Here is a 72,089-nt window from a genome sequence, read left to right as displayed (position 1 = left end):
AAGGACTTGACATAAACTGATTAGAACAAAATGGTTGCAAGATGGCAGACAAGTCAACTTCCACTAGACCTAGACCTCAGTATACGCTCATTGTAATACATCACTTTGTCTCTCACTGAATTCTTTCTGTGATGAGACATCAAGAACCTGAGCTTCAAGTCCTGAAACCAGGTGTGTGATCTCAGTTGGAAGATGGTGGGTTTTGGCCGGGTTTAAGTCCCGGCTGCGTGGGTTCGAGTCCCAATCAGGTTTTTGGCTGGCTTCAAGTCCCGGCACGTGGGTTCAACTCCCAATCTGAGGTGCACGGTTTCAATTCCAGGGTCATGGGAAGAAACAGAAGCTATTGGTGGCAAATCAATACTAATTGCATCACCAGTAAGATTGTTCAGGGAAATACTTTTATAAAGGGTGGGAAAGAACAGACCGAGTCTGGGAGAGTTCAGGGAGAGGCCAGTTTCTTCTAACAGCAGTGGTTTCTGCTGACAAACAGCACAAGATCTTCTTTGGTGAAATGATTAAACTGAGACATGGGAGAGTTCCCTGAAAAACCAAGTCATAAGTCAGCACCAATCAGATGATCAAGGAGTGTTTATTTTACAACTGACCGACTCTCTGAAAAGTACTGTTAGCAGCCTAGCTCTTCAGGTTAAAGGTGTCCACTAAGCACTGGATCTCATGAATAAATGCAAGGATCATAGAGAGAAATTTAGAGAAAGCTGATGATTTCAGGGTTTATAAGGATTTCTGTCTTCAATGTCATCATGGGTACGTTCTTCAGTAGCACATCTGGTTAAAGAATGATGTTAGTGAAGCCAAGGTCCAGTGTTGAACTCCATGGGCCAGTCATCTCTAATTCAGTAATAATTGACAAAATCTCCTATGTCCTTAGTACTTTCCCAGGAAAGACAGAACGAAAGACAAGATACATTCACAGGCTTGGAGGAATGTAGAATTTAGAAGAGACTGCAAAAACGTACTTATAGTGGATAACAGACTTGGAAATCTTTTAACCTTGCAGCTAAAGACTGTGTCACAAGCCCTGATAAGCAATCTCAAGAATGGAAATCACAAGAGAGATTTGAATGGGTTGGTTGGATCATGGTAAACTCATCATCATTCCAGAACTTGTGTATTTGAGGGGTGAGGGTGTTTGGTGACATCATTCCATACATGAAGACTCATGCATATTCTAGTTAGAATGTTGAGGGCTATTTCTTTTCTCATTAATAAAGTTAAAGATTTTGTGATGAAATGACTCTAGCAACTGGGTTCAATTTCCTCCAACTTCTGAAATGACCAAATAAAGATGAGAAAGGGATTCGATGATGTATAGGTGACAGAAATCTGTTGATCTGCCAATATTTATTGAAAATCTATTCTGTGAAATGCCGTATGCCAGCTTTTGGATTTCTTTTATACTCTCTGCTCTTATAATCCTATGAGATTTTTGATCCATGTGTTTTGATGCTCAGAAAGGCTCTGCCCAGGGGCTGTAGCAGAGAGTTGTATTGGCTCTTCAAGCATAACCTGCTTTTAGAAGTCAGATGATTAATGGGTACTTGCAGCCCCTCTCAGTGCCCCCTTGCCTGCAGGCAGGCCTGTTCCTTTTGCAGACCTGGAGTGGTGTAAACTCACTGAACATGAAATATGCCAGCGTTGTTCTGAGGTTAGCAACTTCAGAAAGTGTAAATGTATTTGGAATTTCTCCTGCTCTTCCCTGCTTAGTCCCAATGAGTTTTCCTCCCTTTCATCTTTATAGGCGAACACTTGTAAAAAAAGAAAAAAAAAAGAAGAAAATCCTTGTATTTTACAGTCAGTTTAAAAATTATTAAATTAATAGATTAGCAAATTCCTTCTTAAAACATTATGACCAAGTTGCATTTATTCCAAGAATTCAAATTTATTATACATAAATTACCACATTAACCAAATGAAGGCGGAAACACCATATGATCATATGAATAAATGTGGGAAAAACTGACAAAAAAAACAGCATCCGTTCTTGATATAAACTCTTTAGGAAACTAGAAATAGAAGGAAAGTCCTTAATTTGATAAACAGTGTGTACAAAAACTTAAGGCAAACATCATGCTTTGTGGGGAAACATTGAGTGTCTTGGGTCAGGGTCCTCAGAAGTAGAGATGGAGAAAGGGACTCTTAAGGGAGAGTTTTCTGGTGAAACCTGTCAGAAAGGGAAGGAAATAGGATAGGGCAGGGGAAAAGGTTAGGCAAAGATGTGTTTTCAGCTAAAGCTAACCTCAGCTAGTGAACAGGGAACTCTGAAACACGTATAGTACCACAGAGTTATCCTACACTGAGGTAAGGAGGCAGGTCTTTTTGGTATCCCATATTTGTTAGTTGTTGGCTGCAGCCCCCTGCAGGGCAAGGCATAACCTCCCACATATTCGTGTCCAAGTGGCTGTCACTGGTCAAGGGCAATTCTCAGGAGTACAGTGCAGCTGTGAGCCGATAGCAGCCCTTCCCCCTCCAGCAAGTGTGTGAAGGTGCGCTCGCCCCGTTAATGGGGTCAGGGTGGAGCACCAACAGAGTATACTAGATTGACTTTTTAATATTAAAGATAATTTCATTCACCTAAAGCTAGGAAAACCTTCATTTGAACCATTTCTGGGGTTCTGCCTGTTTTATATTCCAAGGTTTGATCTAGTATCATTTTCCTTCTTTCTATCTGTAGAACTTTCCTAAACATTTTCAGTAGTGTATGTAGGTCTGCTGGTAACAAATTTTGTTTTTATATGTTTGAAAAAGTCTTCCTCTTTCATTTTTGAAATAAGTTTTCACTGGGCATAAATTCTGGGTTAATAGTTCCCCCCCCCACCCCAGTATTTTAAAGATGTCTGTCTTCCGGCTTGTATAGTTTCAGATAAGAAGCCTACAGTCATTCTTATCTTTGCTCCTCTGTATGTAATGTTTCCTTTTTCTTTGACTGTCTTCAAAATTCTCTCTTTATCTTTATTTTTAATCCACTTGACTATGATGGGTCTAGATGTGTGTGGGTGGTGTGGCTTTTCTATTCCTCTCTTCCTTCTCCTCCTCCTTCTTCTTCTTTACTTTGTTATTTAATCTGTTTTTTTGTTGGGGAGGGGGGATCCTCTGAGCTTCTTAGACCTGTGGCTTACTATATTTCATGATCTGAGGGGAAATTCTCAGCCTTTATACCTTACACACGTTAGACCCCTAGTTCTGATGGCTCTGTTTAATTTTTGCTTTTCTTCACTTTTCTTTTTGTCTCTTTGTTTTAGTTTGGGTAGTTAAAAATTCTTTTTATTGAAGTATAATTGACATACAACATTATATTAGCTTCAGGTGTACAAAATAATGGTTTGATATTTGTATATATCATGAAATGATAACCACAATAATCTAGTTAGCACCTGCCATCACACATTGTTACAGAGTGTTGCATTTTCTTGTGATGAGAATTTGTAAGGTCTACTTTCTTTGCAACTTTCAGTGCAAACAGTATTATTATTTTTTCTTTTTTTTAAAAATTGAAGTATAGTTGATTAACAATGTTGTGTTAGTTTCAAGTATACAGCAAAGTGATTCATATATATATATACTTTTCCAGATTGTTTTCCATTATAGGTTATTACAAGATATTGAATATAGTTCCCTGTGCTATACAGTAGGTCTTTCTTGGTTACTTATTTTATATACAGTAATGTGTACATGTTAATCCCAAACTCCTAATTTATCCCTCCCCCCCACTCCTGCTATCCCCTTTGGTAACCATAAGTTTGTTTTCTATGTCTATGAGTCTATTTCTGTTTTGTAAATAATTTCATTTGTATCATTTTTTTAGATTCCACATATAAGTGATATTATATGATATTTGTCTTTCTCTGTCTGACTTACTTCACTTAGTATGATAATCTCTAGGTCCATCCATGTTGCTGCAAATGGCATTATTTCATTCTTTTTTATGGCTGAGTAATATTACATTGTATATATGTACCACATCTTCTTTATCCATTCCTCTGTTGATGGACATTTAGGTTGCCTCCATGTCTTGGTATTGTAAATAGTGCTGCAACGAACATTGGGGTGCATGTATCTTTTCGAATTGTGGTTTTCTCTGGATATATGCCCAGGAGTAGGATTGCTGGATCATATGGTAGCTCTATTTTTAGTTTTTTAGGGAACCTCCATACTGTTCTCCATAGTGGCTGTACCAATTTACATGCCCAACAGTGTAGGAGGGCTCCCTTTTCTCCACACCCTCTCCAGCATTTGCTATTTGTAGACTTTTTGATGATGGCCATTCTGACCAGTGTGAGGTGATACCTCATTGTAGTTTTGATTTGCATTTCTCTAATAATTAGTGATGTTGATCATCTATTGATGTGCTTTTTGGCTATCTGTATGTCTTCTTTGGAGAAATGTCTATTTAGATATTCTGCCCATTTTTGGATTGTGTTGTTTGTTGTTTTGATATTGAGCTACATGAACTGTTTGTATATTTTGGAGATTAATTCCTTTTCGGTTGCTTCATTTGCAAATATTTTCTCCCATTCTGTAGGTTGTCTTTTCGTTTTGTTTGTGGTTTCCTTTGCTGTGCAAAAGCCTTTAAATTTAATTAGGCCCCATTTGTTTATTTTTGTTTTTATTTCCATTACTCTAGGAGATGGATCCAAAAAAATATTGCTGTGATTTTTGTCAAGGAGTGTTCTGCCTATGTTTTCTTCTAGGAGATTTAGAGTATCTGGTCTTACATTTAGATCTTTTATCCATTTTGAGTTTGTTTTTGTATAGGGTGTTAGAGAATGTTCTAATTTCATTCTTTTTCATGTAGCTGTCCAGTTTTCCCAGCACCACTTATTGAAGAGACTGTCTTTTCTCCATTGTATATTTTTGCCTCCTTTGCTGTAGATTAATTGACCATAAGGCCATGGGTTTATTTATGGGCTTTCTATCTCCTTATATTGATCTATATTTCTGTTTTTGTGCCAGTACCATACTACAAACAGTATTATTAATTACAGCTGACATGCTGTCTGTTTTATATCTATGAGCGTGTTTTTTCTTTTTTTTTTTTTTTTTTAAGATTTCACATATAAGAGAGATCATATTATATTTGCCTTTCTCTGTCTGGCTTCCTTCAGTTAGCATAATGCCCTTATGTTTCAACCAAATTGTTGCCAATGGCAAGATTTCATTCTTTTTTTTTTTTTTCTTAAGATTTTGTGTGTGGGGGCTTCCTGCTGGCGCAGTGGTTAAGGATCCGCCTGCCAATGCAGGGGACACGGGTTCGAGCCCTGGTCTGGGAAGATCCCACATGCCGCGGAGCAACTAAGCCTGTGCACCACAACTACTGAGCCTGTGCTCTAGAGCCCGCGAGCTACAGCTACTGAAGCCCACACACTGCAACAAAGAGTAGCCCCCACTCGCTGCAACTAGTGAAAGCCCACACGCAGCAACAAAGACCTAACGCAGCCCAAAAAAAAAAAAATATATATTTTGTGTGTGTGTGTAGCATTTTTCAAGTCTTTGTTGAGTTTGTTACAATATTGCTTCTGTTTTATGTTTTGGTTTTTGGCCCCGAGACATATGGGGTCTTAGTTCCCCAACCAGGGATCAAACTCACACCCCCTGCATTGGAAGGCAAGGTCTTAACCCCTGGACTGCCAGGGAAGTCCCCTAGATTTCATTCTTTTTTAATGGCTGAATAATATTCCATTGTATAAATTTGGGTAATTTCTACTGACCTATTTTCAAGTTCACTAATGTTTTTTCCACTTATTTTTTCCCTTGGCTTGTTGAATCTATTGATCAGCCAGTTGAAGGCATTCTTTTTTTCTGTTATTATTACTTTTTATTTTTAGCAGTTTCATTTTTTCCCCTATAGTATGGATTGCTCTGCTGAAATTTTCCATCTGGCTTTGCATGCTGTTCACCTTTTCTACTAGAATATTTGAAGATATTAATTAGTTATTTTACATTACCTCTCTGATAGTTGCAACATCTGGTTCATCTCTAAGTCTCTTCTGTTGGCTGCTTTGTCATTTGAAAATGAGTTGTTTTCCTTGATTTTTTTTTGTGTGTGTGTATTTTCTAATTTTGATTGACTGTCTGGATCTGAGGTAAATATTTTTATGCCTAGATATGAACATGTCTCTTCCTCTGCTAGGCCATTAGTGGGGGAAGAGGGTGATAGTGTCAGTTCAATCTAATAAGGAGTTGATTTTGTATTTGTTTCTTTGTTTTGCTATAGTTACCTTCAGTGTACCACTGGCTTCAAATTCCTCTACTACCTTGTGGTGGAGGTTGAATTACTGAAAGGTTTTTTTCAATGTTCTTGTTCCATCTTTAGCCTTAAGCCTTTCCTGTACCTCAGAGGTTTTTCTCTCTGCTCCTGACCCTCAGCCAGCAGTAGACTCTTCTTCTTGTTATCTGGGGCTTGCTAGCCTGGTGGTGGGAGTAGGGGATTTCTTTGTTGTCCTAGTTTAGTTTTTGTCTTAGAGAAGCCCTGTGGTCCTGTATCTTGAGGGATCTTTTAGAAAAAGCTTTTCTGTGTGGAAAATATGTCCAAACTGATTCAACAAGTGAAGTCTTGGGCACTAAAGCCAGAGGAGATTCCAGCACTGGCATTGGGGTCAGAGCAACAAAAGGACTTCTTCACTAGCCAGAGTCTCTGTTGTTCATTTTGCTCTTGTATAAATGTGAAGCAACAGTCTGGGGCAATGCTGCAAAACTCCAGGGGAGACCATCACACAGGAAATAGTACAAATGGTACCTCTGGAGTTGTGCGACCCAGTGGTACTGAGAGAATATCCTAGACCAATGTTGGGACTTTGGGGAAGTTGGTTGGAGGTTGCAGTGCACTGGGTCATTTCTGGATAATCAACAGACCTCTGGCTAATAGACTTCCAGTTTTCTTGGAGAGGAGGGAAATGGTAGTAGATAGTGAGATGGGCAAAAAAGGGGTACTGAACATCTTTCATGTTGGTGATGAGGTTTTCCACCCTGTTAATCAATATGCTGTAACCAGAGAGAGCTCTCTCTAGACTGTCTTTCTTTCAATCGCTTTATGACCCAGTTTAAGGGAGGAAAGTATAGGGAAAATTACCACCTCTGTTTGCCTATTCATAGAATAGGAGCTATTTTACTTTTTTTTCAGAGTTGTGTCGTGATGTCATTAATATTATATATTTTAGTGCTTTTTCATAATAGGAAAATATTGGAAGCAGCCTAAATGCTTGAAAATAGAGGTTTAATTAGGAATGTAATATTTTGTACTTATTAATATGTATGAAGAATTATTAATGACATGGGCAAGTACTCATTGTATAAGGTTAATTGAAAAAAGCAATTTCAAAAATGTGTACGGAGACTTCCCTGGTGGCACAGTGGTTAAGAATCCACCTGCCAAAGCAGGGGACGTGGGTTCGATCCCTGGTCCAGGAAGATCCCACATGCCATGGAACAACTAAGCCCGTGCACCACCACTACTGAGCCTGCGCTCTAGAGCCTGAGAGCCACAACTACTGAGCCTGCGTGTTGCAACTACCGAAGCCCATGCGCCTAGAGCCTGTGCTCTGCAACAGGGGAAGCCACCGGGATGAGAAGCCGGTGCACTGCAACGAAGAGTAGCCCCCGCTCGCCACAGCTAGAGAAAGCCCACACGCAGCAACGAAGACCCAGCGCAGCGAAAAATAAAGTTTAAAAAAAAGTGTATGTATAGTTGATTCTTTTTTTTTAATAAATTTATTTTTATTTATTTATTTTTGGCTGCATTGGGTCTTCATTGCTGCGTGGGCTTTCTCTAGTTGCGGCGAGCGGGGGCCACTCTTCGTTGTGGTATGCAGGCTTCTCATCACGGTGGCTTCTCTTGTTGTGAAGCACAGGCTCTAGGTGCGCGGGCTTCAGTAGTTGTGGCATGCGGGCTCAGTAGTTGTGGCTTGCAGGCTCTAGGGCGCAGGCTCAGTAGTTGCGGCACACGGGCTTAGTTGCTGCGCGGCATGTGGGATCTTCCCAGACCAGGGCTTGAACCCGTGTCCCCTGCATTGGCAGGTGGATTCTTAACCACTGAGCCACCAGGGAAGCCCATAGTTGGTTCTTAACTCTGAAAAAAGATAAAGTTTGTTTAAGATAAAGGCTGGAATGAATCTACCAAAAAAAAATTAAGGTCATTAATTCTGGGTAGTGAGATTATGGGTGATTTCCCTTCTTATCTTCTTAACCTTCTTAATTTTCCAGATTTTCTTTAATGAGCAAATCTTACTTTTATTTTATTTATTTTTTAAAAAAATTTATTTATTTATTTATTTTTGGCTGTGTTGGGTCTTCGTTTCTGTGCAAGGGCTTTCTCTAGTTGTGGCAAGCGGGGGCCACTTTTCATCGCGGTGCGCGGGCCTCTCACTATCGCGGCCTCTCTTGTTGCAGAGCACAGGCTCCAGATGCGCAGGCTCAGTAATTGTGGCTCACAGGCCCAGTTGCTCCGCGGCATGTGGGATCTTCCCAGACCAGGTATCGAACCCGTGTCCCCTGCATTGGCAGGCGGATTCTCAACCACTGCGCCACCAGGGAAGCCCCGCAAATATTACTTTTAAAATCAGAAAAAGAAAAAAGGTAATAATATAAATGCGACATTTAACATTTACTAAGGACTAGAACAAGTGGCAATTTTTCTTTAGTGAGTATCTTCATGCAAAAGCCCGTAATTTTTATACAAGTATGAGAGCAAGCATACTATTTTTGCTTCAAATGTTTTCATAGCTATCTTACATAATGACATTAGCCACATGATTCATCAATTCTGGATCCTGTTGCTATGTTCAAAGTACACCACTTATACCTTTTACATACACAAAGAAGGAATTAAGTGCTTTCTGTGTTTATGTCTTACCTCTCTCTTCTTTGGTTAGAGGCCAACTCTGTGTGATTTAAATGATATATGTGTTTTTGTTTTTAATATTTTCAACTTTAGGAAGCTCTTCTTTCCGTCCAGACTAAATCCCTTCAACTCTTTCTTGGGTGGAAAAACAGAACAACCAAACACTGTTTCCTAATGAGAAATGTTTCTAGCGAGTCCCAAAAACTATTGAAGAGATTTTTTTTTGACTTTGGAGATACAAATCATCAGTAGATCTAGAAGCATTTTTCATTTTTAGGGAACGATCTAGAAACAACTAACACAAGTGTCTGACGTGTAGGAGGTCCTCAACAAATACTACTATTATTATTGACTTTTTTTTTTATTACTACTAAATCATTGTGTCTGTGAACCATCATGATGTCCTGTAGCAGATGTGATTTGGGCAGCCTATTTATTGCAAGAAACAGATCAAGAGTTTCTACATTACTTTTTTGTTTAATTATTAAAGTTCAAGGTTTTATTTACCTTTGTTTTTCCAGATTCTGATAAATTAATTATTTTCGCTTCATTAGGGTTTTTTCCCCCTGAGGTTTTATCTTGCTTTTTCATTTTGAGCATATTCCTCTGTTTCCTCATTTTACTTGACTCTGTGTTGGTTTCTATACATTAGATAAAACAGCTACCTCTCCCAGTCTTGAAGGAGCGGCCTGGTGTAGGGAATGAACCTCATCATTCAACCCTGCCCTAGCTCTTTGTTGTCTCTCAAACCTTTGTGATCATCCAAGACTATTTTATGTTTAATGGCTCCCAGTAGTTGAGGCTGTGCTAAGACCTGTCAGTGTCCCAAACAGGAGGATCTCAGTTGGCACCTAGATTCAGGCTGATTGAAAGCCAGACCCTTGGGCAGCAGCTTTTAAAGTATGCAAATATATATAGCCCTGTGGGCCCACGAGCATAAGCCCCCTGGCCGCCTGAGCCAGGCGATCTGAAGGTGCCTCCAGGGGGCTCCAGGTGAGCGGAGTGTATAAGCGTCTTTCAGAGAGATCCCAGCAAGCTGTGGGCAGGCAGAGGGAGAGCAAAGATGGCTCCCACCAGCCTCTGCTCTGCGAGAGCCGCTCCTCTAGTTGCGTGGCAGCCGGAAGCCTGGCCCTCAGGTCAAGGCTCCAGGCTGAGCAAATGGGCCTCCCGCACAGAAAGGCTGGGCTGTGTTACTGTCCGCGGTCTGTGCAGTGCCCTGGGGCGGTAGCCTGCCAAGAACTGTCTTTGCAATTGTTGCAATCCTCTGGGACCCAGGAACGCAAGCCCCCCTGGTCAACAAAGCCAGGAGGTCGGGGGCATCCCCTGCTCTGCAGTCCCGAAACGCTGGGCACCAGACGCCTAAAACCTCCCCTCCCGGAGCTACTGGCGCCCCGGAGCGTGGAGATGGCGCCTACCAGCTGGGACCTGGAATGAGGCAGAGGGAGCGTGGACAGATGGCGCCCAAGGAAAAAAGAGGACAGAAAGACAGAGGAAAAAAACAAAAACAAAAACCTCGTATTAAAGAAGAAAAAAAAAGACGGCGTCCACTGACTAGAGCGAGGATTGAAGATGGCGCCCGCAGCCAGCAGGGCCCGGGGGTGTGCTGGGTTCATGCTTGCCCCTCAGGCCAATGTTCAAGATTAGCAAATGAGCCTCATTCGCAACAATCTGGGTGCCTCTCCATCAGCCGCGGAGCCCTGGGGCAGGTGAGTCCACAGCCAGCCCTTTAAGGGTCACTTCTCAGATTGTTAGCAACGGGTGGGCCTCCAGGACGCCTTTGGTATTCAAAGCTGGATGTTTGGGGGCTTGTGTCTCAGGTGCTTGTCTTAAAAGCTGGGGTCCCCAATGTGGGGTTCAAACCCTTCCCTCCTCAGGGAGAAGCTCCGCGTTTTGAGTTCCCTCCTGACTCTGGGTTGCCTTGCAGTGGGTGGGGTTTCTGGTGAGATTGTATCCCAGACTTTTCTACCCCTTTGATGTGGGCTTCCTCTCCTTTGTTTGCCTGAGGCGTAGAGTCACTCCGTTTTTAGTTTTTTCTCCAGAGGAAGATGTTCCATATTTAGCTGCAAATTTAGTGTGTCCGTGGGAGGAGGTGAGCCCAGGATCCTCCTAGGTCGCGGTCTTGAACAGGAACCTGTGTTTCCATTATATTTCATATACCGGATGGACATAGACTTTAGACATCATTTGACTTGAGAATATTGTAGGAGGAAGATGAGAGATGCATGGAGATGATGTTCATGGTTCCTTTGATCTTTTTCCCTTCATCAAGGGATTGAATCCTGTATGCCACACTGTTAATTTCCCCTTATGCAACAAAATTTGAGGAATAACCTCCTCAAAACCTGTTTCGTTTTTTAAATAACTTTGGAGTGTCTCTTAAGAATTACTGTACATTGATTCTTCTGGGACACAATATTTGAAACACAGGAAAAAATTTTCTGGGTAGAGTCAGCCTTGCATCACAGATAAGAGTTGGCCCAAGTCCGACACATTCCATTCGAAGACATTTCTACATGACTAAGACAGTGCAAAAATGCATTTTTTTCACTTTATTTGCTTTTTGGTAGGAATTGTGGGATGTTGGCAGGTAAGTTTGCTACAAAGACTTAAAAGTTTAAAAAGAAAAACAGTATTTATCACCGGGGGAGTTTACAGCAGATCGGTGCTCTGATGTCACTCATCACTGTGGAGTGGGAGAATTTAATATGCTCTAGCTGTGACTGAATCATAGAACGGATAAGTGACCAGGTCCCCTGCATCCATTTTTCCTGGGGGAAGCTTCTTCCTGCTTCCAAGGAAAGGCTGGATTATCTCTCTGCAGAAATCTCCCTGCTTCCATTCTTGCCTTCCTATAGTCCATTCTCTACACAGAAGGCAGAGTGAGGTTTAAGAAAGATAAATCCGATTATTTCACTCCCCTGTCTAAAACTCTCCCAGGGCTTCCCACAATACTCAGATTAAAATCCAGAGTCTTTACCCTAACCCTCAGAAAACCCCATGACCCATTCTTTGTCCTCCACTCGGTCATCTTCTTATGCTGTTTCCTTTTATCCGCTCTGCTGTAGTCTCAGTGGCCTGCCTTTGGCTTCCAGAGTGATTAAACTTGTTCCTGCCTTAGGACCTTGTCTCTACCTGCTCTTTCTGTCAGCAGTGTTTTTGCTGCTTCCCTTTTCCTAGCTGGCTCCTTCTTTCAATCAGATTTTACCTCCTCAGAGATACCTCCTCTTATTGCCTAGTTTACCTGATAACCATCTTATTCCTCTATTTTTAATTCTCTGCATAATACTTTCCACTCGAATTTACTTTTCTTGTTTATTTATTTATTGTCAATCTCCCCCCCCAGAATAAAAGCTTCACAGTTATAGGGACTTTGTCTAGTCTCATGAGTCTCTAATCCTACTGCCTAGTACAGTACCTGGCACATAGAAAGCCCTCTAAAAATGTTAAATAATGTTCAGTGGAGGTAACAATAAGGTCATAGAACACCCTTATGAGGATTAAATAAGATAATGTCTATAAAGTGCTTAAAATAGAAAAGTGATATATAATACACTCAATAAGTGGTAACTACTATTGTTGTTGTTGTAATTATATTTTGTAATTTCTTTGGTGATTCCCTTACCCCCCCCCCCCCCACGCAATCTTTATAATTGGGAAGTTCATTTTTTGATGTAATCCAACTCTTTCTCCCATAGTTATCTAATTTTCCTCTTTCTGGGCCACAGAGAGTTGTACTTCTGAGATATTAGAAAATAGCAAGTTTAGCCCTTGGCATTCTCTTCTTAAGTTAAATAATTCCTTCTTATTAAGTTAAATAATTCTAATTCTGTTCCTCTTTTCTTATACTTGGAGAAGTGACTTTAGAAAATTCTTATGTTATCCCTGTTGGAGTCCTGCACCAGGGCTACTGAATGGAACCATCACCACATACTAATTAGAAAATTCCTGTACAGCTCTAATTTGTTCAGACATAAAGGAAGCTACCCACACAATTTTCCCTTGAAAATGACAACTTTGCAATAGTAGTTCCACCTACTCTTAAGAGGCAGGAGTTTCTTGAATAGACATTCTCACATGCACTTTGAAAAATACAAGTCAGATAAATAAGGGGTTTGGTCTTTATTCAACTCTCAGTTCAGGAGCTATTTTTAGAGAGCTTCTTCCACTGCACCTTGGCTTCTCCAGTCATAAGAGAGCCATAATAACTGAAATTAGAATCTGTGAAATTATTTCATATCCACAGTAAGTACTGTTATATTCCAAAGGGAAGTTAGAAGTGATCTGGTCTGGGTCGTTTAGCATATGCAGACGGTTCTTATTTTCTGGGGTTTCTTTGTGTTTCATTTAGACCCTAAGGATGGAAAGCACTATGATTGCCTTATCTTTCTTTTGATTCTTTGTGCAGGATTCTATGTGAGGGCTCTTGACTTTGATAGCAAACAGTGTTTCTTTCATTAAAAAAGGAAAAAAAAGATGTGCAAATATATCCTCAATATGTCAGAGGAGTTGATGGGACTTTTGAAACAATCTGAACAGTTTATGTTATAGAATTTTAGAATATGAAGGGAATTTGTCATCTCACTCTGGGTGTGGCCAGACTTACTCATATTTGGCTATTTTCCTAAATTATTTCTCAAAATGGAATGTACATTTGAGGAAAAGAGACAAAATAAGAGCATGTAGAGACATTACAAATGCCAATTTATTCCTTTGTATTTACACTTTTCCCCACTTCACAATAAAGTCAAGTATGTTTTTTCTTTTCACTGCTGATAGAAGTTTTCAAAAACTGTGAGATTAAGGCCATCTTAAATCTGATATACTATAGAGCATTCATGACTGCAGCCTGACTAGCACTGCTGTTTTGTTACAGAAATTTAAATTAGAGGCAGTAAAAGAACAATAAATATTGATACTGTGAAGCACCAAAATTAGTGAGCTAAGGATAGGATTGAGAAAAATCACAAAAGTGCCTAAGGAAAAGGCCTGAGTTGCAGTAGATTAGAAATGAAATTATAGATATGAAGAATAGCCAATGGAGATCCAAGACACAGAGATATTCATGGACAAGAAAAGAGAAAAAAAATTAAAAGATTCAAAGATACAGTAGAGGAAAACGTTCCTAAAATTAAAGAAGATCTGAATCTTTAGATTAAAAGGATTTATGGTGGCCCAGGAAAATTTAATAAATAACAGCTCATTTCAAGATACATTCTGGTAAAGTTAAGTAAAGGAAAAAAAAATTCTACAATGTCCACAAACAGAACAGTTCACTATTACTCCTATTCTCTCCCCACCTCCATAAACTTCTAACCACAAAAACAAAAGCACCAAGCAGTTCAGACTGATCTCTGACTCTTCAGGAGCATTTTCTGATGGAAGATAATGGAATCACATCTGTAGAATGTTAAAGGGGAAAGAGTGTCACCCAGCCAAGGTGTCATTCTCATGTGAGGCCAATACTAAAATATTCTCAGGAATGGAATTATTCACGAACTCTTCCTGGAAAATTTCTTGAAAACATAACTCAGCCAATCAGGATAAAACTAATAACAGTAGTATAAAAAGAAAAAAGAAACCAAACTTATAAGAGAAATCAAAAGAACTGGAGAAAAAGCATAGAACTGATTTAGCTTTAAAAGTAAGGACAATATTTTAAATTGAAAGTAGAGAAAATCTCTTATACTGACACCTGAAATAAATATATATAAAGTATGATTGAGCTGGTGGTAAGGTTCGAAGAACAATTAGAGGCCAGAAACAGAAGAAAGAATGATTCCACAGGAGGATGTGACCTTGGAGTGGTGTCTGCCTGATGCAACATCTCCTTATGCTGAACCCTAGTGGATTGTGCCTAGATTTTTATGGGTCAGACATTCTCAAGGGATCGGAGCAAAAACTGGAGCTTAATCAAGGTGAGGGTAAATTGAAGAGTTCTGCCTAAATTTGGGACTCCTAAAAGATGTCACCTTCATTGGGTATAAGATCAATGAGGCAAGGAAGGACTATCCAATTAAAATTTGGGGGGAAAATTGGTTGTCCTGATGAAGGATAAAAAATGGAAAATGCTTTCCTCTTCATGTCTTACATGAAAATCAATTCCAAATAGATTCATGACTTAGAAATTGAAAGGCAAAATATTAAAGCTTTCAGTAAAAACAGAGACTATCTCTGTGATTTCAGAATAGGGAAAGGTTTCACATACAAGACAAAAAGAAACTAACAATAAAGGAAAAGATTAATGTATATAATTATAATTTGTGTATAAGTTAACATCATTATATTAAATACATATTACATATTTACATATTGTTTAGGAAAATACACATGTGATAAAACTATAAAGAAAAGCAAAGGAATGTTTAATGCTTATTCAGTATAGGATTACCTCGGCACTGAGGAGGACAGACCAGGAAGGGGACACAGGGTCATCAAAGGTCAGAGTGTAGTGGAGGGGGCATAGGTGTCATTTTATTATTCTTCACATATATAAATATGTATATATGTATATATATTTATATGTGTATCTACCTACATTTCTTTCTATCATCTATCTATCTATCTATCTATCTATCTATCTATCTATCTATCATCTATCTACATCTGTGGGCTAAGCGGGCTCAGCAAGGCAATTCTTGCTTGGGGTCTTTCATGTAGTTGCAGGTAGATGTTGGCTGCAGCTGCCCATTCAAGGCGGCTGTCCTGTGTGGTCAGCAGCTGCTACTGACTATTGTTTGGGAGTCCAGCTGGGGCTGTCTACCAGGGCGCCCACATGTGACTTCTCTTGAGGTTTGGGCTTCTCTTAGCGTGGAGGCTGGTTTTGAGAAGGAGCATTCCACCAATGAGTGTTCCATAAGACTCAGGGGATACTGCCAGCCTCTAATGGACTAGCTTCATTTCTGCCATATTTATTGTATAGCCAGTCACTACAGCCAGCTCAGATTCAGAGAGAGAACTGGCATACACAACTTGATGGGAGAAGCAGCAAGTGTGTGGAGGAAGGGAAGCCATTGGTGGCAGCCACCTTCCATCTTTGCAGAGCATTTGCCACTCCCACCTGCCCGTTGCCTGCTTATTGAGCCACTCAGGGGACAGCAGGGCTCAGATTTCCTGTCCCCAGGAAGGGTGCAAATCTATTGGATCTTGACTTTAACCCACTTGGTGTTCAGTGGCCATGTAATTTGTGCTTCTGACCTTTTTTTTTTTTTAAATCATAACTTCTTTTTCAAAACCAGCTTACTTCTGGCAATCTATAGTGATTACCTTTTGCAAATGACTGGCTTTGATATTCATCCTTCAACTCATCTGGACGGGGCAGGTGGCATTGGAGAAATGGTAGCCAGCGCCCGTTCCCACCCCCAGCCCCCAACGCTCTTTTGAATTGTATCTTGCTGTTTCTGAATTACAGAAGATTTCACCGTGTTCACGTGCAGGGTGTGTGTGGGTGGTTGAAGGGCTGTCACTTCAGTGCACTGGGAAAACACTTTGCATTTGACAGTTTTGCATGTATTTGAAAGCTTTTATTTGTGAGCTTGAGCAGTCCAAAGTGTCCTTGTGTGCAAGCCCTGCCTTTGCTTAACTCCTGTTATTATCTTGCCTTGGAAGGTCATGCCAACTGCTTCATCACACGGAGAGTTATGAAACAGTTAGGGCACCAGAACATTATTCAACTGTGGGTTCCTAAAGGAAAATAAACTCTTCCTCTTCTTGCACTGAGGACAGCTGCCAGTAAACCAGGCATGCTTGTCTGTTTGTGGCCACGTATCTTAACGCCCTTGTATAAAGAGATTCCATGGCTGGGCAAAAATCCTGGATTCACCTTTCCTAACAGCACCAGCAGTTAGAGTATAATAGAACTGTTTTAATTCAGAGAGAGATTAAATCTGAGTACTTTGAGTCAGACCTTTCCTTTCATTGAATGTAAACAATAAAACCTCTTTATGAAGGCTTTCCTGCTTCACCCAGAAATAGGCTAATATATTTCATGTGTACCTGTAATCAGACATATCAGGCTCAATAAAAATGTGTGTTTATTAAAGAGATGATTATGTAGTTTAAGTTCCCATAGGCCACCTGCCCCTCAACCATCCACCTTCAGGAAGAAACTATGAACTAAGAAAACCCAGGTGAGGACTTTTTGTTTGGTCCAACCTGTCAGATTCCTGTTTTGGTCCAACTCTCGCCTTGAGAACACATAGACTTGGCATTTCATGCATTGCCTTCGCTCTATCTGCCTTTAGGCAGAAGAACGTGCTAATCCTAAAAGAGCTCTTTGCAAAATTAGATGCTGAAAGAGAAATAGAACAGAAACAAATCCTTTGAGAAAGAGCTCCTCTCCTGAAGAAGTGTTTTCCACAAGGCGCTGAGCTAGCCACTAACCCTTGCTCCTACAGGAAACAGCTTGCCCTGTTGCATAGGGTGGAGCCCTCTCTTATTTCTCTAAACACTTTTGGAGAAAAAAAAAAAAATCAGGCTCAAATGCCAAAAGACTACTTTAACCCTCAAATCCCAGAACCCAAGGTCAACCAAAGGTCACACATGCAGTGCTTAAGCCAGAAGGCTGGCAGGCTCTCCAGGCAGTGTCCGTGCCTTCTGAAATCTATAGCTAAAATCGAAGCCATGGAAGCACTGCTCACTCATTCGAAGTCAGAGCTACCTGGGATTTATTAAGTGGTATGACGTTCTGGTCAGGGCATTAAGTTAAATATTGAAAAAGACTCCCGCTCTCACCCCTACCCCTCCTTCTTGAAACCTAATTTAGACAATATCCAAGTTTTTATAAAGACATTCCTGATACCATTGTGCTGTAAATCCTGTCTGATCTAACCTTCAAATATTTATGTAAACTGAAATATGTCTGGGAAGAAGTCAAAACAAAACAAATATGTTCCCCATCTCGTTACCCAGGTCCCTCCTCCCTCATTTACATTCAAGGGTAAACCGCTCCAACTGGCTCCCAGCTGTTAGGTCTGGTTAATTAGTGATAATTGCAGAGACTATTTCTTTGAATGCACTTATGTCTTGCAACCAATTTAGCTTGGAGTTTTCAGCATGTAAGAAATGTGTTGGTTGCAGTTTTTTCTTTTTTCTTTTTTTTAATCATTACAGATAAGGGCAGTTGGTTTAGTCTCCCTACAACCTGCTATAGCAATGAGTGCTTTTAAAACAGCTGCAGGTTGGTCATGATGTTTTCCTTAAACTGTGAATTCAGCCTTTACTGTCATTAGAGTGAGCTGTTTCTCCTGGGATCATTTTGGGTGAAGTGTCAGATGCAGTTTCAGATGCAATTTGCTAATGATAATTTGCGTCACTTGCAAGTTGTAGCAACATCAGGATCTCATGGTCTATCTTTTGGCTCCTGATACCATGTAATTAGAGAGTGGAAAACAGGAAAGAATTTTAAAGTGATTGTACCCACATTACAGTTCTGAAACCAAGGGAAGAAAAGAGGAACCATTATTTGTGTTAAAGATGGAATACTCTTTGGAAGGTACTTGGTAACCTTTTGATATGGGAATTAAAAATGGAATTCATGGTTTTTTGCCCTCACAAAATTGATTTGTTTATGTTATAGTGGTTTGGGGTTTTTATTCATTCATCCAACATTTGTTGAATACACTGTGCTATGTTTAGAAAGATGAGAGTAAAGAAGAGTGAGTGGGGCAAAGATCCTGCTTGAAGGGGTCACTCACATATCTTATTTGAGAATTACTGTAATCCTGTGAGGTATGCAGGGCTGGTGTTCATTATCCCATTTTACAGGTGAGGAATGAAGCTTGGAGAGGTTAAGTGACTTGCTTGGGGTCACATAGCTAGTGAGAGCCAAGGTGAGGAATCAAGGCTCTGACTCAAAGCCTAGTTTTTCTTCCTTGCATATTGAGTTCTCAATGGTAAGGAAATGGAGAAAATGCAAATAGGCTTGTGAAAACAAAGCAGCCACAGCTGCACGTCACCAGCCTGTTCAGAGCTACACACAGCAGAGCTGATCTTCTGGGTAGTGAGAAGTGCAAATAAACAGGGAGAACACTGGGGTGATGGGAGTCCTTGAAGATTTCGCCCCAGAGCATATTCCATGCCTCTGCTACCTCCTTATTTCCCCTCATACCTCCAGAATCCTGACATCGGCAGGGAGAGTATCCCCTTTTGCCCTTGCCATGCTCCATCTACACTGCATTGAGCAGAGCTTTGAAGAGACGGCAGTCTGGGTGAGCAGGACACTGCAGAGGAAGTGAATGGCATGTGAGACCTAAAGTCTCACAGGAGGACAATGGCAAATGATTTTCTTGTCTTCAGCAGAGAGCTGGATTGAAGCAAGAGATGGGGGCAGTTGTAGGAGTATTGGGCCAGAGTGGTAGTGCTGGGGTTGACAGCTCTGTGACCAGGATCAGGGCTGGCTTCATGGCCATATGACTTGTGCGGATAGCACTTAGGTCTGATGCTCTGCTGTCCCCATCTTGAAATTCTTAATACTTTTTGAATAAGTGGCCCAACATTTTCATTTTGTACTGAGCCCTGCAAATTATGTAGCCTGTCCTGACCAGGTGTTTTACTTCATTGTTTATGCTGCTTCAGTGTTTGAGTATTAGACCAGTATTAGTATTATTGAGTATTAAACCAGTTTGAGTATTAGACCAGGATTGAAAATTAGCAAGAGCTAGACCACTGAAACCCTTGAGGCTGTACGTTGGATCAACTGGAGAAGGCAAGGATGAAAAAGAGAAGAGGGACACATTTTTCTTATACTCAGCTGACACAAAATAACCTTAGCTTGGTGGAATGAAAGGAGGGAAAGTACTAAAAGTACTCAATTACTGGTTTTGTTTAAACTTAACAGGGTGTAGCAGTAAGTCTCTGTATAGGGACAAGAGAAAAGCACTGAATTGGTTTATTTGACCTACGCTTTTCTTACGGTGTGTTCAAGATCCAGTGTAAATAGAGACTTCTTATCCTGAATCCCTCGAATTTCCGCAGTATCGGAGGAGTTGAACAGAACGGAATGCAAATGATATTTGGCTTAAGAGGTCTACAGAATAGTCTTTTAGATCAAGATACATACAGAGAAAATCTGAGAGACTTATTCAGATACTGGGGACTTAAGTGGTAGGGCAAATATTTCTTTATCTTCTATTTCTACTAGACAATAGAAATTGCTTCAAGTTTGTGAATTTTCTTAAGGAAGGTTTGGCTGATGACAGTGATGATGATGATGATGAAATAAATAATAGCACATGTAACAACAGTCACAGGTTCTATTTAGTGAGTGTTCACTATGTGTTAGTTACTTTTCAAGTATTAACTCACTTAATGCTTGCTATCGTTATGAGGTAGGGACTCATATTATCATTCTAATTTGATGATTGAGGAAACAGGCACGTAGAGTCAAAGAACTTTGCTCAAGGATGCACAGCTGATATGCTTTGCTGTTGGATTTGAACTGGCTGTCTGGCTCCAGCACTCATCTCTTAGAACCAAAGTCTCCATCAACACTTGCCCCACCATTAATTCTAACCCAGATGGTGCAGGGAAGGGGTGAAACAAAGCACATTTGGGTACTTACTGATGTGGATTCTGATTGTAGTCTTGGGAGAAGGAGGCCAGGACTGAATGGGGAAGTGTGAGATGTGGTCATCATTTTTCTCATTGACTCTCTTCTCCCTATAAAGTTGCTTGGAGTGGTGGGGCTCACGCTGCCCTTATGCACAGTCTGAAGACAATTATGGCTGACTTGTCCCAGGTGGTCAAGGAGGGGCCTGTTGAGTTCTTTGTGACTCAACAGTGTTCTCTAAGTGGGGAATCAGCAAATAACAGGTGTATCCGCATTGGTGAGGCCCACCCAGGAGTCAGAGACCTCCACTTTCAGATTTCTAAGGAGCTGCCTTCCCCCTTCTGTTTTAGGACTGTGAGTTCTGCTGCATAGGTCTTTTTAATGGGCTAATGTCCTTTAAATAGGTGCACAGTGTACCTTTATTGATTTTTCTGTTGACTATTGCTCTTTCATCCAGTTCAGTCAACTTAGCTTTGCACCATTCCATATAAAGAAACAGGTATTGAATTTCACTCAGACTTCCATTTTAGGCTTATCTTGACCCTTATCCTATGGTCTCTTAACTTTCAATAGGTATTCAGCATTTAAAATGCACGCTTTTAAGTGGAATGTTTATTCAGTCTCCTCAGGTACTAAAGAAAAGATTGGCAGTCCAAATAGATTTAAAAACAAAGAGGGAGAGTCAAAACAAATTTGAATACATGTTTGTGACTAATGTCTTTGAGTTTAGGCACTCAAAGAGTGCTTAAGAAGTCACTGACTTCTTAAGAGATTTTCTGTTTGAGATTGGGGTAGGGGGGAGGTTTAGGGTGAGATTGTGCTCTGGGTCACCAAGCTGCTCTCGCCTGGGACCTGCATTCTTATCCTGCTTAGAGATCAGTTCTTTTTGCAGCATAAGGTTAGCAGGTTTGAGAAAACTGAGTGGGTCTACCCCCTTGTCTTAGGTGAGTTTGGGAAACAGACCCCGAGAAGAGGATTCCTGTGTAAATGGTTTAGTAATAAAGTGCTCTGAGGAGAAACCAGGAAGGGGGGTGGGGATAGAGGGGGGCGGAGAGCAGGACAGGTAAGGCAGAAAAGCTAAGCAAGTGTGTGACTTCAGGTGAGGACCCATCCTTAGCCTGGTCCCAGGAGGAATGCTGAAGTCTCAATTATACTTCAGAGTTTGTCCTAGCTCCTGGCAAGAGAGCTGGGCTTTCACTTTCCCACATCAGACAGCCATGAGCCCTGGGTGGCAGGAATGTAAACTCCCAGGCACTTCCGGCTCTGGGTGTTTCCAGGCCAAGTGATACTGACAGCTCAAGGAAGGCCTCTGGAGAAGATTGCAAGTGACAGCAGTAGCAGTGAAGCATGCAGAGCTTGGTGACAAGCACATAGTTCCAGGTGGAGCACAGCAGAATTTGCTATAGACCTTATTCCTTCAAGCATGGACCTGGGAGGAAGATGGCAGGTGTATCCCTAAGGGCTCATGGAGGGGGGATATACCAGGGGAGTTCTGGAAGGGGAGGAATAGATAAATGTGCTTGGAAGCATGAAAAATGGTGGAGAGCGCCTCAAATCATGAAGGCAACAGGGTTTGGAGTACATCTCCAAAGTAGGAGGACCAGTGCTTTGCTCATTCCTGGCAGGTCAGAGAGGTGGTAGGACCACTAAGGGAAAGGCTGCCAGTTTTCATTAAGGCTCCAGCCTTGACACAGAAGCAGGACAGCCACTTGTTTTCAATGGTTAATGAGCATCTCAGAGCTGACCACAATGGAGAAAATCTGGAGGCTCTTCCAACATTTTTGGGGCATAAATCAAGCTCCTGATTGCCCTGGATGGAGAGGGAGAGATCCAAAATAGGGCTCCTGAACCCATTTTGGGTCTGAGAATTTTTGATGAGCCCAGCATATGTCTGTAGCGCTGTACATTGATTCCTAGGGAATCTCAGTTGAGCCCCTATAACCATTACTTTCAGCAAGTGGGACTTACAGAGTTTATGCAGAACATAGCTAATTTCATTTCTTCCCAGTGTCCCTTCAGGCCCATCCTGAAGGCTGCACCCTCTCAGACAAGTACTCTGGTCATTCCTAGTCAGATAAACAGTCTCAGTTTAGTAATTATTATGCCCAGTCCAATGTAATAAGGAAAAATGTACACTTCCTTCAAAGTTAAAGCTTCTCCCTATCACTGCCACCCCACCCCAAACTCAGACCTGCAGTGGAAGAGGAGGACAGTTGCTTCTCCATTGTGCTCCTTGAGTTTCTCACCCCTTCTCATCTACTCTCTAGGCTGCCTCTGGTCTTCCTGGGTTGGAGACAGGGGAAGGAGAAGAGGGAAGGAAGCAGGAAAGTTCTTACTTAACTAACACCAGGAGGTGTATCAGAGCCTGCAGGTGGTTGTAGCCAGTCTTCTGGGGGGATCTTTGTGAGTCCTGCAGTTACAGTCTGTGCATTCTGGGGGTAGTGTATGCAGTTCTCTTGCTGGTAGGTTACAGTTTTTCACCTTGGGACTCTGATGGCCTACCTTCCAATGGCATCACTTTGCCCCTACAGACAGTCCTCTTGTTTAGGATCTAAGATGATCTCAGGCCAGCTCTCTCTTCTGTGTGGCTGATAACTGATCCATGAGAAACACTCACGTCACTTCTACTCTGAGTGCCTGGGAGCACTGTGCCATCATGATGCAGCCATCCTCTTTTATTCCTTGTGACAGCAGCTTGCCAGCCCTTACTACTCGCCCTCTACATGTCTCAGCCCTGAGACAGACACTGTCCGCTGTGACAACCATATTCAGGGCACATGGCTCAGTCTCTTAGAGTGGACCAGTTATGGCTTTCTTTGACTTCAGGTAAAGGGAAATCACCTCCAACCCCTCCCACGTGAGATGGGCATGAGACCCAGCGCACACCCATAGTTCTCTCCCCAGATCCTCCTCTCTTAAATGCCCATTCACCTTTTTATTTAGTGGGGTGGGGTCTTAATGTGAGAAGGGGCTAATAATTTTTAAAAACTGGTTTGTAGATACTGTCTTTGCACACTCTATTTTGAGTGTCACATCTCTTTCGGAGTGCGGTATCTATTATCTGGTTCCTCAGTCCAATGAGACTAAAAGACTTCTGTCTTAACACTCCGTCAGATTGTACCAGAGATCAATGAAGAAACATTACATTTATTGATTCCATCATTTATTCAATGAACACTGAGTACTTTCATCATGCTGATACATTTAGAATATAGATATGGCTATAGGTAAGTATACATATTGTATAACTATGAAGTCCCTTGTATGCATAAAAGGTGTAAGTTATGTCAGTTGTATAGTTCTTATGTTAAGTGGTAGTTTTGTGGGTATTTAGTATAAAACAAATACATTAATTAATAAAGAGGACCACTCATGGATTAATGCTGAGAATGTGTCATAAACTGAAGATTATAGCTAATCCAGTTCTGTGCATCCAAGTTAAAAAAGTTAAAGTCCTTTGGGGAGCTCTGAATCCAGACACTAAATACAATAATCAAGATTTATCAGGTATGACCATGTGCCTGGCACTATGCTAAGTGGCTTACAAACAATATCTCATTTAGTCCTTTTAACAACCTGATGAGGTCTAAGTACTAATATTTTCTTTCCCATTTTACAAATGAGGAAACTGAGTCCCAGAGTAGCTAAATACTTGCCCAAATTCCCATGGCAGACTATGGGACCAGATTCAGGTCTGCTGGACAAGCAACTCACTCCCGCTTCCCAGACATAAATGTCCAAATATTTAATAAGGTGTGCTCTGAGCGGGGAGAGATGGCAAGTTGGAGTAGAAAGAGCTTTGCAGTCAGTCAGAGCTGGCTTCTGAGCTGGCTGTACCATTTATTAGCTGTATGATTTGGGCCAAGTTCCTTAATCTTAACCTCTTGAACCCACTTATAAGGTAGAGGATAATTATATATACCTTTCAGGGTTGTTGTGATATGAGGTAATGACTTTGAAGCAGCCGGCACGATGGAGGCCCTAAAAATCATACATATTATCATTTCCATTCCTACTCTTCACCTGAAAATGTTTTGAGAGCAAAGAAAAGGAGACAGGCCAGTTGGACCTCAAACTCCAGTAATCTCGAACTTTTCTGGTTTGGGGATCAAGCTCCAATGATTTAGAACTTGTCTCTACTAGGGAATTATTCTGTTGTGGTTCTTAAGCAACAATGTGCAGCCGAGTCACAGAGCAACCCTGGGGAAATGCTCAGGACCCCAATTTCTTTTGGACTTGAACTTCTGAATATGGCATTCTTCTTCACTCCAGAAAACATACAATCCTCAGCACCCCTGGTTAGTACATGGTGATTATTAGGCAAAATCTCCTTTTGGCTGTAGAGTGGTTGGATTTTGGCTGGTTTGGGCATAATAATGCTGAGTCTCTCTGCAGGGGATCAAAGGAGAGAAGTTCGAGAAATATCCCCCAGTGTTCTCAGCTGACAGCTGAAGGAGTAACAGCTAGAGAGGGCAGCTTCATTCTGCCATTTTTCCACAGACCCACACAACCTTGTCTTCCCTATTGTTGCCCACTGGCATCTCCTTCTGAGATGGTGGCAGGGGCTTGGCCACATAGAACTTGAGTTGTGACAGTGCAATTGATGCTTCTAGCTCTGTCCCCAGACTTCCAGCTGCACAGCTAAAGTCTGGTTTGGAGTAGGGAAGCCAGAAGAGTCATGCCTTCATTCCCACTCTTCTCTATCCACAGTTTTCCAGTATTGGAACTGGAGTATGGAATCCCCAACACCTAGTCAGCAGGCAGCTTCCTGAACCCCAAGATGTTCTGCTCCTTCCCCACACCACTGCCCTTCTTCCCCCTACTTAAGTTGTTCATAGAACCTCTTCCAGATCTAAGAAACTAATTGTGAAATACCTTTGTGATTACAGTTTATACATTTAATTAGAAGCAAGGAATTAAGCTCCCAAACACCACAAAATGAAAGCTTGAGATTTTCCTAACAAAACCTCCGCTTCCCACACATGGGGGCTGACTCATCCATCCATCTTCTCCACAGCCCTTTCATGCTGAAGTCATCCACTTTCTTCACCTGGATTTGGAAAACTGCTGAGGTCTGGTTCAGCTTCATTCCAAAGTTGTCCATCAATAGCAGAAAGTAACTGCCTGTCGCAGGGAAAACAGGTTAAGGGCACATTCCTTGAGTTTGGGAGTCTCACAAAGACTGATAATACCTTGTTCCTACTAATGAGAACAGACTAAAAATGCACAATTAAATATGAAGCAGAAGGAATATCTTACTCTTGTGATTTCATTTTAAATGTATCTAGAAGACTGGGTGATATTGAAATATGTGACTTATTTCCTTCTATGAGTTGAGATAAAATGGTTCTAATTTTCTTCCTGTTTTCTGGCTTTAGGGCCCTGTGAAAGAATGTTTCTTCTTTGGCTTTTGGTGGGAATTGGATGTTTGTCGATTTAGCATATGTTTAAAATATTTTGGCTTTGGGAAGCTGCACTGATAGCCGTTTCCCTCTAGTCAAAATTAATCTCATCTTCCTACAGCTCTCATAGCTTGTGGCTCCAATATAGCACTTCTCATATTCTACTTTATTCTATGGTGACTTATATTTCTGTTTTTCTCCTACATCAGATCTGCAGTTCTACATGGGGAAGAACCATGTCTTACACATCTTTGTATTTACCTGAGTCTAGTCTAGTACATTATATATACTCAGGTATATATATACACACACACACATATATATACACACAAACATACACCTGAGTCTAGTCTAGCACATTATATAGCATAGGCATTCAATATGTGTTAAATTGAATTCTGAAAGATCACCGAGAGAAGGGGGGCTCCAAGTGACTGTAACAGTCATCTTTGTAGCAGATGCCCTAGGGTTCAACTGTGGATAGCCTGTACACATGGACAAGTCTTGCTTCTGTCTGCCTCAGGGTATTCTCTGGCCACAAATGTGAGCTTGGAAGCAGACAGGTTAGGCTGCAAGTGCCACAAGTATTGCCTAAGGAGCAACCCTCAGCCGAGGAGGGACAGGCCTGGGTGGATAAATAAGTTTGCTTCTCTACCCTCATTCTGAGGAATGTTCTACACAGTTTCCTAGATGGTTACTACATCAGGAAGTCCTGGTTACCCAACAGCTGCTGCTGCTGCTTTTTTTTTTAACTGAGTATAATGGACATACAACTTTGTATTAGTTTCAGGTATACAACATAATGATTTGATACTTGTGTATATTGTAAAATGATCACCACAGTAAGTCTAGATAACATCTGTCACCACACATAGCTACAGAATTTTTCTTGTGAGAACTTTTAAGATCTACTATCTTAGCAACTTTCAAATATGCACTACAGTGTCATTAACTAGAGCTGCCATGCTGTACATTATATCCCCATGACTTGCTTATTTTATAACTGGAAGTCTGTACCTTTTGCCTCTCTTTACCCATTTCACCCACACCCCATCTTTCTCCTCTGACAACCACCAATCTGTTCTTTATATCTATGAGCTTCGTTTGTTTGTTTTTAGATTCCACATATAAGTGATATCGTACAGTATTTGTCTTGCTCTGTCTGACTGATTTCACTTAGCATGGTGCCCTTGAATTCCATCCATGAGTTTGCAAATGGCACGAGTTCAACAGCTCTTACACATACACACACACACACACACACACACACACACTACATTTTCTTTATCCATTCAATTTGTTGATGGACACATAGGTTGCTTCCATATCTTGGCTATTGTAGATAATGCTGCAGTGAACATGGGGGTATATATATATATCTTTTTGAGTTAATGTTTTTATTTTCTTTAGATAAATACCCAGAATGGAATTGCTAGATCATATTGTAGCTCTATTTTTAATTTTTTTTTGAAAAAAATACTGTTTTCCATAGTGGCTGCATCAATTTAGATTCTCACTAACAGCACACAAGGATTCTCTTTTCTCTGTATCCTGGCCAATACTTGTTATTTTGTCTTTTTGATAATAGCCATTCTAACAGGTGTGAGGTAATGTCTCATGATTTTGATTTGCATTTCCCTGACGATTAGCAATGCTGAGCATTTTTTCATGTACCTGTTGGCCATCTGAATGTCTTTGGAAAAATGTCTGTTCAGATCTTTTGCTGTTCAGTTGCATAAGTTCTTTAGATATTTTGGATATTACCCCCTTATCAAATATGTGATTTGCAAATATTTTCTCCTTTTCATTTTGTTGATGGTTTCCTTTCCTGTGCAGAAGCTTTTTAGTTTGATATAGTCCCACTTGTTTATTTTTGCTTTTGTTGCCTTTGTTTTCCATGTCAAATCCAAAAAATCATTGCCTAGACCGATGTTAAGGAGCTTACCACCTATGTTTTTTTCTAGAGTTCTATGGTTCCGGGTCTTACATTCAAATCTTTAATTCATTTGAAGTTAACTTTTGTGTATGGTGTAAGATAGTAGTCCAGTTTCATTCTTTTGTTGTCCAGTTGTCCCAACAATATTTTTTGAAGGGACTGTCCTCTCCCCATTGTATATTTTTGGCTCCCTTGTCATAAATAAGTTGACCATACATGCATGAGTTTATTTCTGGGCTTCCTATTCTGTTCCATTGATCTATTAATTTGCTTTAATGCTAGTACCATACTGGTTTTTTTTTCACGTTTAAACAAATTTTTTTTTCAATTTTTTTTTCAATTTTTTTTTTGGGCCAGGCTGCAAGGCTTGCAGGATCTTAGTTCCCCAACCAGGGATTGAACCTGCACCCTCGGCAGTGAAATCATAGAGTCCTAACCACTGGACCGCCAGGGAATTCCCTTATGTATTTTTTTAACTGAAGTGTAGTTGATTTACAGTGCTTCAGGGATACAGCAAAGTGATTCAGTTATACATATATATATATATATATATATAATGTATATTCTTTTTCAGATTCTTTTCCACTGTAAGTTATTACAAGATACTGAATATAGTTCCCTGTGCTACACAGTAGGTCCTTGTTATTTATCTATTTTATATATAGTAGTGTGTATATGTTAATGCCAAACTCCTAATCTATCCCTCCCCTCCCCTTCCCCCTTTGGTAACCATAAGTTTGTTTTCTAGGCCTGTGAGTCTGCTTCTGTTTTGTAAAGAAGTTCATTTGTATCATTTTTTTAGAGTCCAGATATAAGTGACATCATATGATATTTGTCTCTCTCTGATTTACATCACTTAATGATAATCTCTAGATTCATCCATGTTTCTGCAAATGGAATTATTTCACTCTTTTTTATGGCTAATATTCCATTGTGTATATGTGAATGTAGATGTGTATATATATATATATATGATATATATATATCATATATATATATACATATATATATCTCATATATATATATCACATATTCTTTATCTGTTCATCTGTGATGGACATTGAGGTTGTTTCCATGTCTTGGCTATTGTAAATAGTCCTGCAATGAACATTGAGGTGAATGTAAATATCTTTTCAAATTGTGGTTTTCTCTGGATATATGCCCAGAAGTGGGATTGGAGGATTATATGATAACTCTATTTTTAGTTTTTAAAGGAACTTCCATACTGTTCTCCATAATGGCTGCACCAATTTACATTCACACCAACAGTGTAGGAGGGCTCCCTTTTCTCCACACCCTCTCCAGCATTTATTATTTGTAAACTTTTTGATAATGGCCATTCTGACTGGTGTGAAGTGGTACCTCATTGCAGTTTTGATTTGCATTTCTCTAGTAGTTAGTGATGTTGAGCATCTTTTCATATGCCTGTTGGCCATCTGTATGTCTCCTTTGGAGAAATGTCTATTTAGCTCTTCTGCCCATTTTTTGATTGGGTTGTTTGTTTATTGGATATTGAGCTGCATGAACTGTTTGTATATTTTGGAGATTAATCCCTTGTCAGTCACATTGTTTGCAAATATTTTCTCCCATTCTGTAGGTTGTCTTTTCATTTTGTTGATGGTTTCCTTTGCTCTGCAAAAGCTTTTAAGTTTAATCAGGTCCCATTTGTTTATTTTTGCTTTTGTTTCCATTAATCTAGGAGACAGATCCAAAAAAAATACTGCAACAATTTATGTCAAAGAGTGTTCTGCCTATGTTTTCCTCCAGGAGTTTTATAGTAACCGGTCTTACATTTAGGTGTTTAATCCATTTTGAGTTTATTTTTGTATATGGTGTTAGTGAATGTTCTAATTTCATTCTTTTGCATGTAGCTCTACAGTTTTCCCAGCACGAATTATTGAAGAGGCTATCCTTTCTCCATTGTATATTCTTGCCTCTTTTGTTATAGATTAGTGCATGGGTTTATTTCTGGGCTTTCTATCCTGTTCCATTGATCTGTGCGTCTGTTGTTGTGCCTGTACCATACTGTTTTGATTACTGTAGCTTTGTAGTATAGTCTGAAGTCAGGGCCCCTGATTCCTCCCCCTCCGTTCTTCTTTCTCAAGATTGTTTTGGCTATACAGGGTCTTTTGTGTTTCCATACAAATTAAAAAATTTTTTCTTCCAGTTCTGTGAAAAATGCCATTGGTAATTTGGTAGGGATTGCACTGAATCTGTAGTTTGCCTTGGGTACTATGGTCATTTTAACAATATTGATTCTTCCAGTCCAAGAACATGGTATATCTTTCCATCTATTTGTGTGGTCTTCAATTTCTTTCATCAGCATCCTATAGTTTTCAGATTTCAGGTCTTTTGCCTCTGTAGGTAGGTTTATTCCTAGGTATTTTATTTTTTTTTGATGCAATGGTAAATGGGATTGTTTTCTTAATTACTCTTTATGATATTTCATTGTTAGTGTATAGAAATACAACAGATTTCTGTATATTAATTTTGTATCCTGCAACTTTCCTGAATTCATTGATGAGCTCTAGTAGTTTTCTGGTAGGTATCTTTAGGATTTTCTGTGTATAGCATCATGTCATCTGCAAACAGTGACAGTTTTACTTCTTCTTTTCCAATTTGGATTTCTTTTATTTCCTTTTCTTCTCTTATTCCTGTGGCTAGGACTTCCAAAACTATGTTGAATAAAAGAGGTGAGAGTGGAAATCCTTGTCTTGTTCCTTTTCTTAGAGGAAATGCTTTCAGCTTTTCACTGTAGAGTAAGATGTTAGCTGTGGGTTTGTCACATATGGCCTTTATTATGTTGAGGTATGTTCCCTCTTTGCCCATTTTCTGGAGAGTTTTTTTTTTTTATCATAAATTGATATTGAATTTTACCAAAAGCTTTTTCTGTATCTATTGAGATGATCATATGGTTTTTATTCTTCAATTTGTTAATGTGGTGTATCACATTGATTGATTTGCAGATATTGAAAAATCCTTGCATCCCTGGGATAAATCCCACTTGATCATGGTGTATGATCCTTTAAATACATTGTTGGATTCAGTTTGCTAGTATTTTGTTGAGGATTTTTGCATCTATATTCATCAGTGCTATTGGCCTGTATTTTTCTTTTTTTATGTGATATGTTTGTCTGGTTTTGGTATCAGGATGATGGTGGCCTCAAAGAATGAATTCGGAAGTGTTCCTTCCATACTGTTTTGATTACTATAGCTTTGTAATATGGTTTGAAATCAAGGAGCATGATGCCTCTGGCTTTGTTCTTTTTTCTCAAGATTGCTTTGGCTATTTGGGGTAACTACAGCTTCTTAACACACTCTATTAACTTTCTTCCCTTCCCTGTTTCACATTCCCTCACTATGCTTTACTGGGATCAACAGCCAAATAAATGACTTCACCCAAATCCTTGCTATAGTGAAGTGCTACAGGGGAAACCAAACAAAGACTATTAAAAATTAAAAAGCATTAGAGACGATGACTAGGCCATCAGTGAGAACAAGGATCAATAAACAGAACCTGTTGCCTTTGCTCTTCAAACAAATGAGCTGGAGAGGCACATAAAACAGGATTCTGTGGATGAGTCTGAAGCTCTGTGGAGCTTTTGAACAGGGGCAGAGTGAAATTCTACTTCTGGACAGGAAATGGAGTTGATGCCTTATAGAGAGGCTCAGAGTAGAGAAGTAGAAATTCAAGCTTAGACCAGTAGGTGAAGGAACTCACTGAGGACTAGAATGAGGCTCTGTTTCAGACCAAATGACCAGAAGAGGAACGTGATATAGTGGAAGAAAGGGCTTCCAAACTCACAGCCACAGAAATCTTCAGGAGAGGGGTGAGGAAGAGGCATTTATCACCTGGCACAGGAGAATTTAAAGCCTGGATCGGTGGGGGCACTTGGTCCATATCTGGGCAGAATGCAAGAGAGGGGGGTCAAAGGGTAGGAGAGGATCTGGGACTCCATGCCAATTAGGAACACTGTCTTAGACTTGGGTCTCAAGCCCCAGTGATCTAGAACTTGTCTGGTTTTAGCTGCTTTATATTCATTTCTTAGTAAAAGTGTGTCTGTGTTACTTGTCTCAACTGAAACACAGGGCAAAACTGTGAAACTAGTGTTCTTCTAAATATCTGTCAACACAAAGTCTTAGCACGTCCTTAGTCTTGTGACTGGGCGTGGCACTCTCCCAAAGCCAGAGACCTGTGATAAAGAGAAGGGAGAAGGCCAACAGGCAGAATGGAAGGGATCTGCTATGTGTCCCTTTATGAATGTGCTTTATTTGGTTACGAGATCTATTCCTGGAATCAATTCTGAGGTATTCTATTAGGTGCACTTTTGGTGCACAGATTGAAAAATAATGGCAAATCCCTCCTCTGGGTTTGACAGTTTGGTAATTGGTGAGGTGGTTTCTTTGGAAGCCAGGTCCTTCCTAAGGCAAAAATAAAATAAAACAAAACATTTTTCACTGATTTTTTGCCTGCAGAAGTAGGTGGACTGTATTGGAAGATCTCAGTTCTAACTCACCATTTCTGGGACCTTGGGCAAGTCTTCACCATATGCCTCTTTCCTCACCTATAAAACCGGGGGGGTGGGTGACAAGCCATCCTGAATAGCTCCTGGAATTCTGTGATCCCAGATGAGATGATTGGGTCTGGAGAGGGCTGTATTCAGGGCTGGCCAGAAGGGCCTGCCTATGTGAATATATTCTTTAGGGCAGAGCTTTGATTCAGCACATTTGGTTGTTTTGGCTTCTATAGAGAAGAGAAGGTAAGAGCCTTTCTGAAAATCCTTTTAATTGAAGCTATTTGGGGTCTAAGTTCTGTTTATATGCTTCCTTTCCCTTGTCCTAAGCTGTTTCTTTTTCTGTGTCGCCTCAAAAACAGCTACTTTTGTTGAAGTCTAAATGAGTATCTTTGATTTCAAGATAAGTTTTCCTTTTTTAAACCTGTCCTGTGGAGAATGGCGGAGGGGAAGAGTAAGCTGGGTTTGAGCAAGGGGAGTGAGGGGCCTGTGTGGGCCACATGTTTTGTCTGACCCACACCCATGCTCTGGGTTTCCGCACTTTGGGAGTTCTGCTCAGATGCTGTCATAAATTTTAGGGCTAAGATGGCAGGGCATGCTTGATCCTCTCACACATGTAACTGGGCTGTTGGCCGTAGGAGGGGGACAGACTTATTATAAGGAGCACTTGGTCTATTGAGCTCAATCCCCCAGCTAGAGGTGTATGTTTCACGGTTACATGCAGGGAATTTTATTCTAGGCCAGCTAGACTCTGACACTGAATCCTTTTCCTACTTAAACTTTATACCTATGAAGTTGGCTTCCAATTAGCTAAGAATTCATGGTTCTGTACTTTTCTCAAACCCTTTCTGTAGGCTACTGACTATGATTTTACAATCTAGGTGAAAGGTAAGCAGCAACCAAAGCTCCTAGCAAGGAGTCTTGTTATGGTGAGAGAGGAGGGGAAGAACCCCTTACCTTATGGTTGGTCTACAGTAAACAATTTCAAATTTACTATTACTACTGACATATTTACATGATTATATAAGAAGACAAGTTGACCAATTATGACCATTAAGATGTATGGCTCTGAGCCCCGTTTTCCTACCAGTAGTGGCCAGAGTGGCCTCTTTAGTTCCTTTTGTCTAATCTAACTATCGAGCCACACAGCACTTTTGTTTTTTCAATATTTTCTGAGCGCCTACTGTACTCTTGACGCTAGGTTTTGAAACACAAACATAAATACAAATACTTATGATACACCCTTGCCTTCGAAGGAAAGCAGACTTACTTTTCCCATGTGTTGACTTTAGGGGATTTACAGAATGGGAGTTGCTGGGGGGTTATCGTTCGTGTAGAAGGTGGCATTGTTTTTAGGAATCTAATAGCTCTTTCACTGTGACCCATGATTATAATAATGCTGACGTTTGCATAATGCTTTGCAAAGATTTTTCATATTTAATTTCATTTACTCTTCACAAGAATTCTGTGAGGTAGGTTGCCAGAGTATCATTACCTTTAATTTACAGAGGCAGAACCTGAGGCATGAAAAGGTCAGTGACCTGCCCAAGGTCAATAGCTAGCAAGTGGTGAAACCAAATCTCAAACTCTGATCTTGTGACTCTGCTAATTCAGAAGTCTTATTGCCATTCCTCCTCCTTTAGAAAAGAATGAGGAACAGCACTGTGAACCCACTGAGGGCAGAGAGATTATCTTGCTTCCCTCAGGCTCCTCCCTACCCCTAGCCCCTAGCACATTGTCTGGTATACATCAGGCAGTAGTGCAGGTGTATTGAGTGAGATTAAAGCCCATCAATGAGAGAGAATAAAGAGATGGCCACCTTCCCACCTTCACATTACCAGACTGTAAAGATTCTGATGATAATCTATTCTACTTTCTTCTTGCCCACCAACCTGCATTGAATTGCCCATAAATATGTGTTTGTATGGAACATTTCATCATAGAGCAGTCTAGGGCATTCCTGGGTAGACGGGAGCCTGAAAGTAACACTATCGAATTTGCAGAACTGTCCGCTCATGCTGTAGCCTATCTTATCTTCAGTCCTATGACAACTTTGAGGACTCCCTTAAAGAATTTGGACTTCGTGACTGCTCCAGAGACCAGCCAAGTAAACAATTTTAATAACCTCCCTGTGAATGTCATAAAGGCAGGGAGGGTTAGGGGTTGTTAGCGCTGTCTTTTCACAAATACCACTACAGAGGTAAGCCAGGTGCTTGCCTCAAAGTTCAGGGCACCAGAAAATGCTCCTCTTGTTACCGTCTTCTGAAATCATTCTCAGCAGAGGATTTTTAGGCTAAAGTAGGCACTTATTCCAGTCTGAAACCACAGTTGCTCAACTTCAAGAAATCTGGTTAACCTCAAGTAGGTGACATTTGATGGTTTTTCCTTTTGTATGAGACGAATTTTAATTTCCTCTAAGGCATGATGTGGAAATCCTTCAGTGGGTGCCCACTGACCTGAGCTATCCAGCTTGTATTCAGGAAGTATAAAATCTATTTCAGATGAGTCTCTGTTCCCATTCTGCCCCATCAGCAAGGAAGAAAGGGGACAATTATCTGGTGATAATTACTCTGATGGCAGTAATCTCTGGCAGCTGCTAGAGAAGAGACATTGTCTCCTACCACCCCCTAACTTTTTAGAATAGAGCTCTGAAAGCTTGATAACAGGGGCTGAAGATGTGTGAACAACCTCAAAATAACTTTCTATTCACTTCCATCACCCAGGCTTTAATTAAACACAATTCATACCTCTTCAGAGGCTTCAGATGATGTATATTAGAGGACTTCATAAAGGAGAAGGGCCATATAAATGGTATAGCTTACTCTACATTGTTTATTTCCTCTTATCCAAGTCAGGGGCCTTTCAAGGCTGTTGCCCTAGAAGCCTGCTTTTTCTTCCAGTGGGGGTGAAGCAGAATCGGAGATTCGATTTTCTTCTGGAAATTTTAGGAGAGGATTTTAAAGTGGAAGATATGTGAATGCAGATGGAAGATAAAATTTGGATAAGTACCACTGAGTTTTTTTTTAATGCCTTAAAGTTCTTTTTCCCATGTAAATAAACTCCTCAAAAAGTTAGAAACCGTCATCAGCCTTTCTAAAAGGGAATATTCAGTCTTTTCGCATATTTCTGTGAAGTTTAGCTATCTCTCTCACTGCAGGATTTGGAAGTAGAACCCTGCTAATGCACTACTGTAATTTTTCTAGCTGTTGTCAAAGTGGCAAAATGGGGGCAAAGAAGCACAGCTGGAGGCAGACTGTTGGTGACACAGATTGAGCTGGTCTGCTTTCACATTATAAATAAATATGCCAGTTTTAATATGTTGCACACAAGCTTTGGGTGCATTTTTAAAAATCTGATAAAAATGTTCTGGTATAGACATTCTTCTGCTTAGTCTAAACTACTTCATCAAAGACTCTCATCATAAATTGTCAGAAATATTCAGAAAGTCAAAGGGCTTTAAGAACACGTTTGAATTTATTCAATGAAAGCCAGAGGCCAATTTTTGTTGTTAACCCCTCTCTACTTTTTTCCATCCCTACCTCAAGCCTGAAACTCCACACATCTTACTGGTCCTGATTCCTATAGAAGTTGTAAAATACCCCTTCCTCTTCCCTCCTCTTTTTTCATCCCATGATTCCATTTCACTGATGTTGCACAATCGGTTATCATTGCATTTTCCAGCACATCCATGTTATGATACGGCTGATGGTTGAAGGTTAATGAGTGTGGCCATAAAGAACAAGACAAGTTTACCTCACAGGCCTTGTGAGCCCTAGAACACAATTGTAGGCTTCTTGTAGGGCCCATGTGGATCCATGGGTATATAGGCATGTGAGTTGACTGTTCCTGCCTCAAGAGTCCACCCCTTTGGTAACCATAAATTTGTTTTCTAGTCTGTGATGAGACTCTGCATTTCTGACAAGCTCCAGTGATGACAATCTTTCTGGTTCATGCTCCACACTTTGAGTAGCTATATGAGATGCGGCTATGGATAGGTCCCCTGTTTGGGACCTACGTTAAATCCTTTGGTGGCTCATTCTGAGCCCTGGATGTAGGAAGTGGGCCTCCTTCAAGTCCTTTAAGGAACAGAGAACTGTTACTGAATTTTAAAAATCATTTTGTTGACTATTTAAAATATCGTTATTTGTAGAGCATATTTCAGAAAAAGGTCTTACTGTGCATTTTTGCTACTCAATGCTTTTAAGCATACGACTTGCTGTTTAGTAACACTAATCATCTTCACCTTGTTAGTATTGCTAATGTGCATTCTCGTGGTCCACAGAACAAGTTATCTTTCTGGGAAATACTCGTATCTGGAGTGACTAGCAATAGTGTCCTTTGGTACTGACAATAAGCCCACAAGTAGATCTAGAACAAGTATCAGTCGGTGGCCTGTGGTCTTTTTCAGCCTCAGTCCACATGTCACTTGGAGTCCAATTATCCAATTATCATATCTCTGTCTCTTCTCTGCACAGGATGAGTGAGTGACTTGCAAATAATTTTTCTTTATCCCCCCTAAAATGATTCCAATTTCCAATGAGTATGTGTGTGTCAGAGGGTGAGAGGTGAGGGTGGGGTGCTCTGCCTGTTCACCAGCATGGAAGCTCTCTGAACAATGTCCTTGTGGGTTTTTATGGAGACTTCATTTCATAGGCGTGATTGATTACATCATTGGCCATTGGTTTGATTAATTCACTGCCCATTGATTGAACTCTATTCCCAGCCCCTCTCCCCTCCCTGGAGGTCAGGGAGGATAGAGCTGAAAGTTTCAACCCTCTAATCACTTGGTTGGTTCTCCTGGCAAGCAGCCCCCATCCTTAGGTGAGGTCCTTACTGAGTCACCTCGGTAACATAACAAAAGATATCATTTTAGCTCTCATCACTTAGGAGATTTGAAACGTTTTAGGAACTCTGTGCCAGGAACAGTGGAAGAAGATCAAATATATATTTATTATAAATCATAATATGACCGCCCCCCCCCCCAAAGATGGCATCTGTATTCATGTGTGAGAATTGGTTAGTAGAATCAACTTCTACCAGCCTCAAGTTTAAACAGAAGAAAGCAGGTTCATTATTTACCTTATTCCCATGACTTAAGAGGAAAGCATGCAGGATTTTCCTTTTCCTTCCTTATGCTCAGAAGCAGTGGGGATAGACTCCAGGTTGTAGGTCTCTGGAGGAGGGAATCCTCCAGCCCTTCCTCTCCCATTTCCTCCCAAGGTCCCTTCCTCTGCATCCTTCCCCAAGCCCTTCACAGGTTGGAGAGGCCCCGCAGGCTGCTGGGAAGGTGAAGAGAGAAATTTGCTAAAGCTCTAGGCAGCTTGTAGAGCTTGTGGCCTGTGGGAAGCGGGAGGGTAAAGGAAGGCGGGGCGTTTGGGGAGTGGGAGAGGATCCACGCTGTCATTTCCACAGCTTGTGGGGTTAGGAGGATGGTCCCCTCAGGCTGGAGGACTGCGGGCAGGGAAGCTTTGGGCTGACACTTGTGAGTGGGCTTGGAGAGAGGGCGTGTGAGGGTCCAGTGCGGTTGGAGCCCTTGACACAAGCAAGCCGCTGTGCTGGTGTTCCCCACACTTACCTGATGGAGTTCTCATTACACAGCTCCATGAAGCTTGTCTTCATGGCTCCACTTTACAGGGAGGAATCCACAGCTGAGGGAGGTAAAGCAAAATGCTTGGGCCACTGAACTGGTAAGTAGCAGAGCCAGTGTTTGAACCCAGGTCTGCCTTACTCTAAATCCCTTGGACTCCTACTTTGGAAAGCAGGGCCTTATGGGAAGTAGTAAGACCTTTTGTAACTTAAGGCAGGTGAACGAGGTGTCAGGCAGTCTAAGGTCCAGATGCCAAAACTGGTTCTGTTTATAGTTTACATTTTTAAAAAATCCACCATATCTTAACACACCTGCTGGTGGTTGAGAGGCTCTAGTTTTTGCAGAATACTAATGTAGTACCTTTTTATAATTCCTTTTGTGCTCTGCAGAATTGAATTTCTAAATGTCATGTGGTGTGCAGCTAGCTACAATAGCAACCTTCGGAGACAGTGGTATGGATGGCACACCCCTCAGTGCCGGGGGCCAGGGCCTCTTACAGGATATTTTAAAGAAGATCATAGAAGGCAGCTCAGTTTCTCTGTGGCCAAACCACAAAATGTTGTTTTCCTTAAAGTCCCGGAATCCCAAAGGGTGTAGGCAATCCCTGTGAAAGAATGCTGAGCTCTGTAAAACGCTAAAGGGAGGAACCAGATCCCCTGGGGGTATAGACACATTTATCTACGTGAGGGAATCTGGGTGGTAGTGGAGTTCCTTAAATGTTCATTCCTTGGAATTGGAGTTTGCAGGTGTAGAAGTTACCTATGCCAATATCGGTCAAAGTTTACTGTGCACAGGAGTCACCTGGGGATCTTATTAAAATGCAGATTCTGTTTTCCTGGGTCTGGGATGGGGCCTGAGATCCTCATTTCCCAGACCTCCCAGGTGATGCTGGTACTGCTGGTCGATGGACCACACTCTGAGCGGGAAGTGTTATGCCTCCCTGCATCGTCCTCGTTCCCTTTCTCCAAGCTCAGTCAAGATTCACTTACTTTGGGATAATTTTACTTAGGGAGGCAGGACAGACGAGAAAAAGGAAGCTTGCAGAATCTTCTGAGTAGATCTCAAGGAATCTCTACTGCAGCATATTATAGATGTGAAGAGATGTTGTGAGGATAACAGTAAAAATGTGGCAGTAGTCAAATAAACTTCAGAAGTATTGGGTTGAAAATTTCAACAGATTTCTTTATTTCATGACTTCTTGGAGCCTTTAATAGGCTAGTGTGCCTTGTGACTTTCATAGGGGAATTTTTCTCAAATTCATTTGCCCAAAGAATACTTTTTTGGGGACCATATTAAGAGCATAATGTTGACCAAGACTGGCTGTTTCAGACATTGTCATAGGTGACCACACGAGAGGAGGAACTCTTGCCTAAAATACTATGTAAACATGAAATTGCCCTTATTCCCTATAGGCTGAGAGTAACTCTAAAATAAATTAAACTTTAGAAATAAAGATGAATTGAGCTGGGGGATGGATTGACTGTGGCGTCCATGCATGTAGAATGCTGGGCCTATGACTTTGGAGAGAGAGGACTGATATAAATGGATGAGGAAGGAGTTAAGAAAATGGAAGTATTTTAGATCAACAGGGATGTGTGGCAAGAAGGAGAAAACTAGAAAATGCTTGTTTGTGGGGAGCAGTTAGTCGGGGGGCTTAATCCACGAGGCTAGCTAGGGTAGAGTATGGAGAAATCCAGAATGCAGGTGGTGGGCAGATTCCAGGCAATTGTCATTTTTTTTATGTTCAGAGATTGAGCCCGTCTCCTGTTGGGGGGAAATCCCGACCTGACAAGACAGAGTATTCTCTCATAGAGAAGCTGAACATGACACATCATGTTTTCTTAGCCTCTTTTGCAGCTAGATTCCAGGCACATTGACCTGTGCTCCCCCGATCAGAAGTACCTGTCCTAGACTTTCACTCAGAGCAAAAACAGGCACCTGGTGGACTCCATTCTGATGAGGATGGGACGACAGTCACAGAACGTTTAGTTTCTAGAGGCAACGGGGACTGTGGTTCCATAGCCAGTGTCCGGTGCTGGCCACATACATAGTACCAGTTGCAGGGTCTGCGCCCCGTGTGGGTGGCAGCAGTGCCTCACTGGACCAGCCCAGTTGCCCAATTTGGGGCATTGTTCTTCATGGAGAGCTTGAGCCTGGTTCCGCATCATCCTAGGAACTCCGAGCTTCCCATTTGCTTTTCGTAGCTTCCTTTTCTGCTTAAATGAACAAGAGTTGATTTCTGTTGCTTGCAGCTTAGAATCCTGACAGACACAGAGGATGAATGGAAGCTTTCAACTCAGCTTCAGATAGCCCCAGAGAGCATTTTTAATCTGAATTCTAGGGTGAACTTTGGCGTTTATGAAGGAAGGTTTGTGTGGCTTGAGGGTCAAGGTCAAAGGCACCCTGGGAGCCCTGGTGAGCCAGTTAGGTGACAAGGCAGGTGAAGAAATGAATATTACTGAGTGAGCAGTCACAAAGTGCCAGCTAAATGCTCTTATCTATATTTTTCTCATTGTAATCTTGTGAAATAGATGTTGTTATCCTCATTTTGCAGAAGGGGAAGCTGGGATATGGGGAGTATAATTAATTGTCGAAATAGTAAGTGTTGGAGCTAGCATTCCAGTGAAGGGCTGTCTGACTCTATTTATCACTACATCAGGACATGTGGTCCACAATTATTTGCAGAGCACCTTCTATGTGTGAGACATGACGATAATCCTAGGTGATACCTGCCTTCGTGGAGGTTAAGATCTGCTATAGGAGATACCCACTAAAGTAACCACAAACTAGGAAGGAGAGCTAGAATGAGAATATGTAACAGGGAAGCCTGGCCTCGATATAGATGTGTGGAGGGGAAATGGTTTCCCTGAAGGGGTGCCCTTTGAATGGGGTTTCAAGGGCTGGGTAGGAGGTAACTAGGTTGAATGGAGAGAGGGAGAAGTGCTCTCCTAGCAGGGAGAGCTTAAGTACAAGCCAGACACATCCCATGCTTGGTTAGTAACCTGAGATTTCCCGCAGTGTAGCACACTGCTTTTGTGGATTCATTGGTCATCTGCTCTATTAAAGACAGATACAGGAGAGCAATGAAAAAAAAAAGGGTCAGAGTTTCAAGGCTATAGTAGAAGATGGAAGAAAAACCCTGTTCTTGTGGGAAATGTTCCTGGAACCACCTGTTTGCACAAGACCTGTCTTCCTCTATCTTGGGAAGTAAGTGTCCTGCTGATTTCTGAACGGAGAATGAGAAATAGGGATAAACAAAGGACACCACCCCCGCCCTTCCCTGCCACAACAGTGCCAAGCTTGTTGCTGGCTGCTGCAGGTGGGCAGGAACCACAGTGAGGGAAGAGAGGGTGGCACAGTGTACGGGGAGACCTGCCACCCATTTCTGCATGGACTTAGGATAGATAGAGTCAGATGAATTGAGCTGCTGGGTTCCATTTCTCTGGACGCTGCCCTTTTTCTCTTCTGGGAGATGCTCCTTGTCAAAGGACATGTTGCAGGATGATATGGGAAATATTATTCTTATTTTACTTAGAGCAAATTTGGGGGGCATAACAATTTAAATACAAGGTCCAATCAGATTTTTTAAAAGCTAAAATCATCACTCTCTGTCTACTAAAATCCCATGTGACAGTTAAAGCTCAGCTTCAAAGTCACCCCCTCCAGGAAGCCCTCCTTGATTATGTCAGACAGAAGTTATGTCTCATGCCCTTAGACCTCCCAATACTCTGCAGGGCACCATTCTTGGGGCACACACAGATCGTATCTGCTTTGGTATGGTGGTTATTTGGGTCCATGTCTTATATTCCCAGCCCCATTGCAAGTTTGATGAGTAGAGGAAGTATGTATCATATAGTATTGTAATATCCAAAGTGTTTTGTGTACGGGAGCTGCTCTCTGAAAAAATTTGTGAGCAGACTAGAAACTGAAAGTTGATCTTCTGTAAAAATCTCTCTTATTTTGTCACCCATTCAAGTACCTATTAAAGTGCAGAGTACATTATAATGAGAGCTAAAAATAGAATTGAAAAGATAAGGCTTGGTGTATATGCCCTGGTTTATTGCATGGAATAACCAAGGAACGGAGCCCCTTATGTAAGCCTTTCAATAAGCCACTGGAGAATAATGTGGAATAGGAAATCTGGATTCAAGTCCTGGTTCTGCTATGTGCCTGCTGTATGAGCTCAGACAAGTCACGTGACCTCTCTGAATTTGGATTTTCTTATTTGTAACGTGTGGGAAGTGCTCTGTCTAACTTGTGGGATTTCAGAGAGAACTAAAGAAATAGCACAGCGGTGCTTTGCCCCCTCCCCGTCCAAGGTAGTTCTTGTGGTGGATGCTAACAGAACGGGGGGAAGGACCCTGGCGTCCTGTCTCCATCCTCTCGCTGCAGCCTGAGAGAGGACATGTGAGCCCGTCATGCCCCTTATACACAGGTTTCAAGGCTGGGGCCGTACACTCTGCTTCAGTGCAAGTGTGTCTTGGGCTCGTCATGTCCATTTGTGAATGAACAGGCAGGACAAGTTGTCCATTTCCCAGTCACTTTCACAGAAGTCAGTTGGTGTCATAAATTATTATAAATCATTTGTCCTCTCAAAGTGGGTCCTTTCTTATGTGGAATGAGGACACTAATGCTCCCCAGAAGGGCTGGACCTACTTGTGAGGGGGCAGTTTCTGTGGACGTGCCCTCTCATGGGATGGGATTTGTTAGTCAGGGCAGTAGTCAGACCCACATGTGTTGGGGTACGAACTCTGGGGTCAGTCACTGCGGCCACACCTTGGGAAGCTGCACACTTCATTTGGGTTTGGAGTAAAGCAGCTTGCACATTGGTTCCGAAGAGGAGCCTCCAGGGCACGCTTCCCCAGATGGATATTGTGCTGCAAGCCTGAATGCAGGCTTCCCACCCTCTCCCTGGAGTCTGGGAATCAGTGAAACCCAGGCATGCCAGGAAGAGCTCAGCGGATCAAGCTTTGAGAACAGTTTCAGCTCAGTATGAGGACTGGGTAAGCTCTTGGTTTCAGAGAAGATACTTTTAGGTATGTGGGAAAAAAGGAGAAACCAAGATGCAAAGCCTGGCTTCCATTGGTCAGGGTCAGCCTGGGCTGTGGTGTTAAGGGGGTTTCGGCGGCCACTGTTGTTTCCGTTGCTCTGGCAGCCAGAGGAGAAATAGACTACGCCCAGTGCAGGTGCACTGGGGTTGAAGGGGCCCATTTCCTCCAACAGCCCTGGCCAGCCTGGAGACAGAGACCTCGGAACTCCTCCAGGATGGCTAGCTGAAGGTTTCGGGCTGTGGAGACCAAAACGTGAATTCAGGGGCTTTGCCTAGGGGGTTGCCGGCAGTGCCTGGGTGGTGCCCTCCCTGTCAGCACCGGAAAGCTGGGTCCGGGGTTTGGAAGGGTCAGCGGGATCTCCCGCCTTTCCCTGCTTGGCTTTCCTGCCTCTGGCAGCTGCAGCCGCAGCAGTTGCATCCTGCATCCCGTTGAGGAAGCTTAGTGCGGGGTCAGACCCGGGTCTTGCAGCTCCACCCTGGAGCTCTGCTGAGAAGCTGCGGCAGAAGGGAGGGTGTCGGGGCCCCCTCACTCTGGTGCCTGCCCTCCTGTGCTCATGGATCCTCCCGGAGCCACTCTACTGTGCATACCCCCAGGGGCTGCCCCTCGTAAGGGGCTCAGGGTGACAGCCTCTAGGGTCCGACAGACACAGGTTCTGTGAGGTGGAAATAGTCAAAACTACTACAAAGACTTGTGAAGAGGAAGTTTCTGTGAAAGTACCTAAGGCCGCACCTGGCACATAGCAGGTACTCAATAAATGGGACCTTTGCTCCTTGCCTAAGGGCCAGAATTTAAGATGCATTTCTGCCTCTCTGAGCTTACTGCTACGACCACTCCCTTACCAGAAGTTTCAAGACCAAGAGCATTCAGCCAACCCCATCCTGCAACTCTCTCTACTCATATCCAGAAACTCTCCTCCTGCCACCTCCACTGTTACCACCTTGGCCCAGCACCATTATCCCTTGCCTGGATTATTGCAGTTGCAATAATGAGACATAGAGGTTATTGGAACAGGCAGGAAGATGGAAGGGAAGTAATTGAAATAATTTCCTCCAACAAGCCTCACATAGGAATGAAAATTAATATCTGCCCATGAAGAGGTAAATTAGAGGCACCTACTGGGAGAAGGGAAATGTCTCCAATTAGGACACACTCACATGGTTTGGCAGCTTCCAGTGAGATGCCAGTTGCCCCAGTGACTCTCTGGGTCCTTTCCTCTCCCTCATATTTTTCATTAAGACTTGATGTGGAGGTAAGAGTAAGATTCACTTAAAGTAATGTGAGAAACTATGAGGCCAGCAGGAAAGTAAAAATCCTGCCAATGGCTGCGAACTCTAATCTTCTCAAACTAAATAGACTCAGAGTTGCATCTGGAATTGTGTGTGCTTGGCAAACGTGAGGTGAAACCCCTCTGAAAAACATCTGACAGGAATTGCCTCTTCACGAAATGTGAAAAGAAGCTCCCACCCAATTATTAAGAGGCTGCCTAAGAGGAAAGAAAAAGTTTGTGCAGCTAACACAACACGCGGCTTGCCAAAATCATCCTGCCCTAATTCTCTTGTCAGCAGAGCTGCTTTTCCCAAGAGCAAGTAACTCGTGATTTGGTTGCTTGATTCTGCTGGCCACTCCTGCTGCGAACCCCTCACCCCACCCCACCCAGGACCCCCTGCCCAGACCTCACCCCCTCTGCGCATTTTCACTGGTGGGGTATTCTTCAGGGCTGGAAACCTCAGAAATTCCGCTGAGAGCACAATGATCTGCACTCAGGATGTAAATGGCCGCGAATGTCATGTTGCTTATCTTGCTCTGTGCAACACCCAGCAGCTGCTGGCGTTTAACAAGGAGGCGGCACAGGGCTCTGAGAATAGTCCTGTGTGTGCTTTGTTCATGCATTTTGCAGCTGATTTAAGAGCAAGAAAGGAACAAAACCGATCTGATGTCTTTACTCCAGAGATCGTCCACATCCTTCCTAGGGCAGGAAGAGCAGGTGACTGGGACACCGGACGTTTGGCAAGCTGGTGGCTTTCCTGCATTGGCATGCTTTGCCGGGGTTTTCATGAAAAGACAATGACCTTTACAGAAAACAATGACCTTTGCAGAGATCTCTAAACCCTGGCAACTCAGCAGCAAGTTCAGTTCCAAAATCGTTCCTCTTGCCTTTCTCAACAGACTTGAACAACTAGAAAGAAAGGAAGGAACTTAAAAAAAAAAAAAAAATCACCCAGTTTTTGGCAAACCTTAGGCACTCTTTCCCCCACCTTGTAATTAAGGCAGAAGTAAACAGTAACAGAATACCAAATTGCTGCTTGCTTTGGTACCAGGTGCCCAGGTGGAGCTGCTGGTGGTACAGCCCTGTGCCTTGAGACAGAAGGGCAGCCTCCCTGGGGAGCATTCCAGTGGGTCCCCAAATCTGACATATCAAGAGTAAGACCTGAGGATTTGGAGCAGTGTGACAAGAAAGGGTGAGTCATGTGGGCATTATCTGAAAAAGGAAAAAGTTTCCTCCTCCTTTAAATTTACCCTCTCCCCACCAACTCGGAACCCCTTCTTATTTTTGGAGGTCATCTCCTGGATGGTACTGCCTCACCTTGAAGAGGCTGGTGGGTCTAAGGAACCCAGAGCATTCCCTGTTGAGCAAAGTGTGTGTGAGGACTCTCCATCAGACTGGCTTGGTCTGTGTCCTGCCTCTGCCACTCACCAGCTGAGTGAACCCAGATGAGTTGCTCACCTCTAAGCTTCGGTTTTCTCAACTCTAAAAGCAGAATAGTATTTACCTTATAGGGTGCCTGTGAGGCTAAAATGAAACAGTGTAAAGTGCCTTCCACATAAGAACCACATAACCACCGATGGTGCACGTATCAAGAGTTCATTTCTTACTGTTAAGTAGGACTCTATCGTGGCTCTACCGCAATTCATTTATCCATTCAGCTGTTGATTTGACATTTGCGTTGCTCCCAGTTTTGGGAGCTATTACAGATAAAGCTGCTACTATTTGTGTACGAGTCTTGTATGGACATAGTTTCCCTTTTCTCTTGGGTAAAATACTTAGGAGTAGAATGGCTAGATCATACAGTAGGTGTATGTATTGATATAACTTTTTAAGAAAATGTCAAACTACTTTCCAAAGTGGTTGCACCATTTTACATTCTCACCCGCGCTGTATGAGAGTTTCAGTTGCTCCACAACCTTGCTAACGCTTGGTATGGTCAGTCTTTCTAATTTTATCCACTCTAATAGGTGTGTAGTGGTAAGTGATTCACATTTACTTTGAGTTGCAGTGAAAATATTTAGGTGAACATTCTGTGCCATTCATTCATTGAGTTCATACCATTCATTCATTGCATACTGAATAGGCCATAAAGCTCAAATATTATCTGAAGACAAACACTGGTGAATTTAATCCCTGGTGCACAGTTGGTTGCATCTGACTCAGAAGATTAAGTGAATCTCAAGCAACAGCAGCCTAATGATTCAGTGCTGTAGACCCCTCAATTTTCTTCCCATCTCTCCTACTAAAGCCAAATAATTGCTGTGATTTCATTACTTCGCCTATGAAACCAATAATAATCCTGGTCAATATCACCTTGAGCTCTTATTGCTGATAATAACAAACATCATAAGATTGGCAACTCTATTAAGTTTGCCCCTGTGTTTATAATGGTGAGGTTAGTGAAAATGTTCACTCCTTTTTAGGATCCAAAAGAGAGGACCCACAGGAGAAATTTAATTCTAATCTTAGTTCTAGGAATAGCTTTGTTTTTCCAGAACAAATGGTTTGTTTTCATCTGATGGATGCTGGGAATAGTGGTGTTACTTTCTTCATACTGGTAGCCAAGAACTCAGAGTGTGATTTGTTTTCTCTTCCATAGCAAGTTGATAAGATTTATATTATATGTTTTACAAACTAACTCTTGCCTGGCTCCAGCTTACCTTCCTATTTGATTTTCTATTCGCTTTATTTTCCTTACTAGTTAAAAGACTTTAAATGATTTTATTTCTTAAAAATACATGTTTATAGTCAGAGTTTAAAGGCATAACTTAAGTCTTCTCTCACTCCTGCCTCAAAGCCACCTGGTTCCCTTCCCCAGGGGCAACTGCTGTTACTGTTTTGTTGCATGGCTTTCCTGAGATAATCTGTGTGATTGTAAGCATATCTATGGGGTGGGTAGCACCTATTTGTAAGCAGTTTGTTGAATGAGTTGGAGTTTATAGGGTATAAACAGAAAGTAACTTTATTTCTGCTTCTTCCAGGACTCTTGAAATTTACTCTGTTGTTTTCTTGCCTGCCCATGGATGAATTCTCTGGTAAATCCCTTAGTTTTTCTAGTCACTTTCTGGTATTAACAGATGCCTCACTTTCATTAAAAAGTCTGGACTTCTACAGAATCAAAACATCAGTCTCTCTTAACAATAAACACATCTCCCCTTCTCTGGCTGGAGCCTGGCTGGGGCTCACATGTGCCCAGAGCCTCAGCCCGCCTCCCCACCAGCTCCCAGCCCTGCTCTTCTGCTGCCCTTCCACACTCACCCTCCTATCTCTGGCTCTTCCAGGGCTGGTGGGCTGGGTGGTTTGCACCTGCAGCTTTCCTTCGAGAAACACCCTTGGGCTGCTGAAGCCTCTTCACCCACAGGTGTAGGGATCTGGGTGTGCCTGGAAATCTGGGGGTTTATATCGTTCCCCTTTGCCAGAGAGCCAACGCCTGAATGGAATGGGATAATGAAAGTCTAGCCCCCTTGCTGCAAAATGGACAAACTCTGAGATATAATTTATATTCTAGAGCTCCCGGTGGGATCAGCCTGAGGCTAGGACTGTGCTGGAAATCTCATCCTCCCTTGGCTTCTCCCTCCCTGTTATGTTTCCCCTAACCTCTTACCAGATTTTCTGAGTGCACTTCCTTAAGAAATCACTAACTTGCACAGGAACCCTCATTTCAGGGTCTGCTTCTCAGGAACTAACCTAAGGCAGCAATTATCCAAATACTGATAAGGCCCCTCCAACCACAGTTCTCTTGTCTTGGTGGAAGCCTGCTGGGAAAGGGCTACCTACAACTCTTGCCTTAGGTCCTGGCTTCCAGGGTCCATCCCTTGGACTCTTGGTTGGGGTCTTTAACTCTGGATAAAAAGGGCAAAACTCAGTGTTAAGTCATCACACATATTTTCTTCTTCACCTTAAAAATGTTATTAATTATATATACCTTCTATTGTGTAAATAAATACCCACATTTTTTCTAGTTGTTCTCCTTCAGTTAATTGGATCAAATACACAAAATAACCAGCCATTCTTTAACGAGGACTTTCTGTTCTTTTGGTTGGGTAATATTTGTTTCTTGTAACTTCCACAAATGAAAAACTGTAGCTACTGACCTCTTACATTTTCAGAAAAGTTTACCCATTGTTTTTACATTTCTATTGGTGGATAATAAAATTCTTAGGTCACACCTTTAATTCCTGAGGACTTTGTTGGCCTTGCTTTACTGTTTTCTAGCACTGATTTTTTGTTTTCCCGTTCTGTAAGTGACTTGATAGTTTTTTTCATGATACTAAAATGATTCTTTTTTTTTTTTTTTTTTATCTTTGTAGTCGAACAATTGTGCTGTGATATTTTTTTCCTAGGGACAAGATGTATCTTTCAATTTGTAAATTTAAACATTTCCTTTTTTGGGGGGAAAATATATAGCTTTTATATCCAAAGAATCAATTTTATTATTCAAAACGTTGCACTCCTAGGATTGGCTGATGGAGCTAGATTAGAAGAGTTGTGTTTGATATAACTCTCTCGAGAATGGCAGACCTCCTTGCAAGGACTGCCTTGTCTTGGGGGGCTGCCACCTGAGCAGAAGTCACTTTCAATTGTATCTTGACATATTTTACTGTTCCATTATTTGGGTTCTCTTCTTCAGGTTCTCTTCAGGTTCTCTTCTTCTCCCTTCATCTCTTCCATATTCATCATCTTTCTTTTCTAAACTTAACCATCTGCTTACTTCCATTTTGTTTTACTCACTTTTCTTACCACATCCTTCATTTATTTTACTGTATTTGCATCAGGGACTCATCTCCTTAACACACATTCAATGTGAACTTCATTCTTGTGATGCTATAATTTTTTTCTTCCACTTCTTTTCTAAATTCTGTCAGTTCCTGTTTCATCTACTTCTGTCTTTTCATACTTTCCCTCAGTGCTTGTATCTCTATTCTGTGTTCTTGGTTTGCAGTGGCAATCCTGGATACTTTCTCTTTGCTAAGGAGCACATCACTGTATCATCTCTGTTTTCTACCAGTTCCCAGGAATCCCTGTAATAGTTGAACTTCCCAAGGATGTTGGATTCAAGTTCTACTCAGGAAGCAACAAGGACCAGTAGGCTTGGGAGCTGGGCAGATTTTTGGCCAAATCCGGACTCTGCTACTTAAAAGTTGGGTTATCTTGAGGATATCGGTCTCTCTGAGCCTCAGTCACGTCATCTGTAAAACAGATATGATATTACTTCATAGTGTTGTTGTGAGGATTAGATAAAATAAATAACATAAAGGGTCTAGCTCAGAGTCTGGCTTACATAAGGTGCTTAATAAATGTTCCCTTTCTGTTTTGTTTTTTTCTAATTAAACTGATGGATAGGTACAAGCTATTTTACCATAACAAGAAGAGACTTTGTCTTAAATGCTATTTAACTATCACTCTAAAGCACCCATCACAATGATGATAGTAGAAAATATTTATTGAAGGCTTACTATTTTCTAGGAATTTTGCTAAATTTATTACATATATTCTCATTTAATTGTTCAGCATCTCTATGAGTTATGTCATATCATTATGCTCGTTTTACAGTTGAGGAAATTGAGCCTTAAGTAATATATTGCTCAAGGTAGTAAGTGACAGATCCACAGCTTGGTCCATGGCCAACTTCAGTGGCCATGTCTTAATCACTGTCAAATATTGTTTATGCATTGTGATCTTTCCCTGTGCTTGGAGCAATAGCAGAAGCAAAAAAGTGTGAGTTATCATGCCTGGTTTTGGGAAGCTCATAAACACATGTATACCCATTGCATAAATAGTTACGTAAAGACACATTTGTGTTCACATGCCTCATACTCAAAGTAAGGACTCTTATTCTCAGATAGAATGAGATTTGAGATTTGAGACTTAGAGGATACCTTCTTCCGTAGGGATTAGAACCTTCAACTAGAATTTTTCATCATTGTCCCTCTATTTTTAGGTGGCCTAGTAAAAGTGAATGAATTCTAAAGCACCTAGATTATTGGGTTTTCTCAGAATATGGGTGTGTTAAAAATGTACCTGGGGTTTTTTCTAATCAGGTATGGTAAGACACACAGGCACAAATGATTGTCACAAAGAAAGAATTTTGTACTTGCAGATCTGTAGAAACATGAGGCACAGCACACCAGGCCATGCAGGGCCACAGAGAGGGAAGCAACCGGGCTGATCAGGAGGCAGAGAGGGGAGGGCAGAGCATGGCCCAAAGCCTTTACTGGTTTTTTTTCTGGGAAGGAATGGATGAGGCAGAGAAAGTACATTGAATAATTTGAACAATTTAGGTAGACTCTGGGCTGTAGGAGTGGTCCCTAATTTTCTGGTACCTGGCCTTGGGGTGATTTTGGGCAGGGGGGTTATTGGCTTGGTGTGTGAGAATTTGATAAAGGAGATGGTTAGGGGTGTAGACTCTGAATTGGTTGGTTTGTTTATTAAAGGCTTGCTTCCAGGGAAGTCATTTGCTGTCTTTTGGAATTAGCTAGTGCTAGAAGGGGCAGTCTCTCCAGGATTAGTGTCCCAAATACCAGAGCATCAAGATTGTAGAAAATAAGAAAACGTAGTCGATTCAGTGGGTATCCATGCCTGTGTGTGTATGTGTGTATGAATGCTGCAAAGAAATGAGTGGTGTTTAGGGCCATTCTTCGGAGGCGGGGGAATGGAATGGAAATTGGAGGGGAAAATTGGGCAGGTAGTGAGGACTCCATCAAAAGGAATAGGCTTATTCTAGGCTGTTTATCAAATAGTTTTTCATTTGGAAAATGGGGTGAGTATTATCTGACTGTTTTGTCAAGGAAATTCCTATAAGTACCCAGAGACTTAATGTTGTACTCGAAAAGAACTACAGAAAAGCAATACATTATTTTAATTCATTGTTTAGCATGAGCCAACTTTAAATTGCTCTAGAAATGGGTTTTGTGCTTGGACAGATTTTTTGGTTCATGTAGCATACACAAACAGCCAAAGTGAAAAAGTACAGAATCTTAAGAACTGTATCGTTTGGGTTTCTCCAGACTAAACAAAAAGTTCCAAGTATGGTCAGATAAAACGATTTTTCTGACCCTCCCTGTCTCTCACCCCACCTTCCTATTAGAGGGCTGAATTTGCAATATAGTGCAGGCGTGTTGGACTAAGGGCCTTGAACTGTTTCTATTCGTGGTATGTCTCTTGGCTTTGGGCAGAGTGCAAGAACTCAACCATATCATGGAACAGGTTTGTTGGAATTCAGACAGTGAGTGTTTCCTCTAGATTACAATTGATTCTTTCCATAAAAAATATTTTTCTAGGCAAGCAGTTCCATAATTTATTAGCTTCAAGGACCTACAGAGTCAAATGGAGATAAACTTGCATTGGGAGAAAATAAATAGGAGTTTTTAAAAGATGCAGACCACAGTCATTTGGGGAAGTGCCATTTGGCATCATTGTGGGGAACCAACCATCAGTGCGGTATGAATGCCATGTGAACCAGCGCCATTCTGCCACCTCACGGTCATATCTCCTGGAAGCCAATACAAGAGTGTGAACAGGTTATTATAAACACATATTATGTGGTTGCTACCAAGTCTTTTGTGCCTTGTATTGGGCCAACTGAGTTCCTAAGATCTATTGTACTGCTTTCCTCTTTAAACAGCCAAAGGAACCAATGAAGAAGCCTTCAGCAGCCTTGACCTTGCTGAAGTTACCACTGTTTTCTCTTGTAGATCTAGAAACACTGTGTACTTTCTGAGTGGGAGCAGGGCTCCTCATCTTTGCTCTGGAGGCTGATTCCCTGGAGCTGGCCTTGAGTTTCTCCGGCAGTATGTTCTGCAGGACATGCATTCAAATGTTCTATATCCAGGCTTTTTGCTGTGTCTCTTCTGGTTCAGAGCTTGACTTGGTCACCAACGTTCTAAGTTTATCACAAGCAGGGTGGACTTGGAACCTTTGTGGAAATATTGCCTCTTTGTCTGCTTTCCTCCTTCCTGTCTTCCTAGTTCCCACTCCATCTCTTCCATTTTCTCCTTCTTCCTCTATTCTCTCTTCTGTAGATATCAATTAAGCACCTGCCAGGTACTAAGAAAGACCCAAAGATAAATAAGACAAAGTTCTAATGTCATTGAGATACTCAATATAAAATAGAACTTTATAACAAATAATGATAATATAGTATGCATTCAAAATATGGGTACCATCGTGCATGTCCCTGTTCCTTGTCCCCTACATTCTGTCAGTCACCGTGTCCTGCCAGACTTTAAGGCTTCCTCAGATCTCTGTCTTGGTCTTTTCCTCTTCTTACTCTACGTGCTGTTCCTTGAGGACATGATCCAGTCTATTACTTCAGCCTGCTTTATACGCTAATATCTCCCAAGCCTGCTTCTCCAACCCAGACGGGTCCTATTCTGCTCCAGGTCCATGGAGTCAGCGCCCGGCTCAGTGACTGAGACACCGGGGAGAGACATCAGCCTGGCCAAGGGGATGCAGGAAGATGGGAGAGAGGAAATGCCTATTCAGTTGATGTTATACAGATTTCTGGTAATATAGATGGAGGAATTCAGACACCACATACCTTTGTTGGCTCACAAGTACAATCATTAGTGAGTAGACTTAAGTTTAGACTCCAGGAGTCTCTAAGGTATTTGTCAAGAATGCTTTTTTCCTTACCTCAGCCTTCACAGGTAAACTTTGGTGCCCTTAAGAAGAGTAGAGTTCTTTTCTTCTGGAGTGTTGGATTGGTTGGATTTGGCCACGGCTAGTGGATGAAAGTTTTCAGTGGCTCCCATTCTATAGTCCAGAGGGGAAAGCTGATAGCACCTTCTGTTCTGTTTTACTCAGGTTAACTTGCCTGGAAAGGCAAACAGCCCTTGGCTTGCTCTGTTCTGTGGGACACAGCTTTCTGATCTGGGAAAGGCACTACTTCTCAGATGATATGCTAAGAATCCCTAATGCCAAAGGCACTTACATGTTTGGCGTTGGTAACTTGAGATCTGACTTGTAGACAAAATGCTGTAACTTGATTTTCTCTCCAAGTATTCAGTTTCTACAAGATGAATACAAATTTTCTTGAATGTTATTTCTCAGCCATCTGGGCCATCTCAGCTTCATTCTCATCCTTTTTAAGGTAATATACAAAACTTGTTTTTGAAATAATTAATCTCATTGGTGGGACAGTGAGTGGTTATAATTTCTTCTTTATACCCGTCTGAGTTTTCTGACCTCTTCAATTAATTTGTATTAGTTTATTAATATGAAAAATTTACAAATTATCTTTTAAAAAATAGAAACGACTTATTCAAAGAGTGATGATATATGGTATAAATGTGTGTGTGTACTCAACTGAAAGAAGAATGATAACATTATAATGAGATTGGAGATTAGGTTGTTTTCTATCTCTCCTTTTTTTTTTTTGGCTATGCCACATAGCTTTTGGGATCTTACTTCCCCGACCAGGGATTGAACCTGGGCCATAGCAGTGAAAGTGCTGAGTCCCAACCACTGGACCGCCAGGGAATTCCCTCTTTTTAAAAAAAATTTCACAAAAAAGTCTTATTATAAAAAAAAAAAGTGACTTTTGTCTCCTTTAAAGCATTGCTTGGGAGGCTTGTCACGTATTTCTGTAATGCTGCCATTGCTTACCATGCTTTTTAAAAAAAAAACACTTTTGAATTGCAGATTTTTTTTAATCATTCTTTTTAAGGGTGGCTTTGATTTTGTAAGCTCGCCAACACCTTTCTTAATTAAAGAGAGTTGTAATTATAAAATAATGAGTTTTATCTGCCACTGCGTTATGTGCCGCTGATGAAGTAGCTCTAGGGATAATTTCAAAGAGGAGTTTTTGTTGGAAAAAGTATCTTCCTAGTTACTGTTTTAAAGGAATCAGTATTCATTTAAAATTGATATGTATTTAATTTAATCTCTTTCTCTCTCTCTCTCTCTTTTTTTTTTTTAACAAACTCTAGGGTGTTCTGTGTACATTCTTTTAAGGGTTTGTACCACAAGCTGATGAAAACGTGTGTGTGTGTCTGTGTGTTTTCTCCTAAGTATTAAATAGCAAAATGTATAGTTATAAAAATGACATAAGTACATATTTTTAAAGTTTGGTATTTCTTGGTGAAAGGTTGTTAATGTTTGAGGTAAGAGAAGATATCATCATCTTTAGAAGTTGAGGGATAATGAGATAGTGAACAAGAACATTAGAGTGGGATTCACCCAAGTTTTATACATAACACTGCTTCTCTGCATTGAAGCTTGAAATTCCTGAAAAAGGAAGCTTGGTTGTTGGCTTATTTAGAGCCCCTAAGTTCAATCCTTGGTGAACACCAATGATACGCTGATTGTGCCTTTAGCTACAGAGCCTGGATATAATTTTTTTTCATAGAATAGAAAACTTGGAAGGTATTTAGAATTTTCCTGAAGACTATGGTACCAGATACCCTCAGCTGGCACAGACTCTGGGAACACACCAAGCCCCCTCCCCATCCCATGTTCCCATGTGCTTGGAAAACCTGTTGTACTAACCTTCCTCCCTTTATCTACAACACTGGCTCTGATCCCAACCTCAACTAGACAACCACCCTAGATGCCATCACTTCTTTGGTACTCTGCAGGGAAGAAATGATTCCTGTGTCAACACCTTTGAAGGCGGCTTGGCAACCTTTTGTTTGTCAAGATGAACCCCCTTTCCCAATCTTCCACCACATGTTCTGTCAGACAAGCTCATTAGAAAAAAGAAAGGGGATTAAATGGAGGCAAGGAGCTCCCATCTCCACACTCAATCACCTGTCTGTAGGTGAGGTGTGTACCCCTGAATTTCTAGTTAAACCAGAAGTTTGCATATATGACTGAGAGTTGGTTCTCCTCCTGTTTCACTCAGGAGCCCAGGCTGCTACCCAGTCATGGGACAAGCGTACTCTAGGGATAAATTGTTTGTTTTCCCATCTGTGGCTCCACTAATACAGTTTTGCTCTTTGGAGGATATAATGAATGCTCCACAAATAACAGTTGAATAAATGAATTTTGAGGGAAAGGTGGGAAGATATACAAACAGCACATGGTACAATGTTGAAGTTTTTCTGGGGGTTCTATGGAAGTAGCGTGGGAGATTCTTACTAATTAGAAAAATTATTTTCAATATTGAAAAACATTTTCAATATTATTTTGATTTTTTCAGCATGTGTTGAGATATAATTTCTATATTATAAATTGCAGGCATTTTAAGTGTACATCTCAAAGACTTTTTACATATTTATATACCCATGTGGCCATCATTAGATCAAGATCTAAAATATTTTTAGCACCCCAGAAAGTTCCCACCCAACCTTCCCAGCCCAGGGTAACATTTATTCTTATTTTCATCTCCATGGACTAGTTTTGCCTACTCTTTTTTTTTTCTTTGCTGCGCTGCGAGGCATGTGGGATCTTAGTTCCCTGACCAGGGATCGAACCTGCATCCCCTGCATTAGAAGCATGAATCTTAACCACTGGACTGCCAGGGAAGTTCCCTTAGTTTGGCCTATTCTTGAAAGTCATAGAATTCTAAAGTTGTACTAATTCTAAAATTTTGGCTCTATTCCCTGCACTGTAAAATTTATCCTTGTAGCTTATTTATTTTACAAAGAGTAGTTTGTACCTATTAATTTTCTACCCCTATCTTGCTTCTTCTGCCTTCCCTCTCCCCGTTGGTAACCACTAGTTTGTTCTCTATATCTGTGAATTTGTTTCTATTTTGTTATATTAATTTGTTTCATTTTTTAGGTTCCACATATAAGTGATAAGGTACAGTATTTGTCTTTCTCTGTCTGACTTATTTCACTAAGCATAGTACCCTCCAGTTCCACCCATGTTGTTGCAAATGGCAAAATTCCATTCTATTTTATGGTCAAGTAGTATTCCAGCGTGTGTGTGTGTGTGTGTGTGTGTGTGTGTGTGTGTGTGTATCACATCTTTATCTATTCACCTGTTGATGGGCACTTAGGTTGCTTCCAGATCTTGGCTATTGTAAATAATACTGCTATGAACATTGGGGTGCATGTATCTTTTCAAATTAGTGTTTTTGTTTCCTTCAAATGTATACCTCGGAGTGGAATTGCTGGATCGTATGGTAGTTCTATTTTTAGTTTTTTTGAGGAAACTCCATACTGTTTCATAGTGGCTGCACCAATTTACATTCCTACCAACAGTGTACAAGAGTTCCCTTTTCTCCACATTCTTGCCAACATTTGTTATTTGTGATCTTTTTTGATGATGGTCATTCTGACAGTTGTGTGGTGATATCTCTTTGTAGTTTTGATTTGTATTTCTCTGATGCTCAACATCACTAATCATCTTTTCATGTGACTGTTGGCCATCTGTATGTCTTCTTTGGAAAAGTTTCTATTCAGGTCTTCTGCCCATTTTTTAATTTGGTTGTTTGTTTTTTTGATATTGAGTTGTATGAGCTGTTAATATATTTTGGACATTAACCTCTTATCAGTCACATCATTCGCAAATATTTTCTTCAATTCAGTAGGATGTCTTTTTGTTTTGTCGATGGTTCCCTTTGCTGTGCAAAACTTTTAAGTTTAATTAGATCCCATTTGTTTATTTTTGTTTTTGTTTCCTTTGCTTTAGGAGAGGGATCCAAAAAAATATTATTACAATATATGCCAAAGAGTGTTCCACTTATGTTTTCCTCTAGGAGTTTTATGGTTTCAGTTCTTACATTTAGGTCTTTAATCCATTTTGAATTTATTTTTGTACATGGTGTTAGAATACATTCTAATTTTATTCTTTTACACATAACTGTCCAGTTTTCCTAGCACCACTTACTATCTTTTCCTGATTATATATTCTTGCCTCCTTTGCCATAAGTTAATTGACCATAAGTGCATGGGTTTATTTCTGGGCTCTCTATTCTGTTCCATTGATCTGTATGTCTGTTTTGTGCCAGTAACCATACCTGTTTTGGTTACCGTAGCTTAGTAGTGTAGTCTGAAGTCATGGAGCATGATCCCTCCAACTCTGTTCTTCTTTCTCAAGATTACTTTGACTATTCAGGGTCTTTTATGTTTCCATACAAATTTTTAAAGAGTTATTTGCTCTTGTTCTGTGAAAAATGTCATTTGTATTTTGATAGGGATTACACTGAATCTGTAGATTTCCTTGGGTAGTATGGTTATTTTAACAATATTAATTCTTCCAATTCATGAACATAGTATATCTTTCCAACTGTTTGTGTCATCTTCAATTTCTTTCATCAGTGTCTTATAGTTTTCTGAGTACAAGTTTTTTTTTCTTTCCTCCTTAGATTTATTTCTGGTATTTTATGGTAAATGGGATTATTTTCTTAATTACTCTTTCTGACAGTTCATTGTTAGTGTATAGAAATGCAACATAGTTCTGTATATTAATTTTGTATTCTGCAACTTTACCTAATTCATTGATGAATTCTAGTAGTTCTTTGGTGATGTCTTGAGGATATTATGTATAGTATCATGTCTTATGCAAACAGTGATAGTTTTACTTTTTCCTTTTTAATTTGGATTCCCTTTATTTCTTTTTCTTGTCTGATTGTTGTGACTAGGACTTCCAATACTGTGTTGAATAAAAGTGGTGAGAGTGGGCATCCTTGTCTTGTTCCTGATGTTAGAGGATATGTTTTCAGCTTTTTACCATTGAGTGTAATGTTAGCTGTGGGCTTATCATATATTTATTTATTATGTTGAGGTATGTTCCCTCTGTACCCACTTTCTGGAGAGTTTTTATCATAAATGGATGTTGAATTTTGTCAAAAGCTTTTTTTACATCTATTGGGATAATCATAAGATTTTTATTCCTCAATTTGTTAATGTGACATATGACATTGATTGATTTGCGAATATTGAACCATCCTTACATCACTGGAATAAATCCCACTTGATCATGGTGTATGGTCCTTTTAATGTATTGTTGAATTTGGTTTGCTAATATTTTGTTGAGAATTTTTGTATCTATGTTCATCAGTGTTATTGGCCTGTAATTTCCTTTTGCCTGATATCTTTGTCTGGTTTTAATATCAAGGTGATGCTTGCCTTGTAGAAAGAGTTTGGAAGCATTCTTCCCTCTGCAATTTTTTTGAAATAGTTTGAGAAACATAGGTGTTAACTCTTCTCTAAATGTTTGGTAGAATTCACCTGTGAAACCGTCTGGTCCTGGACTTTTGTTTGTTGAGAGTTTTTAAATTACAGATGAAACTTCATTACTGGTAATTGGTCTGTTCATATTTTCTATTTCTTTCTGGTTCAGTCTTGGGAGATTGTACATTTCTAAGAATTTGTCCCTTTCTTCTAGGTTGTCCATTTTATTGGCATATAGTTGTTCATAGTAATCTCTTATGATCCTTTGTATTTCTGTGATGTTGGCTGTAACTTCTCTTTTTTCTTTTCTGATTTTTTTTGATTTGGGCCCTCTCTTTTTCTTGATGAGTCTGGCTAAAGGTTTATCAAATTTTTAAAAATCTTTTTACAGAACCAGCTTTTAGTTTCATTGATCCTTTCTATAGTTTTTTAGTCTCTATTTCATTTATTTCTGCTCTAATCTTTATGATTTCTTTTCTTCTACTAACTTTGGGATTTTTTCATTCTTCCTTTTCTAGTTCCTTTAGGTGTAAGGTTAAGTTGTTTGAGATTTTCCTTGTTTCCTGAGGTAAGCTTATACTGCTATGAACTTCCTTCTTAGAACTGCTTTTGCTGCATCCTATAGATTCTGGATCATTGTGTTTTCATTTTCATGTCTCCAAATTTAAAAAAATTTTCTTCAGTGATCCATTGGATTTTAGTAGAAAATTGTGTTTGTGTTTTTTCTGCAGTTTTTTTCCTTTTTATTTCTAGTCTCATAGAGTTGTGGTCAGAAAAAATGCTTGATTTTATTTCAGTTTTCTTAAATTTACTGAGACTTGTTTTCTGGCCTAACATATGATCTATCCTGGAGAATATTCCATGTGCACTTCAAAAGAATGTGTACTCTGCTGCCATTGGATGGAATGTTCTATAAATATGTATTAAGTCTACTTGGTCTAATGTGTCATTTTAGGCCAGTGTTTCCTAATTGATTTTCTGTCTGGATGATCTGTCTGTTGATGTAAGTGGGGTGTTAATGTCCCCTACTATTATTGTATTAATTTCAATTTCTCCCTTTATGTCTGTTAATATTTGCTTTATGTATTTAGGTGCCCCTATGTTTGATGCATATATATTTACAAGTGCTACATCTTCTTCTTGGATTGATCCCTTTATCATGATGTAATGTTCTTTGTCTCTTGTTACAGTCTTTGTCTTAAAGTCTATTTGGTCTGATATAAGTATTGCTACCCTGCCTTTCTTTTGAGTTCCATTTTAATGGAATAGCTTTTTCCATCCCCTCACTTTCTGTCTGTGTGTGTCTTTAGATCTGAAGTGAGTCTCTTATAGCCAGCTCTATATGGGTCTTGTTTTCGTATCCATTCAGTCATTCTATTTCTTATTTATTTATTTATTTATTTATTTTTCACACACACACACACACACACACACACACACACACACTGTATTTTATTTTTACAAGAGATAAATAAACTGACACCAAGCATTGTAAATGGATGACCACAACAAAAGCAACAATGACTGCAATTACCAAACACGAAACACACTCATACTATGTCATAATATTGACATTCAGTCCAGTAATCCTCCACTGTAACAGCTCCTTTACTTTGCAGTGAAAATTGATTTATATATTTTTTGCCTCTGAGTCCTTGTGGGATTTTTTTATTATTATTATTATTCAAACAAAAAGTCACAAACATTATAATCATCCTCATCAGTTCACTCAGTCCCATGTAATTAATTTTTTTTTCATCTTGATCTTTTGTTAACACTTTTATGAATTCATCAGTTTTCCATTAGAGTTCTGAAAATGCTTATTCATTCAGTTCAGCAGTATAGTCAGTTACCAGAAACCTGTACTTGTCAGAATCTTTTCCATGAATTCCTTGAAGATGAAACCCTTTTATAGGAACATTTTTGCAAAAGCATCAGAGTACACCCAGAACTGTCTGTAAATGACAAAAGACTTAAAAATGACCAGGGTTAAAGATTTGATGAAAGTTCATAATAATGCAACTGACAAGGAAATTTAGTTATTTCTGAGATATACTTTTTAAAGTAATAACTAGAATTATGACTTATAACATTATACCAGAACATATAAGATTTTTAGAAATTTCATGTAATGTCTGAAACATTTATATTAACATATTTCCATACAAATAACCCAAAGAAAGTTTAGTATTAGTTGTTTTTTTTTGTTCCGCAGGTTCTTATACTCTATTTCTTTTGATTGGAGAATTTAGTTTATTTACATTTAAAGAAATTATTAGTAGGTATATACTTACTGACATTTTGCTAATTGTTTTTGGGTTTATTTGTAATTCTTTTTTGTTCCTTTCTTCCACTTTTGTTCTCTTCCATTGTGATTTAATGACTGTCTTTAGTGTTATGTTTGGATTCCTTTCTTATTTTTGTGTGTGTGTATCTATTAAAGATTTTTGGTTTGTGGTTACCATGACATTTATAAATAGCAATCCCTATATACATGTGACTATTTTAAGTTGCTGTTCTCTTAATTTTAAGCACATTTTAACAACCCTTCATTTTTAACCCCCCGCTCCTCCCCTGTTTTTCATCATATTTTACATCTTTTTGTTTTGTGTATCTCTTAACTCCTTATTGAAGATATAGGTGATTTTACTACTTTCGTCTTTTAATCTTCCTACTAGCTTTGTATGTGGTTAATTTATTACCTTTCCTGTATATTTGCCTTTACCAATGAGCTATTTCCTTTTGTAATTTCCATGTTTCTAGTTGTGACCTTTTCTTTTTCACTTAGAGAAGTTTCTTTGACACTTTTGTAAAGCTGGTTTGGTGGTGTTGAACTTTTTTAGCTTTTACTTGTCTGTAAAACTTTTGATCTCTCAATCTAATCTGAATGAAAGCCTTGCCAGGTAGAGTATTCTTGTTTGTAGGTTTTTTACTTTTTATCACTTTAAGTATATCATGTGACTTCCTTCTGGCCTGCAGAGTTTCTGTGGAAAAGTCAGCTGATATCCTTTAAATATTAATTTAATATTTAAATATAATTTGTGTAATGAGAAAGAAAGCCAGTTTTAAAAATTAGCTGCCTTACTCAGAGGCTGGAACTCTTTTTAGAGAGAGGATTGCCTTCTTTTTTTTTTTTTTTAGTAATATGGGTCATGATCTGGAAAGAGAATCAAAAGACTCAAAAAGAACTAAATTGCTCTTCGAATCAAGTAACAGAAAATCTCTCTGGTGCTTTGAGGACTGAAGAGAATGGGGGGTACTCGCAACCTGGGATAAACTATGAAAGTAAAACAAAAGCCCCAGAACTATTAGGAACCAGAAGACAGTAAGAGGCAGGCTGGGACTTAAATGGACTCTGAATGTGGGGCCACCATTTTTTGCACTAAGAGGAAAATCATCCCAAGTGCTGAGGTAGTATCTAATATCTATAAAAGTTGGTTAAAGAATATCTTAGAGGGTAGAGAGTTGGGTTATTTGGAAAACAAACAAACAAACAAATCCCTATCATTTTTGTAACATAAATAACAAAGAGGACCTCTATAGCACCCATCTTTCCTTTAAGGTGGGAACTCTCTGTGAACTACCTCATAATCATGTGAACATAGATAATAATTCAGATGGGGATGACCCATTTACTCAGATTGGACACTTTGCAATTTGTCTGGGTTTACAAAAGTTTACAAAAGCCACACAATATAGATCTCAAAAGTTAGTATTTTCTTGGAAAAGCTTGCACAATGATGTGGTAGGCTTTTTCCAAAATGGCCCTCATTGATCCCTGCCTCCTTGTATTCACTCCCCTGTATAATCACCTCCCCTTGAGCCTACTGCCTTATTTCTAAGGAATAGAATGTGGCAAAAGTGAAGGGCAGTCACATCCAAGATTGGGTGGTGAAAAACCATGACTGTCCCTCATGCTGTCACTGCCTCTTCTCTCTGACCTGCTCACTGTGATGAAGCAAGCTGCCATGTTCTGACAAGGATGACGAGCTGAAGACCACCTCACTGAGAAACTAAGGCCTTTAGCCCACTAGCCCATGAGGAACTGAATCCTGCCAATTCAATAACTTGATTGAACTTGGAAGTGGATCCTTCCCCCATTTACCTGTGAGATGACTGTAGTCCAGCTGACACCTTGATTGCAGCCTTGTGAGAGACCCAGAGCCAGAGGACTCAGCTAAGCCACCCCCAGATTCCTGACCTACAGAAACTGGAATAATTATATAACAACAGATATTTAAGACAAATGATAATATTAATGACTAGCATTCTTGAATGTTAACTATATGTCACGCACTAAGTGTTTTGGTTCTGATTTCTCTTTTTATCTTCACAATAATCCTATGAAGAAGATATTCATGTGCTCATTTTATAGATGGGGAAACTTTGCCAAAGTTACAGAGCTAGTAAATCAGAATTTAAATCTGTGTAGTCTTACTCTAGAACCTGGATGCTTAAACAGTATGCTCTATTTGCTATATCGGCTAATCTTTTTCATCCTGAATACATTTTCCACTGACCTGACTGCTTTCATAAGTGGAATTACTTTGCTGTTTTTGAGTAAAGTAGCTCCAAACCTGGGCCAGTGGTCACCTTGGATATAGGCAGGCAAAAGCCAGAGAAGGGACCAGCAGCCTTGTGTGAAAAGCATGCTCCATATAGTTGGATTCTTTGATTTGGAGCTGTGATTTGTCTTAGTAATAGAAAAGTAGGAAAGGAAGCAAAAATTCCTAGAGAAGGGTTGGGGAAGGAAGACAATTCATTATTTTAGCTTTTATGTCAGCATATCAGATTGTGAGGATGAAAACAAATTAAGTACTTCCAGAGAGAGTATTGTGTTGTCTCAAATACGTCTCAGTTGGGACCTACTAAGAAAAAGAAAGTCACACATAAAATGTTGTGATGTAAAACAATTATTGTGAGAATAGCTGTATTGCTTTAAAAAAAAAAACTATTTTGGAAATAGATTTTATCTCTTTTAATATAAAAGTAGTTATTACATGCTTGATATAATAAAAACATGAGTAGAACAATTGAGAAAATTATAGAGTGAATATTACCCCTAATCCCACCCAGCGGCAGTAACCCAATTGATAGTTTTTACTGTTTTGTAATGTGTTTCATCTCTTAATTATGGATATCTTTTCATGTCAATGACTAGACCGACATCATTGTTTTTAATGTTCTGCCATACGTATGTTCCATTATTTATTAAAAATAATCCCCTGGGTATTTAAGTTGCTTCCAATTTTCCGTAATAAACAACTTCATGAGTGATAACTTTGTACAGACATCTTATGTGTTTGTCTCATGATTTCTCTAGAATAAATTTCTAGATGTGAAAGTGTTGGGTCAAAGAGTTTGCATATTTTAGATTTTTATAGGTCTTGCCAAATTGCCTTCCAGAAAGGTTGTACCAAAATTAATTCCCACCAGCAGTTAATGAGAGTGCCCACTTCCTACATACTCACCAACAATGAGTATTAACATTCTTTTAAACCTTTGCCCATCTGATAAGTGAAAAATAACATCTTGTTTTAGTTTACTACACTCCTTTAACTACTAGGAAAATTAGGCATTCTTTCTTATTGGTTGTTTGTGTTTCTTCTCTTATGAATTACCTTTATATGCCATTTGACCATTTTCTCCATTGTCTTGTTATAATTTTTTAATTAAAATTTTTATAAATGCAGGAATTTAGCACTTTCTTTTTTCTGTATGCTACATTTCCCCCAGTTTTTAATCTGTCTTTCAACTGTTTTAATTTAGTTGTATGGTTTCTTGCTCTATTGACATTTAGAATTTTTATGTCATCAACTCTATCCATCTTTATATTTACAGTTTCTGACCTTGTTATGCCTAGAAAGGTCTTTCCTTCTGGCCATATTTTACAAAGTCTGTATGACCATAAGGAACCAACATTTTGAGGTGGATTTGGAAAACAAAATGTGAAAGACAATAAATTATAAAAATAATCTTTACTCTTACAGGCTTCATGTTTCCCCCAGGGACTTCTTCATTTGCTGTAACTTTGATTAGTGACATTAAAGAAAACACCTCAAGAACTGTCACATATGTTGACTAGAATACACATACCTACATAAAGTTCAATGTTTCTCCTTGGCTACATTCTTCAGTATTAATAATGAAGTAAATTGGCTGTACATAAATATAATGGTTTATCCCATTATAATTCTAATAACAGAAATATAGTACAAAGTGACTTAATCTTACACAAGCAACTTCTTAGGTTTTAACCTCAATTTGGTCATTAGAAACAGTGGATTACCATATGTTAGGCTATGATTGCTGTCCTCTTCCTGAGTGAAGACTGTCTATAATGCAGGTAGCTCCTTTATTTAACATACTCATCCAATGGAATCCCACATTCTTTAGTGGGTGACTGTCTATTGTGTTTCTATAGTGGTAGAACAGGTTGGCAAGCATTTCCTCTATTAATGATGTAGAAAGACCTACCTTGGAAGATCAAAGTTGGCGTATGATTTTACAGGTGAAGCATCTGCCTTTATAGAGTCAAGAGTATTGGAAAGCACACAGCTGTTTGGTCTGAACACATGCCTTCCCATATGGCCAATTCTGCCTGGCTTTCTCCTCCTCCACCGCCCCCCCCCCCCCCCCGCCCTCGCCAATGCCCACCATCTCAATTCCCCTTCTTCATTCATCCATTCATCTATTTGTTCATTGTACATCTGTTGAACATCTGCTATGTGCCAGGCACCTTGATTATTGAAGGAGAAAAAAGGTAGATAACATGGCTTCTCTGTTCTTGAGGAATGAGGCCGAGATACCAAAACTTAAATAATGTGTGAGGTATTGGGTGCTGCTGATGTTACATCTGTGGCCTAACGTTGAACAACCCTAAACCTCCATTGTCCACCAGAGTGGGAAGTCCAGCCTTTGCCAGCATTTCCTTCCCCCGGAAATGCCCAAGAATCTCCAGAGTATTTATTTGTATTAAAAGGGTTAGATAGTATAGAGTGCTCTCATGTCTTTCTAATAAATCTAGAACTTAGTTTCCCTATGTATAAGAAATCTGTGGATGTTGGATTGGAAGCTACATACCCAAGAAACAGGCCACTTTCTGTGCTCTGTTGTTGCTGTCGCCAAACAAACAACCCTGAAACAGACAGCCATCCACTTCTGCTGTCTCTGTGCCTTGCTCATTGATAGAGCAGCCCTCCTTGCAATCCTCATCTCCAAAGAGAAGCAACTTTGTTCCTTCCACCAGTTTCACTCTAAGCAGGGACAGAACTGTTACACAAACCCAGATGCACATTTTCTTCCTGGGTCAGCTCCCTGCCTAACCCCAATGGCCAGTGTCAGCCTGGCCCTATCTAGTGGAACCAGTTTAGACCTCTCTGTGCTTGGGTGTCTAGCTCGATTTCCCCAGTCCCTAAGAAATCCTTTTCCTTTCTGGTTTGCCTCTTCTTACTCCAGAAGTTACCTACTTCCTGATGAATGACATCTATTCCCTTCAGAGTGACCTACCTTTTCCACCACAGGGGTGTGGTATCTCCCCCACTCCAACCAGCAAGAGCAACATCTTTTGAAATTGGTCCGTTTCCCCCCAAGTCTGGATTACTATTTATTCTTATCCACAGTCACTTGTTTATATTCCAGTACAGTGTGATCCATGTTAACAGAAACACAGTCTATCCTTCACAGAGGAGATTCTATTTAAGCTGACTCTTAAAGGATGAGTGGGTGTTTCCTCAGGCATGAAAGCAGAGACTATCACTTGTAGCAGAATAACAAGCACATTCCAGGCATAGAGGCATAATGCAGAAGAGGAGGTTACCTGTTACTGTGACAGGAGCCTTGGGTGTATGTGGGAATAGCAGGTGATGGAAACAGAGAGGTGGGCACAGGCCACATGTGCATGCCACAGAGGGAGCTGTAACCAGTCAGGGCACAGATCTGATGAACCCAACATCTGTCCATATCCCAGCAGTAGCAATGGGGCCCTTCCAAAGAGAAGGGACAGAGGATAGGAAATTATATCAAAGAATCCTGGTCTTGCTGTCACATGAGCATTGATCCATTGGAATTGCTATAGCCATTATGTCTTTTCCTACTTCTCACTGGTTGTCTATTCTCCAGCTAGAACTTTGGTTCTCAGTCTTACTCTGTGATTGAGTGGGGCCACTGAGAGTCACAAAGTTTAACAATAAAGATCATATCTCAGCCATGTTCAAATGGCTTCCCATCCCCCTAGAATGAAATGCAAAGTCCTTGCCAGAGTCTACCGTGATAAGGCACTTGCCTTCCTCTCTGATATCATCTTTTATTATTTTCCCCTTTGCTTTTTGTATTCCAACCACACTGGTCCCGTTGCTGTTCCTCCTGCATGCCAGGCATGTTCCCACCTTCTAGCTTTTGCGCTTTCTATTTCTACTACCACTCTATTCCTGGACCATTTTTCTCCTAGGTGTCCACATGGCTTGCACATATCATTAAGTCTTGGCTCAAATGCCATTTCCTGAGATGGACTTTCTCTGAGCACCCTAACTGCAATAACTCTCCATCCCTTTAGCTTGCTTTATTTTTCTATATGCTGCTTATCACTGCCTGATATTAAATGATGCATTTACTTACTTGTTTGTTTTTCATCTTTCTGTTTCGTTAGAATATAAGCTTCATGAAGGGAGTGACTGTCTGCCTTTTGTGTTGCTGTATCCTCAGCACCTAGAGCAGTGCCTGACACATAGTAGGTGCTCAGTAAATACTTGCTGAGTGGATAGATGAATACATAAATGGATGAATGGATGAGTCTAGACTCCAACACCTTGCAGAAAAGAGCAGGGTACAGAGCAGAGAGATCTTGGCTATAGGAAAAGAAACCAAGAGGACATGACTTGCAGCGTCATCCCTCAGCTACAGAGGCAGAAATGATCATTTGCTGTCTCCGGGAACTTCTTGGCCAGTAATGCAAGGGATCCAGGGTGCAGATCATTGCACAGACCTTTGCTTTCTACAAAGTAGCCTTGGGTGTGCTTCATATAGTCTAAAACGAAGCATCAGTTTTCACGCTATGGTTTGTCAAAGGCATGAGACCTGAGTGGGAATATTGCCAGGTCCCACTGTATTCAAGCCAAGGTCAATGCAAGGAAAGATTGGGAGTAATGGATTTAGATGTCCAAATCCTTTCTTTTCAAAAGGGTGGCTTTTATCTTGTTCAGACTTTTCATCAGGTTAGAACTTCCTGAGCCACGTAGAATTCCTTGCTTAAGTCTGACTGCTCCTCATTGGCACTGCAAAGCTCCTGGGAGTCTGCCTATTGTTCATTTATAGGAAAGAACCTGGGGCCACTCTTTCAGTTTACTGCACACCAGCTGCCCTCTCTGGACTTGGGTTTCCCTGCAAGCCCTCTGCACAGCCCCAATCAACGTTCTGTGGTTGGAAGTCCTATTTACTGCTTACTTGCATTCACTGTTGACAATAAATAGACTGGGGCCCTCAGGACCCATAGCTAATGCTCCATTAGCTATGTGATTTGGTGCAAGGATGGGTGAGACTGGTTGGATAGCATGGAGTTGGGTAACAGGAGATAACGCACCCCTTCTCCTCCCCTGAGATGCAATTTCGGTTGTTCCCACAGTATGTTTTCATTGTACAGTAGATGCAAGAGCTCCAGCTAGTGTGAGAACCGAGCCTGGATAAGAAAAACACAGTGATGGCACTGTTCCTGCAGGGCTCCCATGCTATTTTCTCAGCATTAAGAAAACTCAACAATGTCTAAACAACTGGCCTCGTGGTGTGTTGGTAGGTTTGCACAATTCCCAAGGGTCATGTTAACATATGCATTTCAAGGGAGAGATCAAGCTGACTTTGAAAAAAACAAGACTTGAGTGCATTTAAGACTTGACTTGCATGTACATTCTCCCTGAGCCAAAGGAGAACAGTTGCTGAAGTCTCCCCAGGCACAGTTAAGATATGCCTGGGTCACAGTGATGGAAGCAGCTCAACTCTTAGTAGCACATAGAAGCTGTTTTTGTTGTTGTTGTTTTGGTTTAGAATATGTTTGTTGGAAATAGCCCTGGACTCTTTACTGTCTTGCATCAGCCTCTTTCTTGCTTTAGAAAATATTAGCGAGAGTTGCTCAGTTGCTTGTCGGTAGAGAGCAATCATTCCTCATCAGCTGGGGTGGAGTTCCCTGGTGGCCTTTTTTTTTTTTTTTCCTGTCTACACAATATTCCCACATCTCCCATCTCATGTTGTAATCGCTCTGGTTACATTAAGCCTGTGGACTTTTCTTAAGTTCTTGCTTATAAAGACAGTATTTAGAAATTGTTTATAAAGTTATTTTTAGTGGGAAGTCATGCAATGCGCTTCAATTGTCACCTTTCCAAAATTCCAGGAGGCTCGAAGGGCATTCTGCTAAAATTGTAGGGACCAGAGTCAGGGCAACTCTTCTCTGGGGTGCTAGCACTGCCTTTGGCACTGCCACTGAGCCTGTTGGCCACCACCAAGACCACTGAGCCTTTTCCACTCTGAGCCACATATTGGTTAAAGAGCTGGATCAAAGAGTAAATGTTGTATGAGGCAGGAACCCTGTCTATTTTGATCAATGTTGAATGCCCAATGTTTAGCACAGTGGTTGCCATATAGTAGGTGCTCAATAAATACATATTGAGTGAATGAGTAGCTCTATCTATGAACTGCCCATTTTTATTGCTGATGGATTTGAGATCATTAATAGCTGTTGCTCTTGCTGTATGTGTGTATTTGTTTCTCTTGGTTACAAGGATGTGATCTTCTGATACCGTCTTCAGGGATAAACAACATAGTGGTTAAAGTACAAACTCTGCTAATCTATGGTGTTAGACATCAGTTGGGGTAGAGTGAGCAGTGACTGAATGGGGCCATAATAATGGTAATTTTCTGGAAATGACCTGGGTGTGTTTGCTTTGTGAAAATTCATCAAGCATACACTTTTGATTTGAACACTGTTGCTGTATGTGTGTTATTCTTCATTGAGAAGTTTGTTTTCTTTTCTTATAAAGATAGACCTTGGAGCTAATTGTCTAAGTTCATATCCTGGCTCCTCCATTCATTTTGCAACTGGATAGCCTGGCACAAGTTGTGTAATATTTCTGTATCTCACTTTCTTCATCTGTAAATCAAGAATAATAATATGTCTATATCACAGGGTTGTTGTGAATTAAATGAGTTAATCCATAGTATTCAATAAATGTCAATTGTTATTGGCTGTTATTTTTCAGGAGGTGAGATATTTCAAACCTGGTACAATCAGAGACTTGGAAAATACCATTGGGGGTCAATTAGAGTAACTCCTCTCCCTCCAGACTGGACCACTTCTAATTTCTCCAGATCTATGTACTTCCTAATGGTTTCTTTTCATATATTTGCTTTTAGTCACCTTCCAAGTAAACAGATTCTAGAGTGAATAAGCTTTATGATCCACTATAATACTTGTTTTCCACATTTTTTACCTAGAGAAGCTGTATGAATCACAGAATGGTAGAACCAGAAAATGTCTTAGAAAATACTCTGTGCTGTCCAATATGGTAGTCACTAGCTATATCTGGCTATGTAAATTTAAATCTAAATTACTTATCAATAAATAAAATGAAAATTAAAAGCTCAGCTCTTCAGTTGCACTCGCTATACTTTAAGTGCTCGATAGCCACACGTGGCTACCATACCTGGCAGTGCAGATACAGAACATTTCCATCATAGCAGAATGTTCTATTGGATAACACTGCTAGGTCAATTTTCTCATTATACACATGAAAGCATTGACGTCTAGAGAGGTAAGATGGTTATAACAAAGTCATACTGCTAGTTAAGGCCAGATTTAGACTAGAATTTAGATTTCTTGATTTTTATGCCAAGGTATTTTCTATTTGGCCACAAAGCCACCTGCAGATCCACAGGGCTTTCCCTCTGGTGGTTAGTTTGTAGGAGGGATACCATATCTATCTGTTATTTCTGGGACATAATTTTGGTGACTCCAGATTAACCACACTTTGATACCATGTCCCTGAGTCTGAAGAAATACTGTGTCTCTATTTTACCAATTGGGAACTATTTCCATTCTAGACTCTTTTCTTCTAAGAATCAGTGGAGCATACAGTCACTCACACATAAAGCATAGCAAGCTGTAGTTAGTTAATAATCACCAATATTTACTGAGCATTTATTATGCACCAGTCATTTCCTCTAAATGCTTCACATTCAGCTGAGGAATGTAAATGAAAGATTATGTTGTATGCCCAGGGTCACAGGTAGCAAGTGGTAGGCTTGAGATTTGAACCCCAGGCAGTGTTCCCTAGAGCCCCTGCCCTTACCCACTGCACTTACTGAGCAGCTGACCTGTGCAGAGCGTTATACAAAGCCTTGATGAAAGCTGAGCATGATGGCAATGTCCTAGCTCTCCAGAAATCAATAATCCAATGATGGGCTGGGAGTAGGAGAAGAGCGTAGCACATCCATGGGCATGATTTATGTATACTTTTTAATGTTTATAGCTACACAAATGCTCGTGGATTTGGCTTTCTGCATGTGTAAATTCACTCCCTTTCTTCTTTTCCTTTTTGTGCAAAAACAAAACCCCCAAAGCAAACATCTTCAATGATAAGTGCCCTTCAAACAGTTGACAGTTGTTCCCAGGAAGGCCACCTTTACTTAAGTCTTCTCTCAGGGACTCTGATTCATCTGGATGTGCTCCTGTGAATTCATCTTGTTGATTTGCCAGGGCCGGAGGTGAATGAGGGGAGGGGAGTGCAGAGATCACTTAATGCTTTGATTGTCGTTTAAGTTCCCCACCAGGGGTTTCTTAGGAAGGCCCTTGAGTTAAGTATGTTTGTGACAAGAAGGATCTTTGCACAGATTCACTAAACACAAATAGAGGATTTTTTAAAAAGAGGAGATAGATTTAGCAGTTGGTTTCACAGTTGGCAGCAATCATTTTCAATTTCTAAAAAATATCCTTGCCCACACTTGCTAGTGAAACCACATTGGCACCCAGCTAAAACAGCAGTGTTTAAACATGCTGTGGCTGGCACCATTGAAACAACAACAGAAAGGGCTTTAGCCTCTCAAAGCCTCCTGACTGTGCTGTGCAGGGCCTCTTCCAAGATTTCAAATAGACGAACGAATAATGTACCAAGTTGCAATTACCACTGTGAATTGGTCCACTCATATAATGCTATTATCAAGTTACTAGTAGGATATGATTTTTATCATTCACATTCCATTTACTCTGAGATTTGAATTTATATTGTTTGTGCTAACATCTTCTGCATTTGGGAAAAAGCATCAGCCAAGGTTACTGATAATTCTCAGAAGGTATTCTGGGTCATGGGTGAGTGGAACAGAGCTTCTGAAGAAGCTACTTCCCTGGACCTGTGGCTCCAGGGAATATCACAAGGTTAAATTGATTGTTTAACATATGTTGTTTCTTCTTTTCTCGTCTTTTCTTAAGCTAGAAGATAAATCTTGCTGGTTATTATAAAGAAACTGAGGATTAGAGGAGAGGCTTTAGCAACTGACCTCCACTTAACCAACTCACCAGCTTACCTGACACTCACCCTCCCTCTGTACAGGATACTGTCTCCTACCTTCTAGCAGCTAGAAGTCTGCTCTCTGGTGTGTTCAGTACTTCTGCTCCCACTGAGATTTAATTAACCAACTAATTACCTGATCCTGATTATGCTAAATAAGAGAACCCCATCTGCTCTCTTGTAAATTCATAATCCTTTTTTTTATTCTTACTCCGTTTCACTTGCTATGTCAGGGAGAAACCTGTTGGGCCTAGAAAGTGCCACCAACCTTGGAAAGCCCCAGGCTACCAGGAGAAGCAAGATAGTCATTACCCAAGCAGTGT

This window comes from Balaenoptera ricei, chromosome 3 (assembly GCF_028023285.1).
Source record: "Balaenoptera ricei isolate mBalRic1 chromosome 3, mBalRic1.hap2, whole genome shotgun sequence".
In the NCBI taxonomy this organism is placed as follows: domain Eukaryota; kingdom Metazoa; phylum Chordata; class Mammalia; order Artiodactyla; family Balaenopteridae; genus Balaenoptera; species Balaenoptera ricei.
The sequence above is the reverse complement of the archived record's forward strand: the minus strand, read 5'-3'. Positions refer to the sequence as shown.